Source organism: Pholcus phalangioides, unplaced genomic scaffold (assembly GCF_987345545.1).
Source record: "Pholcus phalangioides strain wild (caught in Gottingen) unplaced genomic scaffold, Ppha-v1.0 ptg000013l_1, whole genome shotgun sequence".
NCBI lineage: Eukaryota > Metazoa > Arthropoda > Arachnida > Araneae > Pholcidae > Pholcus > Pholcus phalangioides.
In genome coordinates, this window is record NW_028301606.1 from 27,270,462 (window position 1) to 27,342,550 (window position 72,089).

At 34.5% G+C, this 72,089-nt stretch overlaps 2 protein-coding genes across 2 annotated transcripts; both read right to left on the minus strand.

Moving 5' to 3' along the window:
* Window positions 1-876: 876 nt before the first annotated feature.
* On the minus strand, window positions 877-29,623 carry LOC149078886 (uncharacterized). The gene is made up of 28 exons (XM_089240462.1): window positions 29,487-29,623; window positions 28,159-28,255; window positions 24,101-24,153; window positions 23,214-23,310; window positions 22,212-22,349; window positions 21,845-22,082; window positions 21,402-21,541; window positions 21,156-21,291; window positions 20,119-20,203; window positions 19,748-19,856; window positions 19,180-19,268; window positions 18,023-18,163; window positions 17,745-17,910; window positions 11,878-11,956; window positions 8,962-9,025; window positions 7,156-7,252; window positions 6,764-6,816; window positions 5,459-5,555; window positions 5,045-5,182; window positions 3,722-3,959; window positions 3,414-3,553; window positions 3,172-3,307; window positions 2,474-2,558; window positions 2,101-2,209; window positions 1,802-1,890; window positions 1,514-1,654; window positions 1,240-1,405; window positions 877-1,011 (listed from the first exon to the last, which is right to left on the minus strand). The coding sequence occupies exons 1-28, from the start codon at window positions 29,537-29,539 to the stop codon at window positions 931-933; spliced, it is 3,255 nt and encodes a 1,084-aa protein (XP_089096588.1). The 5' UTR covers window positions 29,540-29,623; the 3' UTR covers window positions 877-930.
* Window positions 29,624-44,172: 14,549 nt separating this feature from the next.
* On the minus strand, window positions 44,173-68,782 carry LOC149078887 (cytochrome P450 3A24-like). The gene is made up of 14 exons (XM_089240463.1): window positions 68,729-68,782; window positions 59,010-59,210; window positions 58,518-58,570; window positions 57,650-57,746; window positions 56,230-56,367; window positions 55,731-55,968; window positions 52,578-52,714; window positions 51,138-51,276; window positions 50,934-51,018; window positions 49,602-49,710; window positions 49,269-49,357; window positions 48,789-48,929; window positions 47,111-47,276; window positions 44,173-44,368 (listed from the first exon to the last, which is right to left on the minus strand). Exons 1-14 carry the CDS (start codon window positions 68,780-68,782, stop codon window positions 44,291-44,293), a joined length of 1,725 nt encoding a protein of 574 aa, XP_089096589.1. The 3' UTR covers window positions 44,173-44,290.
* Between the last annotated feature and the right edge of the window lie 3,307 nt (window positions 68,783-72,089).

A 72,089-nucleotide genomic window follows, 5' to 3' on the forward strand; every position in this document is an offset into this window, starting at 1 on the left:
CGTCGATGTTGCCTTATTGAATTTTTGTACAAATTCTGGGGCTCCGGCCTAAACGAATAAATTATTATAGGAAGAACTAGAGAAATGAACACCAAATGATATATTTTATTAAGAATACTTTTGAAAGTATACAGATATTTTTCCAGTGAGATCTTCTCATTAAAAGTTGATGTCTGATCAAAATAATATTAAAAAAAAAAGATACGCCATTCCTGTATACAAACACGTGAAATACTTAAATGCATCGAAATTGCAAAAGAAAGAAAAAAAGTAGCGTATTAGTTTGTTCAATAAACATTTTCTGGATTAGATAAACCCCGAAGACAAAATTGAAATACAGCAGAACCTCACTATAACGAACTTATCTTATTACGTACAGCTGAAAAAAAAACTGTAAAAATTTTATCTCAAAAGTTTAAAACTCGTTGTAAGTACCTAAAAAAAGGAATTTAAAAAATATCAAATTGTTCGAGAAGCATTTTTCCAAGCAAGCGATTAAACATCGATCGTTTTGTTTTGCATTCATATGGATGCGCTGCGTCACTCATACCGTTCACCAACTTGAAAAATTAAGATTATATTACAGTGTATTCGCACACATCTTTTTTCGCGAGGTTACTGTATACTTATAAGATTGTTATGTTATAATTCCATAATAATGATTTTATTTATATGACATGATGTCACTCTCCATTTGTTTATGCAAGGTATATAGAAAACTGGATCTTGTGTGAAAATGCTGGTTTTTTTGGAATAATGTTGATTTTTTCTTTTAGGAAAGAAAAATTCATCTTTGCCTCTACCAGGACTTGAACATCCTTGTATGCCGGAAGAGTGCTTTTGTCAAACATCTTACAGAAAAAATAATAATAATAAGCATCTCATCACACAAGATCCAGTTTTTTGTATATCTTGTAATGGTTTTATTGATCACATCACAGGCACCGCTCTCAAACTGACTCCATTCTTCGGTGTAATCATAGCTGAGGACACGTTCAAAATCAGATCTAACTGCAAAACAAAGAAACAAAAATTAATTTATCATATTTTTCAATGTTAATTCCGTGCATTCTCATAATTTTTATGAAAAATTTATTTTGCTAAAAAACATGGTTATTTAGTAAATTATTAAATTTTTAATTTTGTTTGGATCACGCTGTATTTAATATTCATGCAAATATGTATACTTATCAATTTAGGACGAAATAAGAGATCAGTTACCGGAAATAAATCACTTACTTTGTCAGTTTGCTCGCAAGGAACGAGCCTGAAGTTATGTAAAATCTTGGCCAGAGTTAATTTCGTCTCCATTTGTGCAAAACGCATACCAATGCAGTTTCTCGGACCAGCTCCGAAAGCTTGAAAGGCTAAACGGTTATATTGGCTTCTATTTCCGGGAGAAAATCTACAACACACACAACCGAGATAATAATTATTTAAAACATTAGATGAACGTGTATTTTCAACACAAAAACAAATGTTTTTAGTTGTTGAATGAATGATTGTTTCTTGCCTATCAGGATCGAATTTTTCTGGATCTGTCCAGTAATCTTCGTCATGTTGTATAAGGTGAGAGGGAACTTGAACATGCAAACCTTTCTTTAATCTCAAGTTCTCGACCTGAATATCTTCACTTGTCTCTCGGTTGACAGATCTATTAGAAATTATCTCGTATAAGTAACTTCTCCAAATAATATATTTCTTGGTATTTTGATTATTTTTTCACTTAATGCAGAACTGCTTGAATAAATAATGTTGAAATGAATGTTGGACAAAGCAGAAATAGTAAACTAAAACATACAGATATAATGGAGGGTAAATTCTCAGAGATTCCTGCAGAACTTGATCCATGTATTGCAGCTCTTGTACCGATCTATAATCTAACTTTCCCTGTGAAAATATTGAGAATTCAATGGCTATTACTCTAGTAATTATAGAAACAGAAGAACAAGGAAAGAAATTATATTCTTAAAAAGCAGTTTCGGAAAGACAGGAGAAGCCCCCCTGGTTTTAGTGGTATAATGCAAAAACCTTCTTTGAAAATTTATATCAATGAAATACGAAAATATTTTTTTAAATAATGATATTTTGCATTCTGACCTCTTTTCTTATAAGTCTCTCAACCTCTTCACGTATTTTTTCTTGAACTTCTGGGAAATGAACCAGAAAATGAGTGGTGAATGCTAAATGTGTACTAGTTGTTTCATACCTAAAAAAAGAGTAGAAAAAAATTAAATTTATCATAGAAATAGTTTATTTTATATATTTCATGTATTTATTTCATTTATTGTTATTATTATTTCATTTATTTTTATTAATTGCATTCATTTTTATTGATTTATTTTATTATAAACACACGTTTACTCTAAATAACCCTTGAACGTGGGATTTAAAACATTAGAAAACGGTATATAACAAGAATAGTATTTTCCTTAATAGGGGTGTATGTTCTAATCGAAAAACCTTTACTTACCCCGCTAATAAAAATAATAATGCGTTGTGCAGTATCTCATAATCTTCCATAGTGTGAACAATCTTGGCATTTGTTAGGGTGTTGTCTGAAACGATTACAGATAATCGTACATCAGACAGGGTGATTATAGTTAAAAATTGATCCTACTTAGATTTATATAGATTCCATTAAAGTTGATGTGTTTCCATCGAAACTTGGTACATACATTATACATTAACATTATATACTTATACATTATATAGACCACTGTTAAAATAAAACTACAGCAATAATAATAATTAAAATTCCGACCATAAAGTGAAAAAGTGACGCCAAAAGAAAATAGAAACACGAATTGGGAACATAAAACTTCAGTTAATCACAGCATTTGTTCAATATGCGTTCAATTTGCGTCAATCACATATTCACAGCGCATATTCAACAGCAGAGTGAGATTTGATTTTCTTGAGACATTCCAACACCAAGTTTCAGCGGAACACATCAAACAGAACGTGTTCTACATAGGTCTGAGTAGGCGTACTTTAATTTTAACAATCCTGTAGCTTCAAATTCATAAAATCACAGCCGACTTTCAACACAAAAAATTCCTCTCACGATATAAAATTGATTGATGCTAATTATGGAATTTCGATACATCACAATTACTTATAAACAGTTACCACAACATATTATTAGAGAGAAGCACAAAATACGCCAACCTTTCGCATTGATTTTCTTTTCAGATTCTTCTTCGGCTTCATCACCAGCAGTGAGGTCGCTTCCAGTAGCACCGGTGATTTCAGAATCACTCATTTGGGCGTCGATCATGAGCTGGAGAAGGTCATCTCGACGATTCTATGGAGTTATTTCAATCGCGTTAATGATTGCATTACATCAATGGCATTCCAAAGATCAACATGAAAAAAAGACGTATATATCTCATAAATAGTTCATGACTAACAGCTTCATCACTTCTTCTCTCCTTCACGACCATTTTAATTGAATCAAGTAATTCTTGCTTAGGATTGGTGTTTTCCTTTCCAAAGATTGACTTCAATCTCATTACGTACTTCAAGATGAATCCCAGTTCTGGAAAACAAACTAATGAAAAACAAATCTTTATTAGATGCCTGACGGATGTCAGAATGTTCGAATGATTCTCAATTGATTCAAAAATTATAATTGAAAAATCCACACATTCATATTCAGGGAAAAAGGGAGAAAGTGGATTTATAGAAATTTATATCTTAGAGTAAAAATAAATCTCACCAGCGAATATTCTCATCCATTTTGAGATGCCTCCACCGAAATGCGCTCTCGCTGATCGTAAAAAAGGATCATTCGGATTCCTTTGGCAATCTGTATTTATACCAAAAGCCGTCCTACCTATAATATCCATTGTAAGAGCCTGATAAAACTTGTAGATATCGAAAATTTCGTTCCTCTTGGATTTCTGTTCGATTTCATCTATCATCGTGTCTATTGCTGTGCTTATCGTAGGAGACATCTTAAGGGAGAGAACAATTTCGAAAAATTATGAAACATATAGAAACATATATAGTGAAATCTTACTTAAATAGTACTTTTTTATTCAAAATGTTTTTAGAATTTTCTTCAATCTGATGTTAAATTCTTTTCGTGACAATGATTCGATATATCCGTCCTTAATGTTTTTTAAGGAGACATTTTCTACAGTTTTTAAGTGGATTTTTTTTACAGTTTCTCAAGGGTACATTTTCTACATTTTTTTGGACATTTTCTTCGTTTTTGAAGCATACATTTTTCTAAATTTTCTAAGAAGACATTTTCTACATTTGTAAGTAGACATTAGATATTTCTGCATTTTTTAAGTAGCCAATTCTACATTTTTAATTAGAGATTTTTTGGCATCTTTTAAGGAGATAGTATATAAAACCGCGCCACAACAACAATTCTCTATACCTCTGGTCAAAATGCCTTCAACAGAAGCTAAATTTTTGTTCCTGAGGGATCTAGTGTTATTGATATTTTGTGCAATTCGTTTATTATCCCTGATCCTGCTAAAATGGTTCTGCATAGAACCACGGTCCATCCAAGAATGGCACTGAGTCAGATGTCAATTGTCTACATTATAAAATCGGGCACCCAAATTTTCAGTAATATCCAAATATGTAATCTCTCGCTTTCAGCAACGAACGAAAGCTAAAGAGAAGTTCATTTTGAACGACGGCCCGTGGTGTTTAAACTGCACCGCATAAGTAAACCCCCTCGTTCCACCACACACAGAAATGTTCACTAAATTTTCACGAGTTCACCTTACTCATGAAATTTTTGTTCACTATCAATTTACTCAAAAAATCAATTCGATTAGTAGGAAGAGTGTCGCTCTTTGATTCGGAGGCAATGGGGGCCGTGAATGAGACAAGGGGTCCAAGGGCGAAATACTGATTCAGATGATGATTCTGGTATAACTGCTATTGATATAACGGTAATCCTTTCGCAACGATATTTGTTCTTGGTCCGCAAAATACCGTTATATTGAATTACTGTGCATTGAAATCCGAGTTAAATATCAACTTATTTGATGTGTACGTGTGATGGTCAGTGGCGTACCAGTCGCAGTTTGCGTGTCGTGAATGACGGAGTGAGTATGCTTCGTATTTGTTTCCACTTCTTGTCTCTCAAATTCGCCAATTGATACGAACATCCATCATCTTTGTTTGGTTTCGGACTTTTAACAACATGCATATCCTGTAAACATACAGAAAAAAAAAATAAGGAAAATGCATGCATTTCGATGCTTATAACTTGCGTAGTAGCATATGCTTGATTTCAATATATTTTTTGAATATATATTTTTGTATGAATGAGTGTCTCGCATGAGAAATTCCCCACCGAAACCTGACAATTTCAATAGTTTTATGGAAATTTATCAATCACAACAGAGACGGAACTGTATTTCATTTCGGAGTATCGTATGGATTATAAAAAGGCACTGGAGATATTGAGAATAAATCGATAACTCACGGGTCTATTGATGAATTTGTGAAAGTCGCTTATTTGGATTTTTTTCAGCAGGTCTACATCACCGACAACAACAACTGGTCGCAATCCTAGGTAATATCTGTAAATCCAAATGTCATGTAAATTTATAAGCAAGAGGTTTGCAAGATTACACCAAATTTAGAGTGTTCCATGAATTCGTAAGTAAGTTAAAATTTCATTAAAGTTAAAGGAATTGGCATGTTTGAATGCGGATTGCAAAAATATTTAGTTCACATTTTTGTCTATAGAAGGCTCTGCAAGAAGGCAAATCATGGAATTCTGAACTCGAACCTCTTTCTTCACTTTTTCTCTGCGCGGAACGTTCGTAAACAGTGATGGTAACTCGTGGGAATTTCCCATATTCTTGGGAAAAATTGGCCAAAACAGGTCAACAGGGGAAATTTCTTGGTGTTTGAGGGAAATTTTGAGTTTATCAAAATACTTGACTACATATTTCCACCGATAGATATCAGCACATTTTTTGGAATGTGTGGGAAAAATTCATTAAAAAATGAAATTTTCGAGGGAAATTTTGCTTCACGAAGTTGTCATCACTGTTCGTAAATCTACAGCTGACGATTCGTGGTTGAGGCAAAAAATTTCAATATAACAATGAAAACCAATGTAAGCGCTAGTCACAGGAAAATTCAGAAATGAGCTCTTCCTCCTGCAATTTATAGGAATATTTTCAATTATTTGCTTTCATCCAGTTCCCATTATCGACTAACATTTCAACTATTTTTCCCCAAAATAGAAAAGAACCAAAAATAATAATAACAATAACTCCCCCTTCGTGAGAAAAATTTAGATGTACAAATTTCCTTCAACTTTTTTAACTTTTTATGAATTTATAGGACTACCGGTAAATTATTACTATGAGAAATATATAATAATAATTATAATAAGTAAAAATTCCAGTATATATATTGTGTTACCAATATATACCAATTATATATATTGTGTTTCATCCAACATGAAGGAGAAGAAAGAATAGGGCTCTTTTGTATTCTGCACTCTGTAAAACATTCAACGGTCATCAGTATATATAAAATAGGTAAATCCTGTGTATACAGTCGAATCCCGTTATAACGAACTCCAAGAGACCGGAGAAATCATTTCGTTATAACGAAATTTCGTTTTAAAGGAATCCCAGGTTTACATTTCATTCCTATGTAAACTTATCTGAAGGATTAGAAAAAGGTTCGTTAAAACGAGATTTTCGCTATAACAGTATTTGTTAGAACGGGATTCGACTGTATAATAGGAAAAAAAATGAAATTCATTTACCCAAAAATTTTGCCATATTTCTTCACCCATTCTTTATGACACAAAAGAGGAGTCTGTAAAAGAAGCAAAATTTTCGTGTCATAACACGCTTAAGGATCAAATTTCGAAGAAAATATTCAAAACATCAGAATAAATTAAAAAGATATATTTTTTTATAATATGCAGTACGTATAAAATATTTCTCGTAACGATACATATAACCAGAAAACAAATTTCAATGGACTCAAAAATCTTAGTCTCGAATTAATTAAACGTTACCAAACGCTCGCCTGTGCACGCATCGTTATCTTCTTGATCAGCACCGGTCATCGGGAAAAAAATTAATATTAATAATTTTTGTTTGCTTTTCTGATGAGGTAAACATGCACGTGAGGGTGGTATGTCTTCCTCACCTTTTTCGATATTTCCCAAAAGTTCCCAGAAAACAAATTTGGCTCCGGTCCAGGAATGCCTAGCTCTTTGAGCACGGAAAATTGCTTCTTCCGCCACCTGCAAAAAAAAAAATTGTTTGGTATTTAGGTAAAACACGCTTTTTTTTCCTCGTTTTTATTCAACATTTATTAAAATCATTAAAATTTCTTTCAATACATTACTCGTAAATAAAAATATAACTATAGCAATTTTTAAAAAAACTGCCGAATAATTAAAAATAAATATTGTTAAAGAAATATATTCAACTCACACGTTATGTGTAAATACATTATTGAAGAAATTTTAATGGTTTTACAGGTTGTTACATATTGGGGCTTCTGATTCAGAATCTGGCATTAGTTTTGTCAGATTGGCTTTAATTTTGTGAAATTAAGTGAAAATCAAATTTCAATGGTAATACGCAAAGCAGCATGAAAATTACATTGAAACGGTCAACTATAAATAATATGGTACGTCATTGGCGATGATATTTCAGTGATTTTAGTCATCTTGCGGCTCTGATACCGAATCTGGCATTGGTTTTGTCAGATTGGCTTTTGAGAAAAAGTGAAAATTAAATTTCAATAGTAGTGCATACGCAGCGTACAGATCACATTGTTGAAAGTATGCATTATCTCAGAAACTTGACCCAATGCAGCAGAACAAATGTCAGATTTGGAATCGATGTCCCAAAATGACTCTAAAATTACTGAAATATCTTTGCTAATGATTTACTGTATTTATGCACAACGTACAGTTTAATGTGATTTGTATTATCATTGAATTGTAATTTTAGCTTTGTCTCAAAAACTAGTCAATCCGACAAAACCAATGCCAGATCCAGAATCAGTGCCCCAAAATCACCCTAAAATCACTGAAATATCTTTGAGAACAAAATCAGTGTTGAGCAGTGTAATATTTTACGGATGTAATTTTTCCAAAGGTATGAAAATATTAAGTACCGGTATTTCTGATAATTTCCTTGGAATTTTAAAATGAAATTCCCTCCCGTTTTATAATAATAATTTTATCCATTTTCGAATGATTGATTGATATTGATTTATATTCATCACATGGGAAAACATAAATGCCAAAAATAAGATAAGATGATTAGGATAAGATACTTTTATTTAACCATTCGAAACACAGACACAAAACATTGTGGGGTTAAGCGATCTTGTGAGCCCACAAATAACTGATACATGCTAGTCGGTACAATTAATAATGAGAGGAAAAGAAAAGAAAAAAGAAATACACAAATATACATATATGTATAATACTAAGAAATTAGTGGCAACAAGAATGGTGGTGATAGACTTGAAAATGGGTATTTAGCGGCGTAAATGCGAGATGAAAGGAAATTACGATATGTCAAATTAATAATTTGGATTTTCTTAAGTCGACAACTACGATTTTAAATTTATAAAAAAAATCTACATGAAGATTGTCCAATTATTAACTGAGAAAGTAAATTAAATATTTTGGGAGCTAACTAAAGCAAAATTTTCGGAAACCAGTTTTATTTGGTTTTGGTACCTGCCTACTATAACGTCTAAATTGTATTCCAGATCTATTAACTTCGGATTGAGAGATGGCTACTTTTTTTTATAAAACATCTTTAAACATTTATAAACGTACAAATGATGTATGGAGTATCTTTAATTGACTGAAAAATGTGTGTGGAAATAAATCTTTAATACTTTTTCAAGTATCGAATCTTCATAATTTGTTCGTGTCATTGAAAAGCACAGATGAATTTTTAGAAATATTCAAGTCGCTGAACTTACTGCAGCCAAGTTATGACGACAAGCGTAAGAATAGAAAGCGCGATAAACAACATCGTAATCCGAACTTATATGCCGCTTGTTTTCTAATGTATGAATGTCACTTTGTTGAGATGGGTAGACGTTGTAACGTTGCTATAGTTTCTCGTATGAGATAAACAGAACATACAATGGGGTTTCGTCACACGCTACGTCATGCGCTATGTCTCTCACATGACAGCCGACTTGTCTTTTCGGTGTTAACGAAAAAACTGCCGAGTCATTTCTTACGTGAAGTTGTCTTGAAGCGAATCGAGTTTTCTTTTTTCATATTTCTTTCTCCGAAAATTACTCACACCGGTAACCGGTTTCAAGTGTGTTATAAAATAAGAAAAACAAAAAATGAGCCGCCATTCTCCGATTAACCTTGGATTGAATAATCTGAAAAAGTGAAAAAAATAAATAAATGCGGATTATATCCGGGAAGGCGGTATTACACTATAAAAGTTCTTTGAAGGAGATATTTTATAAAATAAGTTCGACAAATAAATATGTTAAAGTAATGGTCCTTATTGGCACACAGGGATAAGACAGAGAAATCTTGAGAAAGTTATCGGGCCTAGTACGGTTTAGTTCAGTGTCCTTCAAACTTTTTCTCATTGCAGTCCGCTGAAATGAAGTGAAAATTTTTACGAATAATGAATATAGGAGAAGTAATTTGCAAACCAGTGATTGAAAAAATATTTGGAGGAAAATTTTCTAACCTTATGACTGACTTATCGTATTTCATGTTTATACTTTGCTACCGTAAGTACGAGAAACTGCGTTAAATAGGGCGCTAAAATACCGGTTAATATGTTTTAATGTTTTTGGCTGAATAACTTTCTGTATTTACCGAAAACCTACAGTAACTGGTATTTTGGCAAAAAAATTTGCACCGCCACGCAACATTAAAATAAAAGAAATTATAATCTCATGCCATATGCTGTTCATTTCCATCCCGCACATTGGTTTAAAAAAGCAACAATCCTTTTATTTTATTTTAAGAATTAAAACAGATAATTTTGCTTTCATTTCATAGATGGCCGCAGAAGTCCTTGAGCAAAATTTTTCTGTCCCGAGCAATATTTTTACGTGTTTCTTGTCTATACAAAGAATATCGGTACGGGAAAGCTAATAGAATACGAAGAACCCTACGATTACTTTTCTGTGTCTGATAAGAGTGGCCCTGATTTAGTACCAATCTGGTACCACCGTACCGTAATGTTGTGTAAAATACATGTTCTGTTCGAACTTGCGGCTCGAATTCAGCCCTCTCTATTCGAAATTATAAAAAAAGCGGTTAGTGTAGCGTTTGAGGCCTTAAAATAAAACAGTCAAGTTCTTAAAAATAATTTGATTTCATTGAATCCTTGATCAGCGGAGAAAATACCGGGACATAAACAACTATTCTGTATTCTAATCCGCATTCTGAATGCCAGTGCATTTATATTAGTCAAATACCTAGGAACCAGGACGTCTATAGATCCCTTATATGTATTGGATATATACATACAATATGTATGGGGGTTCCTTATACATGATAAACAGGCTAATTAATAATTGTTTTTAATTATTAACATTTATAAAATTTATTAATAATTTTAATTTTATTATTTATTATAAAAATTGGTTTTTTTTAATTTTCTAAATTTTGAATATTAAATAAAATTGAGATATTGAAATTTAAATCTCTTGCTTTATTTGGTGATCTGAATACAGTTTCCTTCTTAAATTTTTTCAGTTTTTCAATTTTTATTCAATTGTATTGATTTCATGCTATTTCATCATGCGCTCAAGGTTTTAACATTACATTTATTTTCTTCATGTTGGCACAATCAAACTCGAAGTTAATAGATATTTTTAATGGGCTTTCCATTAGAGCATATTATTTTGACCATTTTTAAAGGTATGAAACTCCTTGAAAAATTTTGGAGCCTTTCATTAATTTGTGTGTGACAATATACATTTACAAACTTTAAGAAAATATAGTATGTTTTATGCATTCAGCAAGCGTTTTCTAATAAATTCTGTTTTCATTTGCAGACTATAAGAAAACTAATTTTATTCTGGAAAAGCATGTGCTACGACTACCTACTACGGCAACTACATTCGCGTGAAGTTGGGAAATACGGTGTATAAAACCCCTGCTATTACTACTAATGTAAGAAATCAGCTATGTGACATATTTTTTACAAGAGGCTTCCCCTCTCCGTCTCTCATTTAAATAACATATTGAATCAATATTTTCAGTCAATAATACCCTAAATGTTAAGTGAATAATTAGCTATAAATGCTAAATTAATAATTCTGCGTTTGCTGACAAAATGTTATAAATCACTATTCAAAAATTTCACGATGGAAAATTTGTAAATAATATTTTGTCAACATGTGATACTTTTGGACTTACAATTTGCTCCGTTGTTTACTCATAAACTGAAAGAGAAAGACGGAGCTTTGCCACCAATTTCCACTAACGATGCTCCTGAATGCGGACAACTCAATTTTTTGGGAAAAGTGACTTATTATATAACATTTCGACATCTGAGCACGGAATTATTACTCGTTCTTAAGTGAAACATGCAATGGAAACAATTTTTTTCCGATCGTGCAAAAAATAAAATAAGACAAAGTGTATAACAAAATATTTATTTCCAAAGATATTTTTGCATCACAGATTTCTATCAAAACATCACAAATATTTTAATTTGGAGTAAGAATAATAGAAACCTACAATAACTATATATACAGAACTCCAATAAGATAAACCACTTACAAAACAGAAATATAAAGGAAAACAAAATCCATTGCATTATATGCTTATGTTTGAACACATTTACATCCTCCTTTTCCGGAATGAGATAATTTTTTTTTGCACAAAAATTAACAAAAAGGAAAATCATTTGATCGGTACGGCTTTCGAATTTACACCATTTTTCGGAGCGATTACGAGCGCAGATATTTTCAGATCGAGATCCAACTGAAAAATTGATTATCTCTTTGTTAATTTCCGAAAAAATTCAACAACATACATTCAAACAGGAAATAAATTACCAAAATAAATAAATAATTTATCGTTTTATCTGATTAACTTCGAGTTCGAAACAAGAACTTTCGTCCTTTCTTTTGAATGAGAAAAAAAAATCACATAGTGTTCAAGTGCTGGAAATGGCTCCGAATCATGTGACGGGTACGGCTCTCAAATTTACGCCATTTTTTGGAGTGATTATGGCTACAGCTGCTTTCAGTTCGAGATCCAACTGAAAAATTGATTATCTTGATCAAGTTCCGAATTTTCACTGCTTCCATTCAAAATATATAGGGTGCATAGGTAATACGGCGTATGGTATTTTACTAAGTGAACCGTTGGTCTTAGAGGCACACTTCCAATTACGAAAAAGTATCCATATAACATGTAGTACTCAGGTATGTCATGTTCCAAAGATATGTATAGTTATTAAAATCAAAATATTTACTTACGCACACCCTGTGCTCCAGCGTCCAATATGACAGTTGTTTGCCCTGTCTTTCCTGATGCCCACTAAAAAAAATCTTCCGCGTTTCTAAGTGCAATATTCATTGACATATTCGAACTCAAAAACAAAGAAAAGTTGGGGGAAAACATTGTTAAATGCGGATAAACAGTTTTACCCCCATTTAACGCTGTTTTCCCCCAATTTTCCTCCGTTTTTTGAATTTAAATACCTCATTGAATATTGCACTTGAAAACGTGTTGAAGTTTTTTTAGTTAGCATCAGGAGAGACAGGACAACAACTTTCATATCGGAAGTTAGAGCACAGGGTGTGCGTAAGTTAATATTTTGATTTTAATAAATGCATAGCGTCCATAATTAATAGACCATATTTCAAGTAGCCTACAGACGAAAACAAAAATGCTTGAGTTTTCATGTTATGTCAGTATCGTGTTGTAGGCCTGCCTGCTCTCTGCGGAGAGACTTTTTCCAAATGGGACACCGGCTGACATTCGTGCTTGGAAGCTGGAAAACCGCAGAAAGCCACGATTTGTCCAAGAAAGCGCGATCTTGTAAACTTATCGTCATTGTGGGCAACAAACACATTGAGTAACAAGATCTCCACGAATGTTTCTAGGCTTTATAACAGCTGCTGCGCGACATCACATAAATTTACATGTTTACAACAGGCATTCAAAGTGAAACGCACTCTGGTGGCGGCATGTGCAACTACTTTTTTCCCCCTTAAACAAATTCCCATCGCACACACACACTTCGTGAAGTCCTCCGCAAAATTTCACACTTTTTGGATGACTGGTTTCGCTTGTAGGCTATTTTAAAATATATTCTTTTAATTATGGACGCCCCTGTATACAGTCCCTTTCAACATGATGCAATATCTGAGTACTACACGTTATTTGGAAACTTTTTATAATTGGAAGTATTCCTCCTACGACCAACGGTTCGCCAGTAAAATGTAATACGCCCTGTTAGCTACGCATTCTGTATATACAGTCGAATCCCATTATAACAAACTCCAAGACAAAGGAAAAATCACTTCGTTATAACGAAATTTATTTATAAAGGAATTTCAGATTTTTACATTGTTTCTATATAAACTGATATGGGGATAAGAAAATTTTTTGTTAAAACAAGATTTTTTTTCCGCTATAACGGTATTTGTTAAAACCAGAATCGACTGCATAAAAACTTAATATGCACTTAACGGAAAATTATTATAACCTTTTATTCCGGTAAATGAGTTTATGATACCCTTATACAGGTACGTGAACAATGTGAATGAAAAAAACATTTCCTACGATTATTACCAGATTTTTAAATGGTCGAATACATAATATATGTGTAACTACTACTAGTAAACCAGACAAGCACCTCGTCCATATTTCTCTGCGGAATTTCCAACGAATCGGTACATGTTGGAATGTGTGTGTACGTACAGGTGAACCTTCCGTGAAGTTTGTTTCTGTGTAATGCTTGTTATGTGTGGTGCTGCCATCTGCAATCAATTTTTTAAACTATGAATTTTTTTTCTCAACTTGTAGTGAGTAAAGTGTAATGAATGAATAATTACACCGTTGTAGGCCTGACTTTTTAACGGGGAGATTGGCTCGCATTAGCACCTCGAAGTTGGGAACCGCATAAAACCAACTTCAGTCGACCACCGTAATACATGTAACTGCTATTGATATTCTCAAGAACAGAGGGATTTAGGAAATATTTTCTTACCATATAAATTCAGGGATTTTTAACCGTTATTGGCACTGGACCACAAGATGAATGGCACGACCAACTTTACGGCTGATGGATATATTCATAATTCATAAATCCTTATTAGATATTCCTAAATGACAAAATGTTTGGCTTTCGAAATTTGGAAGCGAAACATCATTTGCGTTTCAATGATTGGGCCAACGGGCCCCAGTCAGGGTTTTGAATGAAATACGACCCCAAACTATTGAAAGTTTTCACAAATCCTTAAAAATTATTTCTTTCATATCTTCTGAATTTTTATTAATTCTTAAATAATGTGGTGTTTGGCCAGAACATGATATCTCCAAAAAATGGCTTTTGTATCTAAAAGTAAGTCTTGCTAATTAGAAGTGAGATAAATGCACAAATATGTTCGTACGGCTAAACAACATGTTAATGTATGATATTTTCATTTGTGTGTATGCTTTATTTTTTACTTTTAAATGACAATGAAAATGCTTATATCTCAAAAATGTGATATTGGAGTTATCATGTTCTGACCACAGAATATTATTCCTCTCTCTTTCATTGATTTTCAATCATTTCGTTCATTAAAAAAATTCTGGAAATGTTTTTTCCCCTATTTATTTACTAATCTGAAATTATGTATTTCTTTCTACAGTTTTTCAAATTTTCATCAATGTGTGTTTATGCACTTTTATCGATTTTTTTTTCCGCATTCCTATGCATTGTGTAATGTGTGTGAAGTTCTGGTATATATTTTTTCTTTTTTGAATGCTACATAAAAATATATAAAATCATGGCTCAAGAGAGCCACAAAAATGTTCAGATGTCTGGGTCTCATCCACGACTGGCCGTGACCATCCAGAAGTATCTTAACGATTTCGTTAAGATACTTCTGTAACTAGTGGCGCTACAAACAGATTTATAGCTGAATTCCATGGGGAATTTTTACGACCCATCTGAGGAGTCTCTGTGACCCAAATTTGGATCACGACCAATAGGTTAAGAACCTCTACAGAAATTTATTTCTTGACTGTCGTGAGTTTTTTAAGAAGAGTGGTTTTTTCTGCCACAATAAATCAATTTAAAAATTATATCGTCGGAAAAGCTATACTCTGAATCTATGCTCGACGGGAGAAGAAAGAGTAACTAGACATCGGCAAATAACAATAAATTTATATTCTAACTATGGTTTGGTAGAGGAGTCTCTTTTTTTTGTGCTCCTTGAAAACGGCACCCATGAGTGCGGAAAGGATAGTTGAACATGAATGTATTGTTGTTTGCTGATGCTAAATTGTTCGTTTTCTTTTTTCTTCCATTTCCAGGCTCAAGAAGATTTAGTGACTCAAGCATATGAATGCAATTCATCTGGAAAAGTGCAGTAACACCCCCTCTCAACGGTCACTTCCCTTTCACAGCCAAATATTAATTTTTTTCCAAGGGAAAGGTCTATTTTATCGTCAGAGTGCTGCCATCGTCCACAGACGATGAGCGTAATGGCCTGCAATCATTCAGTGATGTCTGGAAAAAAAAATGTTTAATATGAGAAATTCTTAATTCACGTATAAAGGGTGTTCTGTTAATGGACCGACAAACTCAGAGGGTTGTCAGTGGATATCAAGAGGAACAGAAATTGCAATGGAACATGGTGTCCGCAAACCACGTTGAGAGGGTGAAAATCGCGAAAAACGGATGCAGGTTTCAACGTCACGTTGGAACGACAAAAAGTACAATAATAGCTACAACTAGATTGGTTTTGATTAATTATTACAAAAATAGTTGGAAGTGGCGTCCGCTGACGTCATTGCCTAGTCTATAACGACGTAAAAACGATCCCTGGACGCGCTCGAAGCCATCACGATACTCATTGAAACAGACACCTAACTGCTGCACGTGCTCACTACCACAATAGCGTTAATTTACGTCATCCGCAGCGCGTGATCCTACACCAGCGCATGCGTTTCGGGACGCTGCGTACGTCAGATATGGTGAGCGAACCCTCGAACGCATCAGCAATCAACTGACATCCACCTTTCGTCTCCTCTGGACTAACGTTTTTTGCGATTTTCACCCACACATCGTGGTATGAGACACCATGTTCCGTTGCAATTTTTGTTTCTCTTGATGCCTACTAACAACCCTCTGAATTTGTCGGTCCCTGTCAAAACACCCTGTATAGATGGCGTACACATACAGGGTGCATAACAAATAGGGCGTATGACATTTTACTGGCTAAACGTTGATCCTACAAGCATACTTCCAACTAGAAAAACTTTCCAAATAACGTGTAATACTCAGGTATGCCATCCATGTTGCAAGAGGTTGTCTGTAGAAATACTAAAATAAAAAAATTAAATTTTTACACAGTCCCCGTCTGCCATAAAATCTAATTAGAAAGTTGTTTCCCTGTCTTTTCTGATTCCAAATAAAAAACATTTCACGTTTCTATAAGTGCAATATTCACTGAGATTTTCAAATTTAAAAAAAAGGAGAAAAGTTGTGGAAAAGGAGCTTTTACTCGCATTTTTAATGCTGTTTTCTTTCTTCAAAATTTTCCTCCATTTTTCGAACTCGAATATCTCAGTAAATATTGCACTTAGAAACGGAGAATTTTTCTAGCTGGCTTTAGGGACAAAAACTTTCTAGTTGGGTTTTCGGGCACATGGGGGCTATATAAAAATTATTATTTTTTTATTATTTCAATGACTATACAACCCGTTGCAATATGAATGACATCTGAATACATGTGATTTGGATACCCTTTTTAATTGGAAGTATGCCTCTAGGATCAACGGTTCGCCAGTAAAATGTCAAACCCTCTGTTTGCTGTGCACCCTATGGGTGTGTGTGTTTTAATGATTATTTCTTTACTCTTTCTGACAGGTTTGCTTGTACTGTTGTACTGTATGGGACGAGTGCCCATTGAATATTCTATTCAATGGGCACTCATACTTTAACTCTTTGGCTGCTGGAAGAGTCGGAAAAATTCCTCTCTCTCTGAGGGAATTCAAACAAAACTTCGCTTTTTTTTCCGATTTTCTTTTGTAAAAGATAGATGTTAATCAGACTCAGACGCTGAAATACAATACAATCGGGAATATAAGTGTAATACAAACATAGAATCTGAGTTCATGATCACTTCATGTGCCTATCTGCCTCCATTTACCATTTTGTAGGTGATTGTGGGTTCGAACTCAGATTCTATGTTTGTATTACACTTATATTCCCGATTGTATTGTATTTCAGTGTCTGAGTTTGATTGGCATCTATCTTTTACAAAAGGAAATCGGAAAAAAAAAGCGAAGTTTTGTTTGAATTTCCTCAGAGAGAGAGAGAGGAATTTTTCCGACTCTTCCAGCAGCCAAAGAGTTAAAGTATGCATTTCAAACACTTGCTTTTAGACCATTCTCCAATACGGTCACGGAGGTTGTTTTTAATAATTCATATTCCATCGAATTAAAACCCCCCGTAAGTACACAAACCTTCTTTTAGTATATGCTTTTTTTGACGGGTAGAATATGCAAATGCATGAACATAAATAAGAGTCCAAAAGATATTTACCTTATCGGTATCAGCACACGGAACGAGTTTGAACTTGCGCAATATCCTAGCGAGAGCCAACTTGGCCTCCATCTGTGCAAAACGCATGCCGACACAATTTCTCGGCCCTGCTCCGAAAGCTTGGAATGCTAAAGGATTGAATTGACCTTTGTTTTCTGGAGCGAACCTGGAAGAGATCAGATACGTTACCTGGAACGGTGTCTGGGCAGCAATAAAATTTTATTCACATGGAATTATATTTCATAATTAGCAAGTAAGTTCGTGCATCAACGACTAACCTATCAGGGTTGAATATGTCGGGATCTGACCAATAATCTTCGTCGTGTTGTATCAGATGAGCTGGAATTTGAACTGGTAAACCTTTCTGCAGTCTCAAGTTTTCAAACTGTATATCTTCACCAGTTTCCCGATTCACAAACCTGTAAAAAATTGAAATCAATATATTTACTGAAATATATGACGCATCACAATGCATACAGGGTGGCCATAAATTAACTTAGCCGATATGCGAACCACTGGCGGCCGCAAAAATCTTTCGCACTCGAGAATCAGAAAAGAAACGAAAACATAGCTTCCGTTGTTACAATTACTGAAACCAAATTCCGAAAAATTCAAATAGTAACTCACTATTATGCATTGCTAAGTGATCGGCACGGATAAACACCATAGATAGCATTAAAACAGTCCCTGTAGTGCTATAAATGATTTTCTTGGTGAGCGTTTTATTTCATGGAATTTATATTAAAAGAAATAATATTCTTCTTTATAGTTGTAATTATCATAATATAATTTATTAGTGGAAAAATATTTTCAATATTTGACTTCAATAAAGAATTAAAATTCAAATAGGCTTCATGCAAAAAACGGGAAAAACCTGGATATTTTTTTTTGGAAAAAAAATCAGGATGGCCAGGAAAACAAGAAAAACCAGGACTGTCCGGGAAAATACGGTTCTAACGCCATTTACGGTTCTTTTTTACTGCGCCGATCACTTAGCAATGCATAAAAATGAATGCCACTATTTAAATTTTTAGAAATGTTGTTGCTGTATTCTTTCTTTTCTCATTCTCGAGAGAACTTTCATACTTTGAAACACCTATATTTTGAATTTCATTCGCATCCGTTGATTTTTGCGGCCGCCAGGGGCTTATACATCGGCAAAGTTATTTTTTGTGACCACCCTGTATTATCATGGGTACTTTTAATCTGGTTTCTATTCCAATGCAGGACCGTCTTAAGAGCATCACGAGCCCCCCGGGCCAAATGACTTTTCTGAAGCCCTACCAGGTAAAGTTTCGAAAATCTCAACCAGATCCCATTTTTGTGAGGCCCCCTTTTCTCTTGAGGCCCCGGGCCGTGCCCGGGTGGGTCCATGCCTTAAGACGGCACTGCTCCAATGCAATATTTTCAGAACATTTCATCGGTAATAACTTACAAGTATATTGGAGGATACATTCTGAGAGATTCTTGAAGAACTTGCTCCATGTACTGTAGCTTGTGTACCGAAGTGTAATCTAGTTTTCCCTTAAGATAACAAAAACAATATGAATTCCCGTTGCCATAGGCAAAAAAAGACAACAAAAAATATTTCTATCAATATTAATCTATGTATGTAGCAATGATTATACACTCTTAGATCCTTAATTATCGATTGCAGAAAACGTTTTTGATTTCATAACGCTAGTCTATCCGATTAGATTATTGAACAAAAATGTATAGTCCTCCTACCACGAGAAGAGATTTGGCTACGGCACGTCATGTCGCGTCAAACGATTCTATTTCATCCTAGAAGGACATGCCAATCGTGAAAGCTCAGTCACTGATGAACTTTTCTCGATGTGCAATCGTTTTACCAAAAAAAAATTGAATAAAATCATCTGACGTGACGTGACATGACGCAGCGAAATTTCATCTCGTGGTCGGAGGACTGTAATTATTTCTTGAAATATTTATATGATATTAATATAAGGAATATTAATTGAATTATAATCAGGTATGTTTACTTCTCTCTTGATTAGCTCATTAACTTCTTCACGCAATTTATCCTGAACGTCTTGGTGGTGCAAAAGGAAATGAGTGGTGAATGCCAAATTCGTACTCGTTGTTTCATACCTAAAGCAAAGTATGAAACTTCTAGCATACAAAATAACAATATAAGGTAGACCTCTTACATACAATGTTTTCATATATTACGTTATGTTATTCTACACTAATATTTATTCTTCTTCATATTTTCTGGTTAAACAGAGTGACTCGCATTGAGACACGCCTGTACTTGGTAGGAGGTTAATGCAAAATAAAGTAATAATTTTAAATGATTATTAATAAAAATAGTAAAAAATGAGTATTGAATAATAGTTTTTATTTCACTCACCCAGCTAAGAAAAACAAAATAGCGTTGTGTGTTATCTCATAATCGGCCATTGAATGAAATTTTTTCAGTATATTCTGGCTTTCACCTGAAATTAAAAAAATATATTTTTTTATGTTGATTTTGAATGTATCCGAATGTATACAGGGTGTCTCATGAAATCGCAATTATAGTTAAAATCAATTATAACGAGTATGGCTTATAACGAAAATCTCGATATAACGAGTGATTTACAGGTGATTGCCAATGATACAAAAAAAATGTATCCGCTTATAACGAGCAGCTCGTTATAATGACAACTTTTCCCGTGATTGTGATCTGTCATTTTAACGGACTTCGACTGTACTTTAAAATTCATAAAATTGGAATTGGTATATTTGAATGTGGTTTGAGAGAGAAAACGTTATTCTCGCGAAAGGGGATTTTTTTTTGGTACATTTAGAAAGCAGTAGAAACCAGTCTGGCAGGAATGATTGGAACTGAACCTTTCGTCAATATCTTCTGTGTCCGAACTGTTCATAAAGCTTCATCTGGCGATTCAATGCTGAGGTGGAACAGCTTCACTAATAGTGCTGTATTACCAACGTCACTATCACAATGAAAAACTTGTGTCCGCGCCAGCACAAGAAAATTCAGAAATGAGATGGTATACACCCTGAATTTTATAGCACTCTGATTTGCATTGATTTTTCCTTTCGTGCAGCGTCATCTATTCACAAAAATTTGAACTGCATTTTTTTTCAGTACCGACAAAAACTTTTTGGCCAACCGTATTAAATATATCGATCCCTTCAATTTTTATGAATATTTAAAATATTTTCGAATTTAAGGACACTGTATTTAAGGGTTTTTTTTTTTCCTAAATTCCATTCCTTTTTGTTTTGTTAATCCCATTACATCCGGAAATAACTATATTGACTTTTTATCTTCTTAAAATTCACATTACTTGTATGAGGCAGTATCCAGGCAGAAAAAAAAAATCAAATTCATTCGTAGTGGTTTGTAGAATATAAAATGTAGAACTAAAAATTAAAAGTAACCATTTGTAGCTTTTGCCTTCGCATTATCTTCTTCGACTTCATCACCAGCAGTGAGATCTTTGCCGGTAAAACTGGTCATCTCTGAGTCGCTCAACTGCGCATCAATCATAAGTTGAAGCAAGTCATTTCTCCGAGTCTGTGATCAGCAAAAGGAATATATATATACACATATAATATATGTATATATTATACACAGACTTTATTCATTTAATTAAAGAAATTAATCTGTGTTGTAATCATACTTACATTTTGATCTTTTCTCCTTTCATTCACTACCATTTTGACTGAATCAATCAATTGACGAATTGGATTAACACCTTCATTCCTCATTATCAACCTCATTCTAGCGACATATTTCCAGAAGAATCCCAATTCTGGAAAACTGACTAAAGACAAAAAAGTATAAAAATATAATTAAAAATCAAAAGAACATTTACGTATTTTAATTTAATCCAACAGGTTTAAATAAATTATTTTCTGTGTTTTAAGTTAATATTTCAATTTTTTTTAATTTTATTATTATTATTATTATTAATTTTTCAATTTCAAATATTTAATATATCATAAGCAAATAATTCAAAACTAGATGACGAAATTATTCAAAAGTCGTAAACAATAACGTATACTGCTAATAAAATTTTTGACGTATCAGCAAGAAGAAATATGTGAATATCTAATAAGAAACTTACACGCAAGTAACATTGTCCAACTACTGATATTTCCACCAAAAATCGCTCTAGAAGATCGCAGAAAAGGGTCATTGGGATTCCTCTGGCAATCGGTGTGTATGCCGAAAGCCGTCCTGCCTATAACGTCCATCGTTAGTCCTTGGTAAAACTTGTAGATGTCGAAAGATTCATTCGTCTTCGATTTTTCATCAATTTTTTCAATCAAAGTGTCTATTGCATTATTTATTGCAGGAGCCATCTTGTAAAGGGGGAATTAAATTTATTAACTATACACATAGATCGCAATACTCAAACTTCATTTGCATGTGCAATGCTCAAACCAAAAAAAAAAATTTATTATATTAATCGCATAAGGTTTGTATCGTACCAGTCGCATCTTGCTAGTCGTGAATGAGGGCGTAAGTATGCTGCGTATCTCCTTCCATCTTTTGTCTCTCAAATTTGTCATCTGGTATGAAAAACCATCGTCTTTGTCCAGCTTCGTGCTTCCAATTGCAAATAATTTCTATAACGATCCAAAAAGTAAAAATCTTTTTAAATTTTGAGCATTCCATAAAGAAACCCAAAATTAGTGCAAAAACATATCCGCCATAGATTTGCAACTTTATAATTGTATATGTTAAATTAAAATAAGTGGTATAAGGATATAAAAACAGTATGGATTATTATCAGCATTGTGGTGTTAGCTAAGACAAGAAACATAGATTATAATGTATGTGACACAATCATAATCATTGTCAGTGTCTGAAGAATAGTGAATAATGTCACATGTGTCAATTCCAATATTGTTCTACAATTATTTGACTACCACAATACAGAATGATCCTAAATTGAATTCGCACTGTGATATTTTAATGAAAAAAGATTGGAAATATGTATCAAAACTTGAACATTTTTTAAAACATTTAACGAATGGATATATTCAATTATTAATTATGTAGTCAGTGCTTCGTAGGGAGCAAAGTACGAGAATATTCGGAATTAGATAATATATATAGGACAAAATAAGATCTCAAATATGAATACATAGTTCCAAAACACTATGCCATACTTTATCTTCAGGAGAAAACTTTCTGTATTATGCGTGTTATGTATTCCTTTATAATATCTGTGTAGCATATGTTTAAATTTGTGTGTGTTTGTATTTGCGCATAATTTTGTATTTGTGTATTATAAGTTTGCATTTGTGAATATTAAAAACATAGATACCCTAATTCTTTTTATCTTCTGTACAAGCATTTTATGCCTCTAGGTGGTGAATACGCGTTTCTCATTGAATTCATATAAATTTTCCATGTGAAACGAATAAAGTTGACTGGATTTGGTAATGTTGTTAAAATTGTTTTTTAAGTAAGTAAAAAATTCTTACAGGTCTGTTGATGAACTTGTGGAAGTCACTGACTTGAATCTTTTTCAGAAGTTCCACATCAGCGACAACGACGACTGGCTTCATCCCCATGTAATATCTGGAATCATCATATTTACTGATTATTTAATAAACTTTATTGTAAAATCATAAACTATTTTTATACTATTAATAAATTATTTTCGATTGAACATGCCTTTTTTTCAGTGATTGAAACGTATTGATACTTTAGTACATAAGTACTAGATTTAAAGACTGGTCAAACTATCACACATTTTCATTCTGTTTTTATAGAGCTGTCCCCCTATAATATGAGAATGGTTTCTATCTCTCATTCAGATATATTTCAAATGTATATATATATATATAATTTATTATAAATTCTATCACTCAGATTAGTGTTTTAGACCTGAAAAAACAGTTCAAACAGCTATATTTTCAATATAAAACTTATATTTCAACCCTAACTGAACAAAATTTAAATAAATGTACATGTAACATTCTAATTCGATTATATAATTTTAAGAATTTAACTATATTTTACACATAAAGGTACTTTTATTGAGTTTTAGTCTAGATTTATTTGGAAAAAAATCTCCAGCTCTTGAAGTTGTTATTAAGCATTTATATTATTTTTAAATTATAGTATTTATCTTATTTGGTGTCTAATAAATAATAACAAAGATATTGTTGCAATGCTATGAAGCAATTTTTTTTTGGTTTAATAATAGCCATGAATCGAGGAATGCATGAAATATATTTGAAGGAAATAAAATTTTTAAATTCATAAAACAAATTTCTTTTTTTAGTATTTGCACAGATTATAGAGTGGTAGTACGTGAGGTGTTAACGAAATACATATTATAAATATGAAATAGAAAATTACATACCCGAAAATCTTTCCATATTTCTTCGCCCATTCTTTATGGCACACGAGGGGTGTCTAAGAAATTCAAATGAAAACTTAATTTCTCACTCAAACTGAAAGTAAAGTTTCGTAATAGAATTCAAACAGTATATTCTAAAAGATAATTTGTTAGTTCATATATGTGTATTTTAGAATACTGTAACGCCATTACAGTGTAATATTGTATTTATAATAAATTTTTGCTGAAAAATTTGTTCGTCTTACTGTATTTGACAATTCAAATTCATATCAATTTTAAATATAGTTTTAACATTGTGTGTATCATCTACTCTATAATATAAAATCACAAACTCGAAAAGGGACTGTTTCTAAGCAACCGGAATTGGTGACGATTTTATGTTACAGAAATAGGTGACGGAAATCTGTTACGTTTTTGTGTTACGGAAGTCGGTTACGATTTCGGGTTGAGTTTTCATTTAACTCTAGCATATATCGGGACCCATTTGACCCATCGGGACCATGTTATATGTGCATGTACCGAGATGGCGAGCCCCCAAACTAGTTTTTCATGGGGCCCCTCTGTGGTTAATTTATAGTGTGAAAAATCAAAAAGTGACAAGAATCGTTGTGGCCCCTGTCAGCACTGCCCTTGTGGGGGGAGGGAGTCATGCCGAGAGGTATGTATAATATACATACAACAGCAGTGCTCTCAACACACAGGGTCGGGGTACCCGGGGGGGGGGATTGCACGTATATGTTAAAAGTTTTCATTTCCAGGGGCCCTTGATGGATCTCACTGTTTTCTTGCTGCTTTAACGCTGAAAAATTTGCGATAGCGGAAGCAAAAGATACATCCAGTCTGGGGGCCCCATAAAATTTGTGAATTCGGTCACGGGTAATTGGTTGCGGGCCCTGGATTTTATTCGTTGGTAAAACGAATACAAATGAAAATTTTTCATGGCACTCGCACCGGGGGATGGCCGACAAGCTTCCAAGTTGGGGGCCTCCATGTTTACAAGGTTGATTTTGGGGGCCCTGGATGAATCTCATTCTTTTCTGTTGTAGAATTTGCAACAGCGGAAGCCCGAGATAAACCCAGTCTGGGGCCCCACTAAAAGTATGCGAGTTGGTGTCCCGGGTAATTGGTTGGGGGCCCTGGATTTTATTCGTTGGTAAAACGAATACGGATGAAAATTTTTCATGTCACTCGCAGCGGGGGGATGACCGACAAGCTTCCAAGTTGGGGGCTCCATGTTTACAGGTTTCATTTTGGGGCCCCGGGTGAATCTGATTCTTTCTTGTTGTTGAACATTGTAGAATTTGCAACAGCGGAAGACCGAGATAAATCCAGTCTGGATTCCCCACTAAAAATCTGCGTATTGTGTCCCCGCTACTGGATGTGGGGCCGTGGATTTTATTCGTTGTAAAATTGATAAAAGTGAAAAATTTTCGTGGCCCCTCACAGGGGGGGTGTCCGACAAGCTTCCAGGTCAGGGCTCCGTGGAAATGTTGACAGGTTCTAATTCGGTGCCCCTGGATGTATCTCATTGATTTTTGTTGTTTAACATTGTAAAATTTGCAACACATCGGTAGCCCAAGATTTATCCAGTGTGGGGCCCCACTAAAATACAGCGATTCATTCAATCATTCTTCCCCCCATGGGGAAGTTTTCTGGGGGTACTTGATGAATCTCATTTGTTTTTTGTTGCTTTATTATTATTTTATTAAAATTCGCTTCTTCAGTACGCTGGTGCTTTCACACGTCCCTTTCCATAGCACGCTGATGAAGTGGGACGAAATAAATTAGATATGTTGTGAAGAGAAGTGGGGGGGGGGGCAGAGCCCACCTAGTTTATCGATAACCCACCTTAAATTTTCGATTGGTATTTAAATTCCAAGAATATCGATCATTCGTTTTGAATTTTTTTATTGCTTTACTCAGAGTCCTATCTAATTTCTTTCAGTTTCATTTGAACTTTTTTAAACATATGTGAAGTTAAAATATAATTAAAAATGTAAATGCAGTTGTTATTCTGCAAAAAATTATTGATTCTCTTAAATTATATAATATTGTTTTATTTAATAAATGCAAGTTTTCAACACAAGGTCATAAACCAATTAAATTGATACGAGACATACTTCATACGTGTTCTAAAACGATAAATATAATAAATCTAATGACGAATCAATCGGCGAGAAAAGTATTAACCATGTGTATTAGCATTTAATGGATATACCATTTGCGTGATAATTAATTGCATGCTGGAATAAAGATATTCTGCCTCATTAATCAAGTTTTTATAACTCGGTAAACAGTTTTAGATTTCTATTAACAAAACCTATTTTTTTTCTTAATAATTTCATAGTTATATTAATGACTCATGAGAACCGAATGGATTACATGCGAATGCATATGCATAATGTATTTGGCTTTTTTTTTCCTTTTTTAGCATTAATGTATGTAAATGCACATAAAATAAAAAATGTGTATTAAAAAACCCACCATACAAAAAAGCAGATAGGTTTTTAAAATGCAAATTTTGTTTCTTTAAAAAAAAATTTTTTAACATATTTTTTTCATAAAGCATTTTTAATTGCTTGTTTGTTGTAGCTGCTCAGTAATGCTAGTAACAAAGCAATTTCGTCACTATTGCTAAAAAAAATTACAGAGCAGAATTTAATTTAGTTCTTCGTTTCCCAGCTCAATGAGGCTGTCTGACGACTTACAAATAGCTTTTCTCAGACGTTTTGAAGAAGAAAGACAAAGGCATAATACAAAGTAAAGTATGAATATGTAGAATAAACAACAATAAAGTCCAACGTCATGTCCAAAGTACAAATGCAGTATGTGGTTCGGAAGATCAGAATTAGGGGAAAAGTTACATACAAAACGTACAATATATAGAGATAGCACATATAAGATATGGAGATAACACATATAAGATATAGAGATAACGCATATAAGATATACAGATAACACATATGAGATATAGAGATAATACATATAAGATATAAAAATACAGAATAAATGCATATTTTTGGAGGTTTGTTTAAGTTATATCACTTTTTTATAATACAGTGTATTTTAAATAATATTGCTCATGATATTTTCGTAACATCAGTTTTCTTCCCCGCAGATGAGATTTAGTAAATTAGTATTACGTCTGTAATACATTATTTTCTAAATATCAATCGTTTTATTTTAACGGTATTTCCAGAGATACGTAAAAAGAGTGTTCAATTTATTTTAGTTTTATGTTGCGCATTTCTACTGTTCTGTAAAAGTCATTCTTTTATATCCTATTTTATCTGCTTTGCAACTTGTATATTGTACTCATTCTTATACCCTTATGTGGTATCTCTATATCTTATACATTTTGTATGTAACTTTCCCCCTAATTGTGATCTTTCGGACCTCATACTACTGGTACTTTGTACAGTACAAAGTAATTTGTACTTTGGACATTACGTTGGACTTGATTGTTGTTTATTCTACAAAAAACACATTCATACTTTACACACACACATGTACAAAGTTGTCTCTCTTCCTCAAAACGCCTGAGGAAGGCTATTTGTAAGTTGTCAGACAGCCTCATTGAGCTGGGAAACGAAGAAATAAATTAAATTCTGTTCTGTAATTTTTTTTAGCAATAGTGACGAAATTGTTTTGTTACTAGCATTACTGAGCAGCTACAACAAACAAGAATTTAAAAATGCTTTATTAAAAAATTTTGTTAAAGAAACAAAATATGCATTTTAAAAACCTATCTGCTTTTTTGTATGGTGGGTTTTTTAATACACATTTTTGGTACGTTTCGGAATTTTTACCTATTTTATAATTTTGAGTGCATATTTAGTGTTTTGTATGCATATATTGGCATTTTAAGTGCATATTTTTAGAGCGTATTTCGCAATTTTTAGTGCATATAATTCAAGCTCTACTCATGAGCAATTATAGTATTTTCGTAATATACTGTACAGATGCTAAGAAGATTTCGTAAAAAAATCAATAGTTCTTTGATGCAAATCGTGAAACGCGAATACCTCTTAATTAGATTAGTAACTATACATAGTGCTCACCTTCATCGATATATCCCATAAATTACCAAAAAACAAATTTGGCTCAGGTCCAGGAATGCCCAACTCTTTGAATAACGAAAATTGTTTCTTCCGCCATCTGGAAATGAAATGTGTTTGGTCATTAGCGAATTACGGTTTTTTTTTTAATCCACAATACCTTCCATACAACTTTCTACAAACTCAAATTATGATTCTTTTCACTCTTCCAAAGATGATAGCCATTGTAAAAATTATCTTTAAAATATTTCTTGTGAGGATAAAATATCCTTCGAAAAAAAATTGAATCTCTAATATTTGAGTTTCAATAAATATTATTGGTGATATCAAACAGAAGAATTTCCTAATTAATGTTTGAGAGTATCTTTCTGCATTTATAGCCTATATTTTAATGTGTGTTCATATTACACTTAATAAAAATTAGCTTTACATTATACATTTTTATATTTCTTGAACTTGAAGTTTAAAAAAATACAATGCGCCCTTTGAAGGGGCGTTTCTTATTTCCTGCAGTATTTAATGAAATTACTGGATTAATGCAATGTCTGGGGCCCCTCCGTTATGAATGTGAAATATGGTGAGTACTATTTTTGCACCAAGGAGATGGGTAGCATGTGGTAGTTGAGTGGCCAAATCACCACCCTTGTATAACATGATACTCATGAATTTTCAAGATGTCTGTTTTACATGAAAGGGATAAATATTGATAATTATTTATCATTTCATATTGGTAAATATTAATAAAAAATGAAAATTTTCAAAAATCAAAATATAATGACAAACATAGTTTTTATTGTGATTCCACTACGTAAGATTTTGCATAAACCGATAATAAACATAAAAAAAAAATTTTGAACTTGTTCTTTAAATAAAAAAATTAGGGTAGGCTGTGTCATAGAGACACGGCGGCAAGTTTCGACTTAAATACGTTTTCTTTGCCTTGAATCACGTGGTAGATACCGGCATAATTTCATTACGTCATTATCATTGGCTTTGTGTTTGGAATAGCTAACAAACACGATACCAATGTCGCCTATTTTCGTTGTAATCTGCTCCAGATATAGCGGAAACCAATTTATCTCGAATCAGTGCCACGAGCCTGGTGCCCAGACGGGAAGAGGTATTAAAACCGGAGTGGAATTATTTGATTTGCATCTGACGATACCACTGCTTTTGACCTGCGTCGGGTACTTTCTTGGATATGATCGTTTAAAGAATTCCGTTACGCAAATTTTTTCAAATGCTCGCACTATCACCAGATGATTTGAAAGACGTATCCACGCCAAAAAGAAAAAAAGGAAAGAAAAACGAACATATAAATATTTACTTACAGAATCCATAATGCGACTGCAACAATAACGAAAGCATATGTTACGCCCCACATGATGAGAAACTCGCGATGGCTTCTGTGAGACTCTCCAACAAAAACACAATCAACCCAGAAACTTATTCCAAACAAGTTGGAAAGATAATGGCCACATGATATGTCATCAATGATACTGCAGTTTTTTTTATGTATTTTTTTAATGATAACGCGTACAAACAGTGATTGTGGCCTTCATGTTTTTTTCCTCTTTACTTATCTGGTCATCAGATAACTGTAAAAAGTGGAAAATTTCTTCAATAGCAGCAATGATGAGGCACCACTTATGATACAAATAATTTCAAAAGCATTCATGCTATTCACCTAAACCGTTTAAAACACATTGGAACGTAAATGCTTGAAATTTTTCAAGTCTAAAACAGTTTTTAATGACTGTCAAAAAGACCATTTTGTGTAAAATCATTGAACACTCCGTAATTAGTTGCATAAAATTTTCATTAATTATACTAATTAATTAATTTACTACAATTTTTGATATAAATTAAAATTATGCATACATTATTTCATAATCTTTCATTCAAACAGAAATGTTGTAATTGTTAAACCAATGAGCATCAAACAATCACCCGAAAATGTGTATCCCATAAATAAAAATTTCGTAAATGGTGTGTGTGTGAGAGAGAGAGAGAGAGAGAGAGAGAGAAAATAAAATAAATTGCCGTTTTCAGAGTGTTCTGAAATTACAACGAGTAGTTGTATCGTTGATTAGATTTGAAAACTTTCTTCATAAGATGCCCTCAAATACATAGCAATCAAATAAATAGTTTCAAGAACACCTGACAATGAAATATGCATCATTATTCCATCTGTTCCGAGGTTTAATTTGCTATATCTATCTCTTTCTGAGAATAAACTGGTGAACCGTTTGTTCTAGAAGCATACCTTCCAATTAGAAAAAGCATCCAAATAACGTGCAGAACTCAGATACGTCATTCATGTTGCAAAGAGAGTTTTATAGTTACTGAAATAAAAAATAATAATTTTTTATACGGCACCCTGCCCTCAAAAACCCAATAAGGAAGTTGTTGCTTGTCTCTCCTGAGGTCAACAATAAAACTTCGAAATTCCAAGTTCGAATTCCAATTCGCAGAGATATTTGAATTCAAAAATCGCAGGGGAAAGTTGAGAAGACACCGCGTTAACTAACGGGCAACGCTTATGCCCTTATGTTGTTCTTTCTCAACTTTCTTTCAATTTTTAAATTCAAATATTTTTTTGTGAGCATTGCGCTTAAAAAATGTGGGATCTTTTTTGTTTGCCTCCGGAGAGAACTTTCTAATTTGATTTTTGTGTCTGTATGAAAAGTTATTACTTTCTTTTTCAACAACAAAACAACCCTTTGTAACATGAATGACGTATCTAAGTTTTGCACGTTATTTCGATGGTTTTTGTAACTGGAAGTACGTCTCTAGGATCAGCGGATCGCCAGTAAAATGCGGTAACGGGAATAAAGTAATCACCATGTATATCAGGGGTGTCCAACCTTTTTTTTCAAGCCGTACAGCAATTTAAGATTATTTTCGATGCGCCACTCTACGAATTTGGGAGATGCAGACCATACGTACGTCCCATTTAGCCGTACATGAGCGATTTCCCTAACCCCCAGAAAATTTTGTTCTTCTATCCTCTTGTTTTCGCAATATTTTCATCTTGTCACTGTTTTGAATTAGTAACTGCTTCCATTTTTATGTCTTAAATTGAATTAGCGTAATCCGCAATGCAATTGTGTATGTATGTATATTGATAGCACTTCATCTCAGCTATATGATGTTGGGTGTGAGCATTACTACTATTAAACCATACATGCACCTCTTCCACATTCCTCTGCAGGATTTCTAAATAATTGTTCCATGTTGAAATGTGCGTGTACGTGTTGTGAAACTAATAATGCTATTATCTGCCATGAATTTTTCTGACGAGTGAAATATAATGATTGACTAATTGTATCCTTGTAGACCTGTTGCTCTCTGTGGCAAAACTTTAGGTATGGGCACTGGAGCCTGAGTTCTCATGTTGCTTACGGCCCCTTCCCCCAATAAACTTCGCAAAAGGACTTGGGCCTCCCAAAGAATTCATCGGTATATATGGTATGCGGACGTCCATGAATCCCGTACGTATGGAACGTACAACAACTGTCGCTCTAAAGCCGGGTTTTCCTAGGAGCAGGTTTTCCGTGCTGCATGCAACGTGATTCACCCAGTGCGACACGCCGTCCACTCTCCAATAAGAAAAACACTATGACTGTTCTCCTACAGAGCGCAATACGGCTCACGACAGCGCTTTACGTCGGGGTGTGATTGGCCGACTGCTTCTGGAAGAGCTAAATGCGTCATGCGCCGCGCGTTTTGCCGATGTTCTCTTCAATCTTGTGTGTTTTCTTTCCCTTCCCTTCAAACCGGAGCATGCAGAAGACAGAGTAGCTGATGCCAGGGCCATATACTTTATATAGCCACCCTGAGCTGATGCGCCACGCTAGGAAAACGCAAACGCGTAGCGTGATTATGTAGCACGTTTCTGCCGGCGCGAAATGGTCTAATTCGGTTCACGCGGCGGAAGAAGCATATTCCTAGGAAAACCCAGCTCAAGCCGGGTTTTCCTAACACAACAAAAATGAAGGGAAGATCGGTGAAACGCGCAGCGCCCGACGCATTTGACTCCTCCAGAAGCAGTCAGCCAATAACACCCGACGTAAAGCGCTGTCATGAGCCGCGTTGCGCTGTGTAGGAAAACAGTCATGCTGATTTTCTTATTGGTGAGTGGACGGCGTGTCACTCTGGGCGTATCACGTTGCGGCGGCACAGGAAACCTGCTCCTAGGAAAACCCGGCTTTAAAGCCAGGTTTTCCTAGGAGCAGGTTTCTACACCACGTGCAGCGTAAAAACGCTTATTGGTAAAAAAAACCTGAATTTCAGGTTTTTAACCAATCAGCATTTTCACGCTGCACACTGAGCAGAAATTCCACTCCTGGGAAGACCCGGCTTAAAGACGAAAATCCAAACAGGAACGCATTGAATATAAAAAATGTACACACCTACCGTTTTAAATATAGTTTTGATAGCCTACAAAACCATTCGTAACCCCAATTCATAAAAAAAGGATTGTTCGAAACTGTGTTAGAGAGGATTTGTTCGATTAAAAAATAAAATTAAATATATCTTTAACTATTGAAAAAAACCTTCGTGCAACTCCCGATACCATTGCGTGCCGTGATGAGGCCACCCCTGCGGTATAAATAATACATTTCATTTTAACCTTAAAAGATTGTGTAACACAAAAAAGAACTTTCGGTAAATTTCGACAGTGAAATCGCATTTGAAATACCGGAAAGATGATTCCACAATGTTCTGAACTTTGATTCAGGAAGTTTCCCATGAATTAACTTGTATTCCTGATATGATTTTATTTGCACCTATCAAAGCGTTATCTCAAAACTGTAGTTAAAAAAATTTTCTTGTCGAACATTTTCACCTTCACGGCTCACTTGAGTGAAAGTTTCATGCGCAACTCTTTTCCGTCTCTCTCTCTGTGTCACAAACTCACATTTAAATATCCATTTACTTTTTTTTTGTTTTTAGAAAATACGGAAGCAAAAAGAAAAAATTCAAATAACAAGGAGGAAGGATTTGAAAATTTTCCAAGTAATTTGTTCGAATTTACGCCCCGGCGCTTACTTTCGATTCATTGGATTCTCATCACAAATTTCGGAGATAAATTCTTTTTCCCTTTTTTTTTCTCCAAAATCAATTTATTTTTCCTTTTCTACTTCTGTCTGGATTTGGTCCAATGTTTTTCTTGACGCTCCTTGTTTGAGCATTAAATTTGACAAGGATAATCTAGCTTTGTTATTTTCAGGGATTTGCACTCGTATTATTATCATTTCTTCCGGCAGTTTTAATATTGAGCTTATCTCTTCACAACAGACCTGGTAATTACTTATTAATTTTATTTATATACTTACGGTGTCCTAAAAATTTCTTACGGTGTCTTAAAAATTTTACTTTGATCAGACATAAATGAAAATTCTTGTTCTTAAATAACTGGAGAGGGGAAAAAAAAGGATAAATGTGCATTCTCATAGATTAGAGAAGTGGACTAACACGTCAGTTTTGAAATTGCCAAAATTTTTCGAAATTTCAGTGAGTGCCAGTACCTCATCAACACAACGTTTTTCCATCTCATATTGGTAAATATGATAAATTGTTGATTAATTCCTAAAATTTACCCGAAAGTTTGCTCAAACTTCAAAATATGACAATGGATTCGATGGGGGATAATGTGAGTTTAAAAGTGTTTATATACTGCCTGACGGAAAAAATGCAACACCATGAAAGAGTGAGTAGAATGTGATTAAAATTTGCAGACAGATAGAAAATGCACACATAAATATGTGATTTTAATTTCGAACAAATGATGTAATATATTATTCGAATATGCAGGTTACTCAACAGGATAGATAGATAGATAGGACCTGCTCACAACTCCGGACTGATGCAAAGCACCTTATTTCCGTTACCTCAAAAAAGGCAGAGTTGTGTCGGAAAAGAAAGCAGAGATTTATAGTAGTGGTTACCTTTGCACCTTGCCCGCAAGTATAGAATCCCTCGCGTCGTTCTCCCCATGAAGACAACCATCAACTCGATGCAACGTACAAGACATTTGAGTGAATTGGACAGTTGAACATAATGACTAGGGAGAAAAATTCCACTCGCGCCCAGTGGTACATAAGGGCCGGAGACCGCAACCTGGGATTTCGAAAGAAGTGTGGAAAAAGACTGGGCAAGAAAGAAGAAAAAGAGGTCGGCATGTTGAAGTGGGAGGGATTTGAGAATGGTCCAAATCACAATGTATACAAAAATATATACAGCGCTTACACTGTGATGGGAAACGAAGAAACAATGCATCCGTCCACAGTGCTGGAGGCAGTTTTGTTTCCCTTTCCTTTTACAGAATATGCAATATACAGACACAGAGCCTGGACTGCGACGGGAATAACGAAACAGAGGCTCCGTTGACAGCGCTGAGCATTCACATTTGAATTACTCACATACATTATTTTCATTACAAAAATTCCCCTTTTTTATACTATGGGAATGTACTATGAAGGTAATACATATTAGGAACAAATATCACCATGAGCTCGTAGAAATATTTAAGGTTACAAAATTATTATCGCACTATGTGCTTACTAAATGCGACGGAAATAATCAAACACAGCCTCCGTTCACAGTGCTGGGCGGCAGCGATAACATCTGAATTACTCCCATATATTTACAAATATATTTATATAATACTAGCTATAATACCCGGCGTTGCCCGGGTTTTCTTCAATGAGGCTTTTTTGGATCACGTGATATCTCCCTCTTTCTTTGAGGGACATGCAAACCGTGTCTAAGTTAACCAATATGACGACTTCCTGCGCGACTTCATGATATAAACAAATCTAGATTTAAAGGAACATAGAAAGGAATATATACTTTTTTCTTTTTTAAGGGGTGCTAGGTATTTCGATCCTCCCCCCCGAACTTTAAGTTCTCCATCTGCCTGTTTCAGCTTTCAAAAATGCTTAATTGAAGCTGTGGAATTTCTTCGATGTACTTTACGGGCCCATAATTAATTTTAAAACAACTTAAGTTATATGAATTTATGCAGTTGAATATCAAAAGACACTACGGAGACATTAATTTTCGCTTGAGAAGACATAAATAAAAAGTTGAAATCAATGTTATTGCATGAATGTCCAACTCAAAAGTAGGTCCGGCTAATTACTTCATATTTGATCTCCTGGGCTTCGTATATCTCTAATCAAACTCAATATTTCAGAAATCTAGAATTCAACACAATTTTTAAAATTATGTATGTGACAGAAAACTCCACAAAATTTCAGCATTTATACAGTAAAATCGGCAATTTTAACACTGATTTCTGTGGGGCATCATCCTTTGCCTTACCCTCAAAGTGATGCTGATGATGGTGTCTATTCAAAAAGCTCTCATAACTGGGAGGATTGAATAAAGTGGCAAACCATTATAAAGGCATAAATATTATACATATACGTACAGCATTAAAGAAACGGCAAACCATTGTAAAGGCATATACACGTCTTAAACGCATTGCTAGGGAACCACGGTAACCAAAGTAAACGTTCGGAAAGTGATTGTTGAGGCCCAAAAACCATTGTTGCCCTACGGTTTTTTGCCCATTTGGGGCATTTGCCCTGGTCTGACGAAATTTTAAAGTAGCCTATCGTTCAAGTCGGGTCCCATTTGGTATATATGCAAAATTTGGCGACGATCGATCTAAAATTGTAGATTTGTATAGAGAACATATACACACACACACACAGAAAATCAATTTTATATATATAGATAGATATACGCTATTTACGTAATATAAATTTCCCTTTTTATATAATTGGTGGTACACATAAACATTACTAAATACAATACATATTCGGAACAAATGTCATTATGAGTTAGTCAACAGGAAGTAGAACCACCTCCTGAGGTGACACAGGCAGCAGCCATTCGAGGTACAGATGAAATAAGCGTACGCATAGTGTCCCGAGGGACGGACGAGCATATGCTTTCAAACATACTCCCCAGTTGGTCCTCCAATTGAAGTTGAGGCAGATCAAGCAAACGACGGCCAATCACGTCCCAAACACAAGCTCGATGGGTGAGAGATCTGGAGACATCGCTGGCCAACTAAGCATCAGGGGCTCGACCATCTACTTGTCATTCATAACGACCTGTCCCTCGCTGAAGGACAATTCTGGAAGACAAGCTGAGGGTACCTTGCAGTGCTTGTCTGTTGATGATTGCCGTGGTCGGGCATCGTCTTGCTGGAAAACAACATTTTGCAATCCCTGTAGGTAGGAAAGTGCAAACGGCTGTAGCACTGCACTCACGTACCGTCGTGGCGCCATTGTTTCTCTGATACTCTGGCTATTCACGCCAGTAAACAAATAATGAAAGAAATAACTAGAATTAGTGAAAAAAATAACAATCAATACAAGAAATAATTTCATAATTTCTGATAGAAATTATTTCACAATCAATAAAAGAATAATTGCATAATTATTGAAAGAAATGACTTCAATGTTCATTAAGAAGGACATAATTTCATAATTACCAATATAAATCGTCATCCGAAGGGATTTGAGATTGGTGACAAGCATTTGAAATTAATCAGCAATCAATCGGAACCTTTTTCAGAATTGGTAAAAAATATATTTCAGAACAAAATTCAAATTGAGAATTAGTAAAATAAATACTTCCATAACAAAAGTAAAAGTGTTCATTTGTTTTTTCCCAAAACTTCAGTTTGAGTTGGTGGCCCGTGAGCTTCTTGAGTACTTTCAGTTTGGTTCGTGCTTTCTAAAAGGTTAAAGAACTTTTTGATATGCAGTGATACTTTGTAGTGAACTTTGATATGCAAGGAATCGCATTTGCTAACAGAAACGCAACTTCCCATAGGTTTCTACGGAAAACTGTTCAATTCGTTCCAGGTATTGTCCAAAATTTGGAGATAATTTTTTTTTTAAAACAACAACGAGTGCTATAAAAAATTCAAAAATTAGCCGAAATCTAAAATGAACAGTTTCGAAATTGGATAAATGAGAATTTACACGAACATGAGATACTAAAAATCTTATTCCACGCTTCCACCATCTCATTTCTGTGTCTGATGCATGCAGATGGGAAACGTAAGATTCTAGCATGTTCAGGCTGTTCAGTTTGATGCTAAGAGAGAAAGAGAGCACTGAAAGAACGCCTGCTAGGAAAACATAGACACTTTTCTGCAATGCATTTTCTTTTTAGTTGAATCTTTCATTGGAATTATGGAATTATTCAAAAAATTGAGTTGTTAATAATTTTTTTTTCAGAAAGAAAAGTGAGGTACATCTGGAAAAAGATTCTGAGGTGGACAGGAGCTCTTCAGGTTTGAGTGACAGTAATTCTGATGATGATCGGTGAGAAAATTTAGCTCACGTCGCGACTGTTTTATGATAGCCCGTCCATTCATATCATCTAAAATTTCGTTCGTTAGCCGAGGTATTACTGACTTTAAAAATTCATGGTTTTTGATAGCCTATCTCTTGAAAAATGTTTTATTTAATTTATTATTATTTTTTAATTGTTTCACAAATATGTATAAACATATTTTGCACAAATACCAATATATATATATATTATATATAGCGACAGCGTTATTATATATATTAGATATGAGTTCAAATGTATTTTCGTTTTTGTGTATATTTTTAAATAAAATTCAGAATTAAGTTACTTATTGTGAAGCTCAATATAATATAATTATCATGCATCATTTCCCTTTTTTATCATTGTATTCTTTACTTGTACTCAGTTCAAAATATTGTTTTTATATACAATGCATTCATTAAAATTGTTTCGTAATCTGTGCTTCTAACGACGTCAAATATTATATGATTTATGTTTTTATTATTACTAAGTTGATTTTCAATGTGAAAAATGTTCAATATCCTTGGGGCGATGTAGAGAAAGTTTTTTATGCAATGTTTAATTAGGTTTTTTTGGCATTTTCAAAACTCCATTACATCTATTTGTATCTCTATTTTGATTTTTCATCGAGCATTTTTCATTTAATTGTGAAAATTTGATAACTCTGTACAAAAAAGCTTTGTCTTTAAAACAAAATATGGAATTTCATTTTGGAACTATCTATTAATATTTTACATCTTATTCTGTTATATACATTATCTAGTAACTGAATATTCTCGTAATATGCTCCTCCCCAAGCACTGACTGCATTATTAATAATTCAGTATATCCACTCATAATTAATAATTGAATATATCCATATTTCTGTTGGTCATCTTTTTCTCAGCCACCTCGTTGGGCATTTGGCCTGTTGTGGCTTTGTATTTGTATTATTTTTGTAAAATAAAGGTCTTTCAAAAAATGTCCATCGATCAAGTTTTTCATTTTATAAATAATCTCCGAATTTTTTTTTTTTTAAATTAAAATATCGCAGTGAGGGCGCCATTTAATATCATTCTGCATTGCGGTACTTAAATAATTGTACTCACGAACAATACCTATTTCATGATATTATTATCATTTTTAATTAGCAAAATTGGGTAATTTTGTTTAAAACAACACAGATGACGTAACATGGCCAAACGAATTATTCAGGTATGAAAAACTTGTTTATTATATAAAATGCATTGTTTCAAATATACATTTTAAAATAAACGCTCATGCTTCGGTTATGATATTACGCATTTTTCTTACAGAGCTTGTAATGATTTACCTGTAGAATTTTGAATGTTCAAACATTATGCATTGATTAAAACATTAAATATTGATTGCGGTAAACATTAAGTATTGCTTACGTAAAACATTAATTATATAAAAGAACATGAACTGAATTTTTCCCTTTACCCTGAAAACTATCTAATTAAACCATGGGCATAGTTCATTTCTCTAATTTTATTTTTTGGTTGACAGATGAAATGAAACTGGAAGAAGAAAACACTGATGTAACAGTTCGTATGATACTAATTACCATTCACAAATGCGTAGGTGGACGCAATCTCAGAGATTCGTTAATAATTTGATCAAGATGATGCTGTTCCTGCAGTGATGAATAATCGATGGTGCCCTAAATTTAGAATTTTAGGAATTCGAATTTCTTGGTAAATAATTTATTCTTTCATGAATAGTAATTTTCCATTGGTGGAGACCAATGACTGATGTTTTATCCAATTATTTGATTTCAATTTTTCTTAATTTGCGTCAACTCAACAAATCAGACGGAAGCATGATAAATATGGTGATTGAAATCGAAACAGACGAGAGATGCGTTGCAGTTGATGATCAAGATGATTTTTTTTTCTGGACTTTAACTTGAATATCTCGATGACGAATCAAGAGAATAGATGTGAATTCCATATTAGTGGTGGTTGCTTCAAATTAACACCAAATTAGAAGTAGTTATAATTTTTGACGAGAATACGTCTTTTAAATCATCTGACGATGCTGAATGAATGCATTTACAAAAAGTTGCGCTACAAAATAATTGGAAAACGCTCATATCTCAGTAAGTATTCAGAATCTAACAGTGTTTTTCCTATGTGTGATTATTACGATTACCGTCTCCTCCTAGGTGGCCCTCTTTAGTGTAACCTCGTCATTTCTGATCTACAGTGTCATCAGCGGAACAGCGCTTCAACAGGCCACTCAAGGCTGTGATGCTCACTTCCACCTGCCAAGGACTCACCTACCTCTGAGTCCCAGAAACGGCGTCAGACATATCTGTAAATGCCACCTGATATCAATTCAAATTTTTGTGCCCCATGAGACCCTTTCGTAGTATCATGGATGATAATTCCCCTCGTAAACGAGTCCCCATATGATTCTTATTAAATTCATATTTCTCTCATGCACTAAAACTGTCATGATATGAATTCTAATATTCGTGTGTTGACTCATGGTGTAGATATTTGACTCTATGATATTGATAATTGTTTGATATGGTAGTAGTGAACGCGAACCTGGGTGAAATTGAAACCCTCTCTCCTCTGTTCACGGCCAATCCCCTGATGTGAATTTCCAATTAGATTGTAACTTAATGTGAGTATTTTTTAATCCAAATCATCATAACAGTTAAGACCGATTAAGTGGGTGGGTGGGTCGGTAAGTGGCCATATGAGTGACTAAGTATAGGGGTGAGTGACAGTATGAGTGAACAAGTGATTGGTCGGGTGACTGTATGAGCGAGTGACAGTATATGACCGTAAAAGACCAAGTGAGTGTGGTCACTCATACGGTCAATAACTTATCACGAAAATGGTGACTCACTCACTGACAAAGTAAATCACACACTGACTTGGTTCACCCACCCACTCACTCATACAGCCACTCACCCACATAAATGGCCACTCAATGCTTCTATGGCCAAAAATGCTTGTTTAGGTGTCATATTTGCCTCTTAAAGTTTGTCCCATGAACTTAGAATCACCCTGTACACTGAAACGAAGACTACGCCGAACCCACCCGACAAATTGTCAGACGATCTACAAGCGTCAGGCAACCCAGGATTTAAGGCTGAAACACACTACACTAACGTGATGTGTTTGCAACGTCATATCATGACGTTGTAAATTCTGATTCGTGGAAAATCTGTGACGTGGATCATATAATTTTAACGTGACAGAATTTCAACGAATCAGAATTCACAGCGTCTCTGACGTGACGTGATAATCGCGTCACCTCAGTGTAGTATGTTTCGGCATTTACTCTCACTCGTGATGCTGGCGTACTGGCTGTTCCTGAGTGCGCTTCTTATGAGTGCGCACTTATCAGGGTTGGGCATTTTGCCGGCAAAAAGGTATTTTCGCTATGACAGTGGTAAAAATAGGTAAAAACCAGGGCAAAAATGGAAAACACTGGCAAAAATTACTTTATAAATAAAAACATTTGCCTAAATGTGTAGAAACTTGAGACTTGAAATCATTACAGCAATCAACTGTATACTGTTGTACTGTGAAGTAATCTGGTAGAAAACACATTTATACAAATAGATAAATAGTGATACAGTGATAATACGTTATATTTACATGTTGTAACGATCATTCATTACAATACTCTTAGAAAGAGTCAGTTATGTTTTCCTACAGATGAAGGGTCATTATAAAAATATAATTATTTTTTGCATCCATTTTTTTTTCCATTGAAATGTGTGATACTAGGCATAAATAAATGTGGGAAGTATCGATTTGTTTTTATGCTTGGCATAAACATATTTCTGTTTTACTGTAGTTTTTACTATGGAAAAATGAATTTTCATCACTTCTGGAATTCTGAACTTTCAATTCTGAAGCTATTTCTTTCATATATTCTGAATTTTCCTGATTTTCATTTTCTGAATTTTCGATTCCCCTGTCACAGAAGAAAAAAAAATCGGAGCCCCCCGCTATTATTTTGGCACTAGACCCCTCGTGTGGTAAGGGTTGCCCTGGGATTACAGACGGGCCCAGGCAACTTATGAAGAAGGAAAGAGATAACCGTGTTTTATGTAATTCAGTTTGCATATGTGAGTGCGTGTGACCTGTGCTCTTGTGTGATGAGATGATTAAAAAGGATTATGACTACACTGAACATTATCTCTGGTACTTAAGGGGTCATTCAAGTGCTACGTCAGCATCGAGGGGAGGGGGGTTTCAAATTTGCTGACTTTTGATGACAAGGGGGAGGGGGGGGGGGGTTTTGAAGCTTGCCTACGTCATCAACCACCGTTTTTGAAGATATGAAATATTCTAAGCTGCTGACGAAATTTTGCTGACAAGGGGGGGGGGGGGGGTCAGTGTTTTGCTGGGGCAAATGGCTTACATCCCACCAGGGACAGAACCTGGACTACGACTGGCCTTTAAGTGTTTTGCTGACTTTTGCTGACAGGGGGTCAAAAATTGCTAAAAATCTGCTTACGTAATACTTGAATTTCTCCTAAGATAGAATGTTCTTAAGCACATTAAGTTACTAGTTATACTAACATATAACATATATATATATATATATATATAATATAAACTAATATTTGAATTTTTTCCCTCATTCAGAAAATTTAGTTTCAATTTATTTAAATGCACAAAAATTATGGATACTCCCAAGTTTCGATAATAAAACTTCAATACTTAGAAATGAAACTCGGGTCATTTCACAATCTTCTGAACTTCGGTTCAGAATCTTTCCATAGATAACAGTGACCTATCCAATGAGTTTAGTCTAACACAGTGATTCCCAACGTGGGCGTTAACGCCCCCTAGCGGGCGATGGAATGTTCCGGGGGGGGGGCGGTAGAAGCTACGGGTGTATCATAGGATTCTATGGGTAAGATTGCGTTGGGGGGAGCTGGGAGAAAAAAATTTCTGAAGAAGGGGGCGATGGGACAGAAAAGGTTGGGAAACTATGGTCTAACATTTGGTTTCTTTTTCATTTGTTGTACCTGTGAGAGCGTTATATCAAAGTTCTAAAAAAATGAACATCTTGTCAAACATTTTCACTTTTACAGCTTTTCAGACTTTTATACGAAACTCTTGTTTCGTTACCGTCTCAGACAAACTCATAATCAAAAATTCATTATCATTTTTTATATAAGGGGAACACTCTTAAAATAAAAAGAAGGGTTTTTTTTAGAAATTTTCCGAGTAATTTGTTCGAACTCATTGTCGGTTCTTATTTTCATTTCACTGGATTTTCTCATCACAAATTTCAGAGAAATGTTTTTTTCCTTTTCCTCAAAAAATTCAAAATTCCATTTTCTTTCGTTAGTTCTCTCTAGATTTAGTCGAATATTTTTCCTGACGCTTCCTATTTACGCATTATGTTAGACAAGGGTAATATAGCTTTTTACTTTCATGGATTCCATTCGCGTTATCATTTCTTCCGGAACTGTAATGGAGCTTATCTCTTCACAACAGACCTGTTAATTCTCTAATATTTTTTACGTGCATTTAAGGTGTTTTGATTTTGTCTGAGAGAGATATGTTTCGATTATATTATTCGGTCATTAACGAGAATTCTGGTGCTTTAATAAAAGGAGTCGTGAATTTGGTGCTCTCTGGAGATAAATGAGGCAGACAATCGAGTCTTTTTACTTGCAGAATTAAAATACGACATGCGTCAATAGCCTATACCTACAGATCAACGTGTCTCTGAGGGTTTTCCTATTCAATTTTCATTTTTTCCACTTCTCAGAGCGTGTAATTTCACCGGGTATTGAATGAACAACAAAAAGAAATCTCTAGATTGCATTGGTTGTTCTCCTTAGAGAGTTTATCGAGAGGCTTATTCATAATGCGTTTACGAATTTTGCGTTTAAAGTTTGATGCATTATGAATAATGTACTGAGATGGAAAACAGAAGATTAGTGCGATTCCATTTGCGTGTCAGATTGCTTAATATCTTAATGCTTTTCAATTTATATCCGTTCTTTGTCAAATAACGAAATACTTAGTTTTCATTCCAGGGAATTGCCTAAAAATTAGTCATTTATTAACGTAAGCAGGTCTTTCTAAAATGATTCTTAGTTTCTCTATATTACAATTTGAAAGCGTCGTTTTGAATGATTGAAAATTTTAATCTTCATTTAAATAAATGCTCATAATTTACAAAAAAAAATCAAAATTGATACATTTTATTCGTGTTTATTAGAAATCACTTAGTGTAAGACTATATTATGAATTTTAGAAGCGAACTATTTGGGTAATTTCAAACGCAACTTTCCTCATTTATATTTTTATATAACATTAACTTCCATTATCTTTTTTTTTCTTTTTTGCACTTAGAAAAATTATTTAATTTTGAATCGATAGTTTCTTTGATACTTCGATAACTCGTTATAAAGGATATAAAAGAATATTCGCTATGAGAAGAATATAAAGAATGTAACACACAAAATGTATAAAGCGTTAAAGATTTTATTTATTTAAAACTACATGAAGCTGAAGTGATGAAACATGCATTACATGAATACAATGGACTTGTTTACGTGCGCAATGTATTAGTTTATACACGTAATCTTTAACTCTATGCGCTACGTAGAGAAGTAAAGTCTCAGAAAATATGCTGATGACTATAAAAACATAAAAAGAAAGTTATATTCAGCTATATGATTATGATCATGTTGCTAATTTCATATAGCTTCAAAAGATGTCACAATAAAAACTTGATGGTATTTTACAATGAATCGTCGTGCAGTCCGCATATATTACAACGGCACAGCTTTCAACCAAACTCCTTTATCTGGAGCGATCGTCACAAAACCAACCTTCAGCTTCATGTCCGCCTGTAATTTATACAAACAAACAAAAGTCATATAACGTTTAATCATCGAAAAAACAATCTTGTCGATAAATAGAACTATTTTATAGTTTTATAGGCTCCATGAAGAGCATATAATTGAATCAATTTTGTAATATGACCACGAATTTTAATTTAATTGTAATATTTTTTTACAATATTACAAATTCAAATAGCGATTCTTACATTCCCTATATTCGTTATGTTTTTCTTTACGAAGGATTTAACAACTGGCTGTTGCGAAGATATATTTTGGAAATTCAACTGCCCCTGCGGGGAATCGAACCCACGCCCTAGACCACTAGACTACAGAGGCACAGAATCTCTCAATCTTTCCTTGGAGCTCGTGTACACTGAAAGGGACCGTACATGGACGGCCGGACCAGACTCAGGCCAAGCTCACAACTGCTGACGTTGCCACCAGATGGCGACTTATACAAGGATAACGTCACTCTTCTCTACCATACGAAGGTTTTAACAACTGGCTGTTGCGAAGATGTATTTCGGAAAGAGAGAAAATTCAACTGCCCCCGCGGGGAATCGAACCCACGTCCTTTCACTTTCCGGGTGAACGCCCTAGACCACTAGACTACAGAGATTGAGAGATTCTGTGCCTCTGTAGTCTACATGTTTCTAATACTTACCTTTTGCAAATTTTCAAGCATTAAGGAAAAAAAGATTTATCAACACATTATGCGCATGATAAAATTGCAGGGCATCAAGTTAATTGAATAACAACTGAGATTAAAAATAAAGGAAACTTTCGTTTATATAAAATGAGAGAAAATATTTGAGATCGGTTCGTATATAACTGATTTATAAGCAAAATGATTTAATTTCTTTTGATTTAAAAAAAATTCAAACTTGAATTAAATTTTGACATTAAAACCTAAATTTTCTCTTTCATTTCATGAACACTAAACAGTTTTCTTTATTTTGAATCAATTTGAATTCAATAATATTGATTTCATGCCATTTTAGCATTCGCATAATGTGTTAATAATCTTTTATTTCCCCTTTAAAATGTTTGAAAATTTTCACACAAATAAGTATTGAAGATATTAAGAGCATTGTACTGATATAGCATATCATATACAGGGGAGCTTGGCTGATTCGAACTTGGTTAATTCGGATATTTTCATAATTCGAATATTGGGCTTTCCCCTTGAGATCCTTATTCATTGTAAGGTTGAAAATTACTTGTTGAATTCAATTTTCTTTCTCGTGTTTGGATAATTCGAAGTTTGATTCAGATATGTAATTTGCAAAATTTCTCTTTCTTCAAAATTACAAGCTATCGTTTACTCAGACTTTCCTTTTTCCGTGGTTTACTGATCTTTTCCAGAATATATAACATGAAGCCTACATTTAAACATTAAAAAAAAATCAGAAATTATTTGTTTCGGGTCCAAGCAGCAATGATTATGGTACCAGTTTATTACACATTGGTAATTCCCGTTGCAGCTGGTGTTTTACCGAATCCTAGATAACTTCGTTAGCACCTCCCAATTGCAGATGCAAACGCTACTATTCAGGAAGTACGTTTCTGTGAGTGTGTCTGAGGTGATATTCTACCGAGACAAAATTTTTCAAAGACAGAATGCTGAAATCCCAGAGACTAGTAAAACGTGTTGAAGATTCATGTCTCTCTAGCGATTTTGTTTTCTTTCTTTGGAAATGAAAATTTTATATAGAAAAGAAATGTAGAAATCTTATAAATTTACTTTTATAAAAATATTTTAAAATAAATCTCATGTAAATGTAACATTTTTCACCCTGTCAAAAAGCGTTTCATACACTTGTTCAACTCTAAAAAAATTATGGTTAACTTAAGGATGTGGACATTTTTGTGAAAATAACATTTATGAAGTTCCTTATTCCAACACTTGCAGAAACTAAAGACATGTTAGAAATTATACGGCTGTTAAAGTTCGAAAATCGCGTCTTTAATTCTCTAAATCAACTTGAAGAGTTTGTCCAATGTTTAAGAGCAACCAAAAGAAAATTGCAAATAAATGAAAATGATTTTTTTTCAAATGAAATGAAATAAATTGCGGGATCGTTCATGTAATATGCAAACACTAGTTGCAACAGAGAAAATTAGCATAGTAAGTGATATGCTAATCAATATATTTTTTCATAATAATCATGAATTATCAAAAACTCTTGATAATTATTATCAAGAGTTTTTGATGCTTTTATGAAAGTATAGTCATCCTACATCAATGGATATCATAGTTCGAATTTTGGATGATTCGAACTTTTTTGCTGTTCCCTTGTGATTCGAATTAACCAAGTTGGACTTTATAAACGCAAATATGTAATGAAAATGAAATAAATAAATGGTAAAATAATGTGCTTTTTTCAATCATATTTCTACGAGAGCATAAATTTAGTTTTGGAGGCTTTTTGTTAATGTTGATTAACAAAAAGTTGTTAATGTTTATCATGCTAAAAGGTATGGCACGAATTAAAATAAATTGCCTAGCTTAGAAAGAGTAAAATTCAGCCATGGTCTCAGGGAGACGACCTTTTTTTAATTAGCATTATAAAGGGATACTTCATATAATGAGGTTAGACTAAAATTATGTACTTTAATATTTTATATTTGAAGGTACAAAAATATTAAAAAGAATGTAGTGTTGAGATAGATCTTGTTTCACGTGAATTTCCTACACTAATGGATCGAATAATACGAGTATACAGATAGGCGAATGAAAAAACTAACCTTCTGATTTTCCTCACAGGGTACCAGCCTGTACTTCGTAAGAATTCTAACGAGAGCGACTTTCAACTCCATTACCGCGAACCTCATACCAACACAATTCCTTGGACCAGATCCAAACGCCTGGAAAGATAATGGGTGATATCCAGCTCGATTTTCTGGAGCGAACCTGTTCAATGGAAATACATTACGCTTTAATAGACACGAACATGCAATTTATTTATGCCTACTATTGATCTTGGACATACGGAAAAATTATCGTTATCGTTATGATCTCTATCAATGTAACAGCATTATGTGTATTACAGGGTACGTCAACCCTTTATGCTCCGACGGTACTTTTAAATACCACAACTTCGAAAAGCTTCTAAAATCAATCAACCTACCCTTTACCATTTTTAATATCAATTCTCAATACTTTACTACAGTCAAACGGTTCTGTGAACAGGAAAAAGTTTGAGAAGGGAAATTCATGTTGCTGCATGTCCAATTTTGCCTCTGCATTGCCAGCCGCAAGTGTTTGTCAAAGTTCTTGTCAAAAGTACGTCAAAAGTTTGAGGTATAAGTTAATTTTTTTATTTTATACCACTTAAAGTCAATGCAATTCATTTTTAAAAAATTAAGTTTTTTTAGAGATATTTTTTGAAGTGGTACTAATAAATACCGATGAGACACAGAAGCACATATTTGGTTATTTAATACAGGAGGAAACGAATAACTTAATACTGAGTAGTGTTTAAAATTTTTTTTTCTATGGTATTTATATCTAACAATATAGCTGTAGGTAATTTTGAGAACTTTTATGAATGTACCATATCATATTTGAATCACTGTGTTAACGGGGGGGGGGGGGGTTTAGTAATACAAATACTATCAAACTCTGAAAAATATTGTATTATTTTTTGTGCATTGTAATTGATACACTGCAGATTATAGTATAGTGTTTTCCAAAGTGGATATGCCCAAAGAGCGATAGAAGCTACAAGTATAACATAGGATCCTAGGGGTTCGCTGTAGTTGGGGTGATAAAATAAAAATAAAAAGTTGTGAAGAAGGGGGCGATGGAACAAAAAGTTTTGGAAACTGCACTGTTTCTGAAGAACCTAGAAAAATATGAAACCCATGTTCAGGAAAGAAAAAGACACCAGCACATCCCCATTCGCAAGTTCTAGCAGCAAAACACGAAATAATTCAGCGTATTCGGTATCAAAAGACCCTCCTATGCTAACAACATAGGCCGATGTAAAGTATGTACCAAAGAAAACGTTCAAAGTCCGCCTCATTGGAAATGTGAAATTCGCTATGTATTTCCATGTTTGAATGGAAGAAAAATGTTTTCGTGTCCCTTTTTCCATGAAAAATAAAAAAAATATGAATCATAAGTGCAATTATATGATTGATGAAAATTTTTTAACAAAGTCTTCAGATACTTCCATCAAATATGTCCAACGTACTTTAAAGTACCAATTATATTAATTAGCTATAGTTATCGACATATTTAAAACAAAATCTCTTTTGTGATATACTTCTTTTTGTGTACACTCATAACATATTTAAAAAATAATAATTGTGGTGATATTATGAAAATCTAATCATTTGGGTCATAAAAGGATTAAGTAAATGGGTTTTTAAATTTAGAAACCAAAAAATCTCAAATGCGCGTGCACGTATCGCAGTTTACCTCTCTGGTTTGAATGTCTCCGGATCAGCCCATAATTGTGGATCATGATGCACTAGATGGACCGGCACCTGAATGCAGCAGCCCTTTTTGAGGCGTAAATTGTCGATCTGAACATCATCGGAAACTTCTCTGCCAACGAAACTGTTAAAAATATGACCATTATCATTATAATTCGGATGATATGATACATCAGTGAGAAACTTCCTATTATAGTAAATTTGATATTCCGCTGCTAAATATAGTATAATAAAATATTATATACATATGGAAAAAAATCATTATTAAAATACTAACGATAGAAGAATATCAATTAACTAAAATTTTATCATTTTTAAATTTTAAATCTACGTATGAAAGTCGTTTTTTCTACTCTTCTTGTTTCAATATAATATGATAATTAGCTGTACTATCATCATTATGATTCGAAGGATATTACTAAAACATACGGGGGTAACCAAAAATTTTATTCTTACTACTCACAAGTGTACAGGTGGATACATTCTCAAAGATTCATTGATAACTTGATCAAGGTATTGGAGCTTCTGCACTGAAAAATAGTCAATCACATCCTAAAGAAAGACGTTTAAAACTTATATAATGGTTATAAATGGTTAAAAACTTATTAAATGGTTATAAATGACATTTAACTATTAAAATTTGAATTTTTTTATTACAATTATATTATATCTGTGCATAGAATCATCATTAGGAGAAGAAAATGCTCAAATGATGTTCCCGATTGGAGTCGACTCCTCAAACTGTGAATGAGGCTAATACATAAAATGAAATAAAAAACAGGCGATAAACACCTACTTTATTATTGAAAACAGTGCTGATTTCTTCTCGAACTTTATCTTGAACATCTTGATGATGAACTAAGAGGTGAGATGTGAATGCCAAACTATTGCTAGTTGTTTCAAATCTATCAAAATCAATAAGAAATTATACTTTTAACACATTCACTAAATGGTAATGCGAAGATGATTGATCTGGAAGAAAAAAAAACTAGTGAAGTAAAATGGTAACAGAGAGTGAGCAAAACATTTTTAAAAAGATTTGTTATTTAATATTATTTCTTTGAGGCCTACGCTAGAGAAAACGTGAGGGTCCCTATTTGTAAGTGTTGTTTTGCAGTATGGGATAAAGTCAATAATTATCGGACATAAATACAATAAAATAGTGGGTGTAAGGTTGTTGCAGTCCGTTTAGGGTTTGGAGAAATGAATCAAATTTAAAACAGTCAGTAGATGGAAAAAAATATGTTTCAATTTTCGTGAATGGTTGAGTCTCAGAAAATTGCGCGGGTGTCAATAAAACCGATATTAATGATGGTCATGGGGGATTTTGAAAGCAGCGATTGTCAACTGGATTTGCTTTGCATTTTTTTTAAAAAATTGATTTATTTGCATAAAAAATTATATATCTTTTTAAATCGAAATTGCGAAATCATTACGAAACTTTTCAATTAAAATCTAAAATCAGTCAAACCGTTAATTCTCCACACTGTTGGCATCAGAAAAGAAGTCACCAAGTTAAAATTCACCTTGCTTATAAAATCGCAGCCGATTTACGTACGGGAACGGACTTCAGCACACTCGAGCCTACAATGTCATGCTGTTTTTCCCAACTCCACTCCGTTTTTCAAATTCGAATATCGCACTTTCAAATGTGGAATTTTTTTGGCATCAGGGGAGACAGGGCAACAACTTTCCAATTGGGGTTTCAGCACAAGGTCTCCATTAAAAAAAAATTGAATCTTAATAACTATACAACCTCTTGCAACATGAATGACATCTGAGTACTACGTTATTTGAACACATTTTTCTAATTGGAAGTATGCCTCCAGGATCAACGGTTCGCCAGTGAAATTCAATGCGTCATGTTACCCACGCAACCTCCTCCTCCTCTTCCTCCTAATTAGATCATTGCCCACCGCTCTGTCTCAAACGTAGTGGAGTTTACTCTATATACGTGTGCCTGTGTCGGACATGTCGAGAAAAATGCATTAAAATTTTTACTTTACTTGCCGCGGACATGTTGGGCAATAGATAAAAAACAATAGGAGAACAAATGTTCAGGTTTGGAATATGTGTAGTTACTCTTGTTAACAAATTTTTGTGAGTAAATACAATCACTTAGACTCACCCTGCCAGGAAGAATAGAAACGAATTCCCAACTATTTCTTCATCATCCATATACCTATGGGGATGCGCAAGACCCGTCACATGTCCTTCCAAAGAAATAAAAACATATAAATACCAATTGTTCTCATAATTACATCGTGATTACACTCGATATGCAAAATACTAAAACCACAATTGTTATTTCCAATGACAATCTATGTCTTACCACTGATATCATCCGTCTTTTCAGTCTCGTGGTGTTGAACGTCAGCGTTAGCGATCAGGTTCTCGTGCTTAACATCGTTCAAATCAGAATGCAGAACGTGAGCGTCAATCATGAGCTGGAGGAGATCTTGACGACTATTCTACGAATCATACAAGTATTAAAAAAAATTAAGTAGCTGGATCTCAGAATATTCAGCCAGTTTTCCTCAAATCACTTCACATTGCGGAAAAACATGTATACGAATATAAATAACATTAGACGAACACGAATATTACCTATATCAGAAAAAAAATCCCTGCTACAACACATGCTAGAGAATTGTCCCTTATTTCGATCATATCCTACCGACACCTGCACTCTTCCAATGTAAACATATTAAAAAAATCAAGTATTTTCATAGTTTAAGCTCCGTATGCCATCAAAAGCACGCGTGGCTCTTCTCTGCACCACCTCGGACAAGTCAATGTCAGTATGGTCCCAAACCCTAACGACATACTCCGATCCAGGACAAACTATGTCCCAGTTAAGTATGAGGATCGCTTTGGAAAAACGTGAAGAAACCTTTTTGAGAATGAAACCGAGCATTTTTTCCATCACGGCTGAATTATGTTCAGAAATTCTAAGCTGCTCGTCAATGAGGATTCTCAGATCGGTGATCCAGATCGGAATGACAACACCATTCAACTCTTAAGTGTAACATATGTTATTCGAATATAAATGAGCGACCATGCAATTGTCAACGTTGAAGATCATGCCCCCCATCGTTAGTTCATACCAAAATCATATTCAAGTACGTCTGAGGCCTCTTCTTTTTGCATTGATTCTCGACTATCCCCATTACCTTCACGCCATCTGCAAATTTTCTAACAATCCCGTCGATACCCTGATCGAGTTCATCGATAAAAAGTGAAAAACGTATGGGGGCCAAAAGTATGGACACTTCCTTGAGGAACTCCACTTGTGACGCCTGTCCAACCAGAGAATTGCCCGTTCACTATAACTCGTTGTGACCTATCTCTTAACCACGATTCTATCCAATTCAGCAAGTTGCCCCCCAATCCCTACTTCGTGTGAACCGTTCAAGAGTTTACCATTTTGGACCCGATCGAATGCCTTCTGCAAATGAACGTATACAACAGCTACATTTTTGCCCTTACCTAAAGCCTTAGTAACGTGATCATAGAAGCAAAGGAGGTTAGTTATACATGACTTCCCCTTCCTGAACCCATGTTGATTATCCGGCAATACGTTATTCTCGTCTCATCTATTCACTTCACCAATTGCCTTTTGATGATAATTTCCAAAATTTTCGAGAGGGAGCTCGTCAAACTCACTGGACGATAATTTTGACACAGCTTCTCCACCTCCCTTTTTAAATACCTGACCACAGGTTGAAAAATACTGGTATAAGCAATATCGCACGATCAGGTAGAAACTTACTTCCGGATTTTCTCTTCTTGTCTTTATAATAGCTTTCATTGAATTGTACAACTCGGTCAGAGGATTTATTCCTTTGTTTTGTAACATCATGTGGAATCTGCTAAGATATTCGAATATTTTCATCTCAGGAAAACTGACTGTTTATTCATGAAAAAAAATTAAATATGATATTATACATGGTCTCTGCGAAAAATACCACCAATTTATGATAATTGATTTTATGAAATTATATTATACAAATACCAGGCCACATACACAACAGGCAAAATGTCCAACGAGGTGGCAGAGAAATCATGTTTATAAAATTATTATTGTATTTTATGATACATATTTTTTTAGATTATTTTACTGTTTATTGACTGGATGTAGCTTTAATGTATCATTCTTACAGCGTGGCGTATAGATTGAAATGAAGTGTTTTTCTTTTGTATTTTAGTAAAGTATGATATATATTGTAAAACTGTTTTATAAACTTTTTTGACTGCGGAAAATTTTAAAAAATGCATGTTTTTTTTTTACATTTTTTACAGATAAAATCACAAAAAAAAGAAAAAAATCCACAATTAGGATGACAACTTGATCCGTTGAAGTGTTGCTAATTACTAGAGCTCGGAAGTCTGGGCACTAGAAATGGTCAAAATAGGCAGACATAAGGACTAAAACTTCCTTAAATCGACACTAAAAAAAAGGAAAGTAACTTAAAGGGTCCACACAAAAATTGTCTAATAAATTGAGTGCATTCACTGAATATACTGTTTTAATAATAGATTATAATTGCATTATTAGCTAAGTTGATATTATTATGCCAAAAAAAAATGTGTTTGTGATCTTTCAAAATTAGGTCGGAGTTCGATTCAATCAAATACTTAACATTTAATTTTCTGACGAGCAAAATAGTGATAGCTGAAATCAAAGAAAAATTATATAAATACTAAAATATTATTTCCTGTGGAATTGTTTAAAAAACATTTTCATATAAGTGACATGTTTCTCAGTTATTTTTTTTTAATACTGAGCTAAGTATTCTGTTTGCATGGATTCGAAAAAAATCTCTCGAATTCTGGAAATGATTTTTGCATATCGGAAATAACTTGCTATAGTTGTTTGTAATCGTGTGAGAAAAAATAAAGTCAAAATAAAACGGGCTCTAGTGCCAGCGCTGTCAGCTCCCACTCCTCCCTGTTGAAGTTATGACTTTAACTGAAGGGGTATTGGGACAGTCATCGGTCAACTATTCATCTATAATAAATGTTGTGTAATATGTTAGCAAGAAATGTTACGTGAAGCATCTGGAGAAACAAAAAATTTCTAATTTATTCCCAGCTTTTCTTATGCAAATGGGTTGCTCTCGTCTTACGGCCGTATTCGCAACTTTTCCATGGTTCTGGTTCATTAAGAGCTCTCATACTCACCCCCTTTTTTAACAAGAGTTTAAGGTAACTTTAATATAATTTTTTTTAATATAAAGAAACAACAATAGCATAATATCAATGTAATTGAATAAAAATTGATTCAAAATAGATAAAGGACACTGATCAGCTCGAGAAATGAAGCAAAAGATTGAGATTTCTTTGACTCAATCTTGATGATCATTTTGATCATTTTTTTCACACCAATTTCTGCACACAAGGAGCTATATAGACCACAGGACAATTTATTTCCAATTCCGAACGGCAGATTATTTTTTAATACTTACCGAGAGGTTGGTACACTAACCCCGCTCTCCTGGTACTCCCTGCGGTAGTAATCTTTTTCTCTGGTCACGTTGCCCGTTTTTGTTGTATCCACGCGTCAGGAAAGTTCCTGACAAGGACGAACCGGGTATCGAACTCGCGACACCTCTAAACTTCCTTCGGTACGTTAGGCGAGTGTCTTATCGACCTTGGCTACCACGCCCAACTCAACCTTATTTGAAACTAAATTTTTAATTTAATTTTAAGGTTGAGTCATCTCAATATTTTGCTTCATAAAATGAACTAAACAGTTTCCTTTATATATATTTTGAATCAATATTTTTATTCAATTATATTATGATATAATGTTATTTTATCATGTGCGCAAGCTGTGTTTAATGCATTTTGAAAACTTATAAAAAATTAAATATTAGAGGTATGGAAAAAATACGCACATAAAATTTGAAATAAATGAATGGTTAATTAGTATTTTTAATGATGTTTCTACTAGAGCATAGTTTTCACCATGTTAAAAGGCAGAAGAAATATCGTATTAACCGTTATTTCATTGTGTCCGATTATTTTATAGGTGTTTTTTATAAGTAAAACTTACTAAAATAATTAATTATTTTGTGAATCATTGAGAAATTGGTCTCTCGGATCAAACTAAACGATAAAAAGTGGCTAAAATTTATTCTTGTAAAATTAGAAACTGATATTTAAAGTCAAAGATAAAGGACGCTAAAAACAAAACTAATTTATTTTGACAGGTACAAAATCGAAACTTAAACTGATTCGAAACGAAATAAAATTTGTCCACGGCAATGAAATAAAATAAAAATGTATTAACCGATATTTGACTGCATCGATTTCCTTATGATTGAGCTCTGACGATAATAAATTTGATAAAAATAATAATTTAAAACATCCGAAAAAAAAGAGATAAAAGTATTCATAAAAGTTATGTATCAATTAAAAAATTAATGTTCTAAGTCACCAGCAGAGGACTCTAGTAATTTTTTTTTTCTCTGGCATAACACATTTTTGTGATCGCTCTTCCAATTTCTTATAATTAAATTTCCCATAATTGTTACATATGATTACTGATTACTTAAATAACATTTGAGAAGTTTCAAAATTCCACCCTCATCACAATGACGAAAATCAGACAGAGAGCAATTTATCTCTCGACGCGCGCGCCGCGGGCGGGAAACACGAAAAATTAAACTCTTATTTTGATGGCAATCAGGCTTGAAAATTTTCAACCTAAAAATTCTTTTGAAGCTCTCAATGCTAAAAACATAAAAATGTTTAAGCTCTAGAGTATAACATGTACTAGTTTCAATATACAAGTAGTTCGGAAAGTCATTATCAGTGAACGCTAATGAGAATCATCTCTTAGACTATGCAGCTATGAATTGAATTAGTAAGTATGAACATGTACAGAAAATCGAGAAAAAGACGAGACCGCATAACTCACCTCTGAATAAAATGAAGAAATTTCCCACAGATTCTGACATGATCACTTTAGCAGATCTAAGAAATGGATCATCCGAATTTTTCTGGCAGCCTGTCTGGATACCGAAAGCCGCTCTGCCGATAACATCCATCGACAAACCTTGAGATAATTTGTAGAAATCAAATGACTGGTTCCCCTTCGATTTTTCGTCCATCATTTCCATTAACGTATCGACTGCTTTGTTCATAGACGGCATCATCTATGGAAAATAAAATAAAATTTTATTCCTGAATAGTTAAAGTTAAAGTTTTCCTGAATGAAATTCGTTCACTCAATCTTTTTAATGTCCTTATTTGTTTAAAGAACACACGGTATCCGTTTATTTCAGGAGTAAATTGCTTCAGTGAGCTCCATATTAGTCATAATTCAATATTTATATGTATTTTTATCTGCAGAAATTTTTAATGTAGAAACACTAATAGCTATCACATAGAAATCATTTTCCATAATTTCGACATACCAATTTCATTTTGCTTGTAGTGAATGATGGCGTGATGATGCTTCTTATCTCTTTCCATCGTTTATCTCTTAGGCTTGTCAACTGGTAGGATAACGTGTTACCCTTTTCGGGTTTCTCAGCACCTCCCACGAATATCCTCTGTAGAAGAGTGAAATATAAAATAATGTTAGTTATTCAATTGAATAAAAATCTCAATATATGTTTCCTATTCGTGCAAATTTCTGATTTGCACATTGTACAATAGGGCCTCCTTACTGTCTTTCGTGACTTAAATTGCAGGATATAGGAGAAACCAGGTACAATCTGGAGCATTCGAGAATTCTATCCGCAGCACAAATACATTTATAAAATATTTCGTCATTTAAAAATACGGTATTGGAAGTGAAATTGAACATGGTATTGTATGAAAATTCTAAGTTGTGATGTCTCAGGGAATTTTTCTCTAAAAGGGTTGTTAATAAATGTAATTTGCTTACCCTGGGAGTAATAAATTGTAACCCAATTGACACGTTGAAAAAGGAAATACGATAAACATGTTGGGGTAAATCGAGATGCTATCCATACTTACAATAAGACAACCATAAATATTTTTATGGGTATTGTATAGTATTCTATCATGTATACGTAGTTTTTAGTTTTTGTAATTACATTTTTAATTGGGGATGCCGTATTTCAGAAATATATGACATCCATATTTGTTATGGACATCTATTTCTCAGCCACCTCTTTGAGCATTTTGCCTGTTGTGGCATTGTATTTGTAAATGAAATTTTAATATGTAAGCTACAAATATATTGATTGAAATTTATAGAGACCGCCATTAAAATAAATTGATTTATCTTTACTTTACCGATCTTTCATTTATATTTGGAAACAGAAGCGTATTTGAATGTGGGCTAAGCGGGCCTAGGATGGCAAGTTTTAGTAATTGGTGAGCAAGAGCATTAAATTAAAACAAGAGAGTGGCAGTAAAATTTGGATATATCTCGCAAGCTGAAATGCCATAAATCCACCATTTATGTCCAAATCAAAGCACAATAAGAGGTAATACAGTTTTTATACGGCCCGTAAAAGAAGTCCTAAGAAAGTTCATAAGCTTAAACGTTTATGCGAAAATTAACATTATAAATTCTTATAAGTTGGAAAATAAGATTTAAATACTAGGAAAACATGTTGCGTTGTATGAATAGTTGGTTCATTCATATTCTGAATTCTTCGTGCATTAGAGAAGATGATGTTGATTAAGACGGCTCAGCAAACTAGTATAATTTAACAAGTTTTTATTCCAGTGCTTATGCATTATGTGCTTAAACCCTGCACATACGTGTGGTTTTCCGAACAGCGGGTAACTGAAACTATGGATACGGCGACCCCAATTTTCTTTGAATTAACAAAAAAAAGTTATACATGCACTACTGACCGGTCTGTTGATGAACTTGTGAAATTCGCTTATTTGTATCTTTTTCAGTAGTTCTGGATCAGCAACGAGCACCATCGGCGTAGCACCAAAGTAATATCTGCATTAAAAACCAAGGGGGAAAAAATCATCATATTTTTACTAATTTATTTCATTACATGAAAACTTCCACTTTCAGCATCTTAGAATCATCGTGGAAAGCTAATTACCATTCTTTCATACAGAAGAATTTACTGCGCGATATTTTTTTATTTGAATTAAGAATGAAGTTCAGTCAAGTCCTTCTCAACTGTTTCTGCCTGATGCTATAGGTGGAGGGGAAACAGACAGACAGGCACGTAATTTCCTACGCATAATAAGAATATGCAAATTTTTCGCTACTTTGAGAAAAAATTAAATTCTATATAATCCGCTTGTACAAAATTCATTTACTAATAAAGACATCTTGACGAATGGAGAAGGGGTTGTTGGCAATGTTTTTTTTTTCAGAAAAAAAATGGTGATTTTTTTTTACACGCTATATGCTACTTACTATGTTAGAATATTTTCTTACGTATCATTTTTTAAATCACTGTTAAAATATTTATTTTTATTCCAACAGCTAGAGGAAAAAAGAAGCTGAAGAAAATACGCAATGGCCTTCAATCCATACTAAGTAATTCAGATTTTTCTTTTTTAAACTTATGATCACATCGGATTGCAGCGTAACTTCATGTCCAAGGAATAATTATTTTAAAAATAATTATATACGAATGTATAGCAAAAAGCTAATATAAATAATCACTGTGGCATAAAAATTTCTAAAATAAAAATAAGTTCTAGAAGATGATATTTGAATGTCGTTGCGCGACGAGAGAGAATGTAATCTTACCCGACAACTCTTCCGTATTTTTCAACCCATTCTTTTTGACAGTCCAAAGCATTCTGTGAATAAAATCAATTGAAAACTAATTAGTGTTATTCTTAATGTAAACCAGGTTCAAAAACTGTCGTCATCTATGTGGTCACAAAATCGGAACGTGGTTTCACGATACTTAATGTGACTACCTCCTCCTAACCAGACCATGGCCCACCGCTCTGTCTAAAATTAGATATTTTAGCAGGTGGTCTAAAAACTGGGCCATTCTGTGCGTGCATGTGTTGTGAACCCAACGTGAAGTTTGTTTCTATTTAATGCTTGTTATGTGTGTGTTGTGTACTGCCATCTACCATAAACTTTTCTAACTATAAATGAAATGTGATGATTGAATAATTGTGCCGTTGTAGGCCTACACCTATCGATGGCGAGACTTTTTAACGGGGAGATCGGCTCGCATTCGCAACTCGAAGTTGGGAACCAATTGTAACTACCTGATTAGCTTACCTTTTTCCCCATATCTATGAGATTTCCAAAGAATATGCTGGGTTCGGGACCAGGAATGCCAAGTCTCTTGAACAACGAGAAATGTCTCTTTCTCCATCTTGAAGAAAATAAGAGAAGATAGAATTGAATAAAGCTATATATAAATAAAGAAGAAACATACACGAAATAGAAAATCCAAAACTTCGGTCGGTGCAATGTAATCTAAAAAATGGAAATAAAAATTATTAATTACAACAATGTTTCGTTATTATTATTGTGGTATTTTCTTAAAGCCAATTTTGATCATCGTCCTGTTTATAGGACAACAGTTTTAAATCATCCCAGTGCATTTATAAGCCTTTATTTCGCTTAAAGATGATGATGGTGGTATTGAAATATCTAGACTAAAGATGTACTATAGGTGTCCAATGGAAATATGGTCATGTTGGTAATGTGGCTAAATATGGTATATGGGCAATTTTTTGATTTATTCTATTTGAACGGAATTCGATGTTCTTACGCAATGTAGCTATTTGTTTGGACATATGACCGTTTTTTTAACGTTAAATCGGGGTTCGACTGTAATTCAAACCAAATTCAGTTCTCATATAATCACATTTTTGTGAATAATCTTCTGAAGAATTTCATGAAACCCTTTAATTCTTAAATGCGTGGTCTAATATGGAGATATTAACGGAACTTCGTGCTGGAAAAATCAAACGCTGGGATGTCACACAGATACGGAATTACCGAACAACGGAAAATTGTATAACAGAATAGATTTTCTTAACTAATTGATTGAGAATACTTAATTGTGTGAACGTAAATTACTTACAGAATCCAAATGTACACAACTGCTGAAAAGAAAAAGAAAATTTCAGGCCACATATTTTTTTGAAATCGGTAGAATAATCGCTGTGTGTATTCACGATGTTCCAAGAAACCTTGCTTATATTCGTAATGTGAATTTAAAATTTCACGGGTGCATTATGTCTTTTTATACCTGACGTAACACGTGAGGGTAAAAATGACATTGCACTCGGTTCGAGTTTTGTTTATTTTTGCGTTATCTATATGTTTACATTATCCTCTTTTTTTTCTCTATGCAACGACACCAAAAGTTATCTGCTGAGATAGGATCCCCTCCATTGTACTCACAAAAATGCACTAAAAAAATTTGAATATTACCATCAACATTTTTTGTTTTTGTTTGAACATAAAAAATATCAATACTTTGGTGTTGAATTTACTATATTTCTGATTGATACTGAATAATTCTAATACATAAATTTTCATATATACAGATGGACTTGATTAATATGGACTTGAAAGTAAGAGAACCTGGCTGCCTTTTTAACATTCAGCGTGCTCCCATCATCCAGTTATGATGAACGTAGCAACGTGTTTCATATCTCAGGATGTGATCTGGATTTTATTATACATGAAACCCGTACAAAACGGAACGTCAAGAGGCTGAAATAACATTCAATTTTAGACAGGTTTCCATTTTATAAAGGTAGATGAACACACACAAAAGCATTAATCAATGAAAGAACTATTTTTTTATTCCGTCAGCAAAGACAGGAGAGAGAGAGAGAGAGAAACAGCACAAAATTCGCGCACGATACGTACATAATAACCTGAAGGTTTGTTTCTTCCAAGTTTCTAAGTTGGATGGCACACACACAATTTCTAGAACACAAAAAAAAAGCATTTCCTCATCGTTCAGTACAGTACACAGTACTTTCCATCATGCACCAGTTAATTATAAGTTGTTTTAGAGGAATATTTAATAAGTGCATGTGTGGGCTATTAGTAACAGTAATCACTTGATACTTCAATATTTACCTGACTATAACATGAGATCTCTCTCCCACCACCATATTTTTTGCGAATTTGAAAAAAAGGGGGGGGGGTCATGTATTGAGAAAAATATATATCTGAATTCTGATGTCTTTCACTCATCCAAAAGTGCAAATTACATTACAATCAAGTCAATTGAGGCAATTCCATTCCCGGAAATGCGTCACCGCACACCAGGTCAATCTTCCGGCAACTCAAAGTGCCATGGTAATTACTTTGATGAACGCTTAATTGACTGAATGTTCCGCGTTTTTGTCCAAATGAAACGTATTGGTTCCAGTCAAGAACAATCCATGCAGAACAGTAGATTGCAACAAAATATGAATGTGTATGCTTCGTACACACAAATGTCTGAAAAAAAAAAATCAAGATAGTTTAAGCTTTCAGAAAGTTTTCTTTATAATGAGAGACACCAAATAATAAGTCATAAGTAAAACTAAGTTTTAATCGCGTTTATTAAACTAATAATTAAACATTTATGAGATTCATAGAATTCCGTAGCAAAAAAATTACATAATGGGTTCCCCCCCCCCCAATATGGATGTCAACGAGTGCAATTGATACGAAATCATCCGGTGCTTTTGTTTTCGTAGCTAAATTTTTCGTCATTTAAGTGCGTTTGCACTGAACTTTATCTACGCAGACAGAAATTATTACGAACAAAAAAAAGTGAAAAAGACGCATTATATCGAAAATTCCTAACGTTTTGCTCTGCAGTAAGTAGAAAAATTACGTCATATATCGTCGAAAATAAAAAAAAGTGTCGCAATCGTTTATTTATTTGTCGGTTACGAGGAAATGAATTGTACATACGTCAACATGAATGGAAATATTCCGCTCGTTTATCGTCCGTAAAATAAACTCTAGAAAGTTCTCATTTATATTAGAATTGAAATTCTAATATAAATGATACATATATGTATAAACTATGTATAACTATGTATATGTATAAACTATATCATATAAACTATGATACATATATGTGTGATAATAAATATATCATTGATGGTACAGTTCCAAATTTATGAGCGTCATTGTGAAGACGTTTTAATTTAAAAACGGGTATGGTTGATACGAATTGAAAATAGCATTGTAGGTGCTGAAATGTTGTTAAAAGCTTCGACACAGAGAGCAATAGGCCCACAACGATGCAATTAATCAATCATTTACATTTCACTCGTGGTTAGAAAAATTGGCGGCAGATGGCAGCACTACATAGAAAAAGAATTACACAGAAACAAACTTAAAATTTGGTTCGCAACTCGTACGCACACGTTCCGACATGTACCATTTCGTTAGAAATTCCAAAGAGGAATGTGTACTAGGTGCATGTAAGGTTAAGTAGTAAAAGTAGTAGGAACTGAAGTGTTATTTGCCGCATGCTTTCTGCATTTTGATTCTGATCCGTCATGCAACGGAACTAAACGTGTATACAGCGTAATTACGGTAATCGAAATACTACGGAATTCTCTAATTTTGAGGATTTGAAAGAATCGACTATAGCAGTTTGAACTTAAGGTCCAATAGTTTCTCAATGCCCTCTCAAGACCCAATCCTTTTTCGTTGTGAAGCTCATAAGAAACAATATCTAGCACGTGGAAAACGGACTTGTATCATCTGCTTCCTCCAAACCTCACCGGTCACTGCCGAAATTGATGACTAAAAAGACTCTAAAAATCAAGATGAACTCTGTCACAAAACTGAGGCTCTCTGTCCCCCGAAAGTCTAATTGTCCCTCGTCACGACAGCAAAACATAAAAGAACAGGATGTTTACGAACCTCAGGAATTTGGAACAGACTAACATAAGAGATAACAAAAGCAACAGATCGAGGAAAATTTAAAAAAAAAATTGAAATCGACACAATATAATAGCCGCGGATTGAAAACCATCTCGGATGTGGATCATGGTTTTAATCATACGAAGTGAAAACTCAAGTCCGTTTCACCTGAAACAACTCGTAAAAACATTGGCTTATAAAAACATACTTTCTAAAAATGTAATCAAATAACGTGATCATCTTGGGGCCCTTTCACACGGAGCGGATGTGGGTCCGGAAGAAGTTTTAACAATTGGAATATACTGCGCCTTTCAGACGAGCCGAAAAATCTCCGCACCTAGGAAATGTTCATGCGAGTCCGGACATCGGTCCGCACGTGTCAAAACCTAAGTGCGGGCTCCGCATCCGCACATAGAAGTTTTGACAATAGGTTTATTCGGAGCTATTCAGACGATGCGGATGCGGAGCGAATTCGTCCGCATCTTTGGATACTTTTTGAAGGTGATTTTTCACGGAATTTTTTTAATTATTTGCCATAAATACCCTTAAAAACACCATATGATGGTCCCTGCTCATTAATATAATGTACCTACATACGTCTATCCCTCCGTTTCCTTCTGAGATGGAGATATAGCAACTTCAACTGCCTTTTGTCCATATTTCACAATTTTATACAAAAAACCTGCCAACAACGGCCACTGACGGGACCAAAATTATAAGCCGTTCTGTTCATTACGAATATTTAATTGACTACATACTTTAATAACTTTCAAATTTAATTTAAAAATTTTAATTTTTTTCTTTTTAAATTTTTAAAATTATTTAAACATATAAATATCTGAAATATTATTTTAAATATTTGTTATTTTTTTAAATTTTTTAACTGTTAATTTTTTTAAACTTTAAAAAAAAAACTTTTATTAAACAACGTTATCCACGTACGGTGTTCACTCAGGGCCGGATTAAGACGTTTGAAGACCCTTGCACTTGAATAGTTTTGGTGGTTCCCCCCGAATACCTACAAGTATATTTTACTCGATATTCAGTCTATAAACTTAAAAAAAATGAAATTTTATATTTCAGAAGTGACTAATCTAAGGATGGGATTTCACTCTAAAAGGTTTATGAAAGTTGTTTTATAAAACTTGAAAAAAGCAACTAATAAATTGCAAGTGCAACCGATAAATTTACTAGTTGCTTTTTTAAAAGAATTATTATAAAATTTTTATAGTGTAATCCGTACTTGAGGCCGGGATTATACTATAAAGTTTTGTAAAAGATCTTTTATAAAAGTTGAAAAATTCAACCAATAGGCGCATCGGTTGCATTCGAGCAAATGCAACCGGTGATCTTAATGGTTGAATTTTTCACGTTTTATCAAAGAGCTTTTACAAAACTTTTATAGTGTAATCCCGGCCTAAGACAGAATTGTGATGTGAATATTTCTAAGCACAGGCATTTTGAAAGTCCCAACCCCTTTCTTTTTTTATACTTGCAAATTCTTTGATATCTCCTGAATTTTTTTTTTCTTTTTTTTGGAACATCGAATGTTTTGGATGTTTTTGGAAAATTTTTCTTCCATATTTTTCCGAAAAGACGGATTTTTTTTTTCAAAATATTTTGAAAATATTTGAAAACATTTTCTCCCATCGACTACTTGTGAGGATCAGAATGAAGACATCTTTATTCCCATATTCTATGTGGCTCTAGATTAAACCACCAAAGATTGCCTCTAGGCTGCCTATGGCCACTGAATCAGAGGTGAAGGAGAAAAATAATTACAAAAATTTCGAAAAAACAGTTTATATGCACGAATTCGAGCGCTCGTTTGAAAGGGTATGCGGACCCGCGTCCGCATCCGCTCCGTGTGAAAGGGGCCTTATAACACTTGTTCCGGACTCTGCCTCGAAGTTGAGCTGGGAGAGATCTCGGCAACGGGATAAGTCTAGTGGCAAAGTTTTGGATCTCAGTTATATCTTCTAACTTTTCATTTGAATGAAGAAATCTATTTCCCTGTCTTCTCCTGAGGCCAAAAAACATATTTATACGTGCAATAACTCTCTGAGATATTTAAATTCAAAAATCGCTGACAATAATTGAAAGAACCGCATAACTAAACGGACAATTTCACTTCATACACGCTGGAGTCTTTTTCTCATTTTTTAAAGATTCCTAAATTCTAATATCTCAGCTAATATTGCTTTTAGAAACAAGATAAATTTTTGCTTCGCTCAAAAGAGGGCAACAGCTTTTTAGTTGGAAGTTGGACACGGGACCAGTATCAAAATATTAAAATCTGTATCTCAGTACTATTTATCCTGTAGTTAACTAAATGACATATCCAAGATGGAAACGTTGTACAGGGTGTCCCGTAAGTCCTAATGCAGCCTTTATCTCTCATCACTCGTTCGTCTTAAAGGTAAGGCTAAAATTAAAAAAAAAAAATACTCAAAATATGGTCAGAAATCACCCTGCACCATTATCGCGAGGGGAAGTACAACGTGTCATAAAAGTAAAAAAAAATGATTTCTTATTTTATATTATCATAGTATTTCGGATCACATTTTGAGCATTTTTCTAAATAGAAACTATAGCTCTACGGCTAGCAGTTAATGAAATAAAGTCCGCATTCGAAATATGTTTGTATATTTATACCCAACGGTTTACGAATTTAGGTAACACGAATTTTTTCGGTCAAAAGTTTTCACCCTGGTCATTGAAGTCTGCATACTCTCTCTCCCAACTCCTTTTCGAATATTCTGTTCAATAATTCAATCGGAACTTTATCCAACTGAAAAAATAGAATATTCAGTAGATATTGTTATTTGATTTCAAAGTAAGTTCATTATTCACATTAGATTTATTCGCGGAAACTACGATATATTGGTTACGTCTCTCAATATTTTCCTTTACGAGGTCACAAAAGCTGTGTGAGATCTTGTCCGTTTAAAATCTAAAAACAGCACTCGATAAGAGAAAGAGGTCGAAATTAACTGCGTGATTTCAGGCAGCTTATTTGACGGTCCGAGTCGAAATAAAACTCCTGGAAAATTATCCCGTTTTCTTCGTAATTAACCTTGGAATGACTCCCTCGCGTGCTGTGGTAAGATTTTCGAAGCGCAACTCGTTTATACCATACACCAAGTGGCAGTTTATCTGAAACAGAATCCCCTCCCCCATGCTATAATCACAGACAACGGAACGACAAAGACTTATCCCCGAAATTAAAAATTCAAGCTCAACTACTGCACTAATAGGCATGCAATAGTGTTAATATTCTGGCAGAGAGACTTTAGAATATCCAGCAATTTCTGTATTCTAAAACTGCTGGCGCGTGTTCATTAAAGGATTCAGAGATGGAGGTAGAGTTTGGCATTCATCACACATAGTTCCTCGTTTTAAGAATCTGTCCCCTTAATTGAAAAATAGCTAATTATAAATCACGAAAAAACCTCGAATTTTCTTCCTTCAGCTATCGCCGTAGAAGATACTTTGGAATTTATTGATGTGTACGTAGGGCCGGAGGGCATACTAGAAGAGGGCAAAGAAGTCTAGTGCCCCAAGGCACTCAGATTACTATTTTCTGAATTCAAAATTACGTAATCGTGCCACATCACATAAAATTGGCAGTATCACAATATTGTATAAAAATTTCTTCGTACGTTTTTAACAGCTGGCTGATACGAAGATGAAGGAAACAGAGAAAATTCAACTGTCCTTGTGGGGAATCGAATCCACGTCCTTTCACTTTCCGGGTGAACGCCCTAGACCACTAGACTGCACAGCCAACGAATATCGCAATTTTTTCTTGGAGCTGGTGCGTACCGTACATGGACCTAATTCAGACCAAAGCTCACAATTGATGACACTGCCACCAGATGGCGACTTATGAATACCAGCTATAGCAGAAGGCCTCCATGCGAAGTTGGTGACGTAACTGAAGAAGGTCACCTCACCTATAGTCATTGCGTGTGTGCGTGCGTGTGAGTGGGTGTACGTATGGGTGTGTATGGGTGTGTATGTGTGTGGATATACTACAAAAAGGGTAAATATGACGCATATATCAGCCTGCTATATTCAATGGCTATAGATGAAATGACTTTCTCCAGTGACGTCACGAGATTCGCACGGAGGTCTTCTGCTATAGATGGTATTCATAAGTCGCCATCTGAGGCAGTGTCACCAATTGTGAGCTTTGGCGTGAATTAGGTCCCACCGTCCATGTACAGTACACACCAGCTCCAAGAAGAAATTGAGATATTCGTTGCCATTGCAAGTGAGAGGACGTGAGTCCGATTCCCCGCAAGAACAGTTGAATTTTCTCTCTGTCCTAAATTCATCTTCGAATCAGCCAGATGTTAAAAAACCTTCCTGTGGAAAGTGACATCATTAGAGCCCGGAAGTTTAGGCACTATAAATGGTCGAAATAGGCAGGCAAAAAGGCACTAAAAATGCCTAAAATAGTCACTAAAAAAAGGCATTTATAATTTTTGAAAGAAAACATAACTACAAATAACTAAAAACTAAGATATTAAGGGTCCAAAAACTGGCTGAAAAATCGATTGCACTTAATCCGTCTATTGTTTTAATTACGGTGTATAATAACGGCATTATTATCCAAGTAAAAATTGATTTCAAGTCCAAAATAAAATGTTGCCAGACCCTCGGGATTAGGCCAATTCCAGGGCCGCCATTACCAGACGCGGATTGGGTAGATATAATGATCTGTGGGGGGGGGGGGCCTCTCTCGAGTTGCGAACGATTCTCTTTTATTTGTTGTAATCATTTTGAATATAATCATCATTTCTCCAGTTGAAACATTTGTATATTGTTCTATTTTTCTAAAAAAAGAAAAATATATATATTTTGTTTAATTAGTTATTAATTTGATATTTATTCTCTGGAGATGCGGTCTCCATTTGACGTAATTTTGTATTCGATAGGAAAATAAAATTCAAATAAATCCTTGAACAAAAAGAAATTTCTAGACTTCCGTAGTTTTTCACAATATTCGCCGTAGTTCCATGGTAGAAATCCGTAGAAACTACGGAAGTTACATAGTAGTTCGCAAGTGTGCTTATAGAAGTGTGAAGCAAAAAAAAAACCTTACTCTCTTGGACCACAAGCCAAGCATCCGTAGCAAAGAACATAAATAAAAATTTTATTATTATCACCCTTTTTTCAAAGACCGTACACGAAACAGGAAAGGAAGAACGAAGTATAACACTGTCGGAAATCATTTCTATTGCCAAGTTTGACCAGATATCAGAAATAATCAATGCCCGATTACAAATACAAATACAAATACAACGCCACAACAGGCAAACTGCCCAACGAGGTGGCTGACTTAAGATACACTCAACACAGACAACTTAATACACTCTTGTTCACTGACCTATATTGGTGATTAACTCTTAAGCTACGGTTGTCCAGTTGCCTTTGGTGAAAAACAAATGGCTCTCAAACTCATACGTTCTAAATATAATACTGTAAAAATCCAGTTAATGGACACCCCTCTTTTACAGACGAATTTATTTTGTCTCTCCGGTGTCCACAAGACAGATTTTACAGTATAATCGAAAGAAAGGGAGTGATACAAACAGGAAATCTGAGTTCGAACCCTCAACCACCGACAAAATTGTGCGATTGAGGGAAGGCAGGAACTCTACAACTGCTCAACAGTGTGCACCCGTTCCGTACAGTACAAGCAAACCTAAGAAATCAGAGAATGGATTATCCTCTTAACAGAATTCTCCCTGCCGTATTTTGCGGGCGAATCGTTGATCCTAGAGCAGTGTTTCTCTACCGCTGGGCCCCGACATCAAAACCGAACAGTCAAACCGGGCAGTGAATGATACAGTCTCATTTCCCCCCCATTTATTGCCTATTAGCCGAGTTTATGACAGGGCCTTCCCCTCACAAAAAAGAAATCAACCGGGCCGCGGTCTTCCAAAGGTTGAGAACCCACTGTCCTAGAGGCACACTTCCAATTAGAAACACTATCAAAGTAACGTGTAAAACTCAGGTATGGCATTAATGTTGCAAGGGGTTGTTTAGTAGTTAAAATAAAATAGAAAAATAACTTTTTATACGGATACCCTGTTCTCAAAAGTTGTAGCCCTGTCTCTTCTAAGGCCAAAAAAAACCCACATTTTTAAGTGCGTAAAATGTTAATCAAAAACCCCGGAGAAAAGTTGGGAAAGAACGGTATAAGCTAACGGACAACGGTTCTTTTCCTCCTTGTTTATTCTGTAGCTTCACAACTTTTCTCCGGGAGTTTTGAATTCAAATATCTCAGCGTATTAGAAATTTGAAAGTTTTTTGTTGGCCTCAGGATAGACAAAATGCCAACAACTTTCTAATTGGGTTTTTTAGGGCAACGTGTCCGCATAAAAAGTTAATTTTCTTTTTCTTTTCTTTATTCTGATAACTACACAACCCCTTGCAATATGAATGACTTTTTTTACCTTAATTGGAAGAATGCCTCTATGATCAACGGTTGCGCAGTAAAATGTGGCAAGGGGAATTGTAGAAGTACCCAGTTTAGTACGTACGACTTGGATTTCTACGACTTTTTTAGCATATTTCACTATTTTTATGTGTTGGAGCATATTTTGGTAATTTTAAGGAAATATTTTGGATATTTCTGCATTTTTAATGAAAAATGATTTCTTTTCCCTCTTATCTCATCGTCATTTGGAAGTTCAACACAAGGTCGATATAAAGAAAAAAAGAATCTTAGTCTTCAGAACATATGTACAATCCGTCCAAAGTGAGACAACACCATTTCCTTCTTACATTTGAAGCTGGAAACTCAGAATCTTATGAAGTAGTCTTGTCCTCAAGGTGTCCTGGTGTGATCTTTGACCTTCTCCTTCCACTATCCCCTCCCCAAGAATAACGTGGTAGTGAATTCATTTGTAATTCTTGTTGATTAAATTGATTTATCACATATTTTACGTTTTAATTAAAAGTTGCCATCTTGTCTTCGAATCCGGAAACAAAAGTTCAATAAGTTCTTTTTATTGCCTGTCTGTGTATTTGTGTATTATCAGATCAATACAGAAAAACAAGATGAAATAGTCTGTGTTACTATAAAAGTATTAAAAAAATTAACTCAATCAAACAATTTTGTGGATTTGACATTCCTTTAATGTGAATTTCGGACATGAAAATTGGATATCGAAGAAAAACCAAGAGATGTCCTCAGATTCCCGACACGTCGTCTCTGTCGATGGGCGCAAGGTGTCTCCTTCAAGCTTTCCACCTCTTCAAGTGGCCGATCTTCGTCACGAATGAATCCCATTTACTTTTGAGATCCCGATTCCGCTTAGCGATGGCGTCATCGGCGGATTCCTCATCTTTCCGATGCGAGGCGCCTACATCTCGCTGCCTATAATTCTCAGAAAACACTTCTTCGGATATGGTCCTGGGAACGTTGTGGTAAGTCCCCCGGCCGTACTTTGCTATCTTCGGCGGCTTCGGGTCAGAAGTGCGATCAGAACAGTTTAGATTTTTTGTCTTTGGCCGGCTACACGAACAATCTGGGAAATCACAAGTCAGCGACGAGCCGGAATCGACGTCGGCCGAGTCCATCAAGCTATCCAGCGATTCCGATATGCTCCGCTCTTTGTCGTCTCCGAGCACCGCGCCCGCTTTACCACTCACAGCCGATACCCTATCCGTTTCAGCGACTCGTCTTTCGAGCTCTCGTGCGAACGAGTCTTCATCGGAAAACGTCCGGTTCATGACGGATTGCTTTTTCTTTGGGCTGCGAGAACCCGATAACCCACTCGTGGAAGCCGAGTCACATGGGGTTTTCAGAACAGATTGCGGTACAACGGGTGCTAAGAAGGCGTGCTTCAGACCCTGCGAAGCGGTACATCGCTTACGAGGGCTTCTATTTAGAAATCCGGAAATGAAATCACCGAAATCTTTGGCAAATCCGTCGCTTGGGTCACTTTTGGGATAACTTTTACGCAAGACCAGACTAATGTTAATGGGATCCTGAAAAGCTTCGACATATTTGGCAGCTTCGGATTCAGTGGCATGCTGTTTGACCACGAGCTTACAGAACTTTTTCAAATAAAACATGTGGACGGACAACAGGCCATAAGCCCACAAGTCGATGGGCATTGGATTAACCTTGATCCTATTCTTTCCCGGTTGTTCCTGGAACATCTCTGGCGGCCTGAAGCACTTCGGCAGAGGACAAAAGTTCTTCTTTTCGTTCGACGAGCATAACCCCGAGAAGTCCGCTACCACAACGTCATCGCGAAAAGTGACGAACACATTGTCCGCCCGCAAGTCAAGGTGGCATAGGTTGCTGCTATGCAAATACCTCAGGCCTAGCAGCACTTGCCTCAGGTAACGTCTGTTCCTCTCGATCGCCTTCGGGTCCTCTCGATGAGTACTCTCACCAAGTCGCTTAGTGAGATTGGTCCTCATCAGCTCGGTAACGAAGACCGTGAATTGCGGATGATGATCGTAGACGCATATGCAGCGCAGGATGTTCGGATGGTTGAGGTGGACCCACTCTGAAGTCTCGACCGTGTTCGAGGATTGGCGATTTACGATCTTCACAGCCACCGCGCCAAGATGAGGAGTCTGCATTTCAATCACAGTCCCGTAGGAGCCTTTTCCCAACAACGACACAAACTTAAAGCCCTGCTCTTTTTTGAGAAATTTCGCTGCAGCGACCCTGTAATCATTTGCTAAGATGTTCTGCATGAGGATAGCTAAAAAACAAGGTTATATTTACCAAAAAACGAGGAGGGGGATGCCAAACTAGAATAACTATTATCAGAATTTTTCCTTTTTCCCTACCCTGGAATCATTTGACAAACTACCTAAAACTATGCTAATTAAGACCCTAATGCTGAATTTATAAGCTAAACAATCGAAACAAGGAGGTTCTTCTTTTCTTGGCTTTTACGTGGCCATTAAATGTTTTCATTGTTCTCAGTAATGATTGTTAATTTGAGAAAATCGGAATAAACCGACAAAAACTAGTTGTGCCATCTATATATGCCGTGATCTTTTCCTAATAAAAATAATCATATAAAAGCAACGGATGTCGTCAACATTGGACATCATAAGCGATCTAGACTGTATACGTGTGGATGTAGGGACATATGAAGTAAGGACCCCTCCCCCCTCCTTCCCCAAAATTGTAGAAAATTGTGATGTGCAATGAAACCTCTCCTAACGCTATAGACTCGTAGCGATCTTTCCCTCTATTTTAGCTAAATAAGAAATAACTCAATATACTGCGTTTTAATTGAAACTCTTCAATAACTAGGGGATCAGTACCAAATCCGAGTTGAAAGGCTAAAAAAAAGCATTGTCGACCAAAAAAAACGTGGATAGGGTGCGCAAAGAACGGGTCCTGCACAGGTAGAGTTTTTCCTCTCGAAGTGGCACCTCGAATTAGGTCCCTCAATGATAGAGATTTTTTTC

Bases quoted from the DNA above. Each gene is read 5' to 3' on its own strand.
- LOC149078887 (XM_089240463.1), bottom strand. From the start codon at position 68,782: ATGTGGGTTTTTTTTGGCCTTAGAAGAGACAGGGCTACAACTTTTGAG. The intron at 57,747-58,517 runs GTAAGATTACAT...TTTTTAATGCAG, and splicing joins AAATACGGAAGAGTTGTCGG to ATATTACTTTGGTGCTACGC. The intron at 55,969-56,229 runs GTATGTCGAAAT...TATTTTCCATAG, and splicing joins CTACAAGCAAAATGAAATTG to ATGATGCCGTCTATGAACAA.
- LOC149078886 (XM_089240462.1), bottom strand. From the start codon at position 29,539: ATGTGGGGCGTAACATATGCTTTCGTTATTGTTGCAGTCGCATTATGG. The intron at 19,269-19,747 runs GTAAACATACCT...TGTTATCTTAAG, and splicing joins ATGAGCTAATCAAGAGAGAA to GGAAAACTAGATTACACTTC. The intron at 3,960-5,044 runs GTACGCCACTGA...CTCTCCCTTAAG, and splicing joins CGACACGCAAACTGCGACTG to ATGTCTCCTACGATAAGCAC.